Genomic DNA, 72,089 nt, shown 5'->3' with positions numbered 1-72,089 from the left:
TAGGCCCAGAAGGAAGGATACCAAAGTGAAAGCCACCACAAAGTAGACACTCGAGGGCATTAGTGGAAGGGGGAGACATGGAGGTCCAAAAAAAGAATTCCAAAGTAAAAACCACCTCAGAGTGGGCCGTTGTGGACTTTGACTGTGGAACGTGGTGGTATGTTATGAGCCTATATCTCTTTGGGGCCATAACATGGTTCTCAATAGTTTATTCATCTAAGTGTTTTTTTATATATATATTAAGATGTATTAATGTGACATTACCATTCTCATTTTCATCTAAAATATAGTTGTTTTTTGTTGTTGACTTCTCAAATAGCTGCACCAACACATTGCCAAATATTATTGATCATTGTTTTCACATTCTATATAGTTGTTGTAGTCTTATGACTTGTAATTGTGTTTCCATGTATGATTTATCATTTCGTACAATTTCAATGACAATCTTCTCAATATTCCTTCATTTTCACGATTTTTGTATTAAAATGCACATTGGACGAAATATTTCCATTTCCAATTGATTGAAGAAGATACTGAAATCAAAATTTAATACCTTGAATCATGTGTTGATTTTGGTTGAAGGTATAAGAAATCAATCTAACTGAAACCCTTGCAAACTTGACACACTGCCATATCAATGGAGTGGATATTATTATTCTGAATTTTATGCGCACATCATCGAATGGAACATGATTAGTTCAGTCAACCCCAAGTTTTTGGGCCTTTGATAATGATGACTTTTTTGCTTACAGCGAAACTTTATATTGTGGTATTTTCCTGCCAAATATATATCATTAAACTGTAGGAATGGTAGATCCTATAGACGTTGTTCCATAAAATAAGAAATAGATAATGTTTCCCCAGTAGAAAATGGATTCTATTTAGCAAGGCTGTATGGATTGTGGAGTGTTCTTGCTCATGGACACAGATTTGTAATATGCATTGGATTCTAGTTGTGCCATTCTTTTATATTGAACTAGTTTACAAATATGATCAATTTCTTATATGTGCTACTTTAAGTCAAACTTCCATGCACTATCATTTATTTTTATATGTTTTCAGTGCGGACGATTGGAGATATGCTGCACAACAGTTTGTGAAAAAGCTTCCAGGCAAAGTTATCGTGCATCGTGAGTGTTCATCTATACATATTGTTTCCTTTTTTGTCGTCAACTTGCCATCATTGTAAGGATTCTGCACAAGCATTTGGGCAGCTGAACAGATACCTGATGATCATGTTCAAATAAATTATTGAAACATATCCAACAGTGTAGAAATATAGGCACTTGAGCATTTTTTGATGTAATAAGGAATGGACAATAGGCTCTCCTTTCTAAAGATGGGAAGCAAGGCCTGCGACAGACCCGACCTCTTCAAGCAATTCCAATTACAACTCGGAATATCAGACTACGATGGAGACTGGACGGATCGAGCCTAGATAGCTCAGACAAAGAACTGCCACGGAAGGAACAGAAGCAAACGCTGACCAAGAGCGCCATGCGGAAGCTCGGTTACTCCCAGGCCACGGAAGAGAAAGATCACTTATCATCTTTGAGTTAGTGCATGGGGGCGGTCCTTATGTTTAAGCACCAACCTTATCCTTATTATTTTATACTGATCAACTGGCCCCACTCCTTCACTGACTCATATTACATTGATCCTTCTTCTCAACGTGAATCTGTCACATGGTATCAGAGCATTAGGTGCTCTTGATCTCCTTCGGTTTTTGAGATTGTGTGTGGAGGAGATTCTCTGAATGTAGTTTAGTGGACAGCTCTAGAGTCTAGACTACAGTCCTCTTTCTGATTCAATCAAATTTTTTGTTGAATTTTTTCGTACTTCTGAAACTATATATTTTCATGGTCTTCTGCATTTTACTTTGCAGAACAGTCTAGTAGCTTTATTGTGTATATTGGACCGAGTAATTCCCTAATGCTGTTATTATTATTATTATTATTTTATAAGTATAAATTTTTTAAAAGCCAAAACAGGAGGATGAGGGGTCCTCCAAGATTACAAGAGTGCAAAAGAAAAAAAAAAGCAACCAGCTACTAAGGGCAAAGCTCAGCCCGTCTAAAAACAAAATCCTCGAAGAACACTCCTTCAAAATCTTTGTTCAATTTGCATCAAAAGAAAACAAGACCCAGAATCTCCAAAGTCACATGCTGTTATTCTGTTGCACCGATCTTCCGAGCACATCCATAATCTTTAAATGGTAAACTAAACCATGCATTTTTATTTTCCCCATGGATTTGATTCATGGTAATCTTTGGGATGCAGTTGATGTGTTTCACAGGCTTTTGCTGGTGGGTTTTCTATTACCTTTCTTGATTGCATCATCAGCTTCTATGTGATGTTCATCATTTATTTGAAAATTTCCCATTCCAACCATGAATTAGTAAAGTCTGCAATTTAATGACCAGTATTTTCTACCTAGTAGTAAATCCAAATTATTGAAGGCATTTTGCCAAGGCAACATTTTTGTGTGGATATATTATTTTCAACTACCCCCAAAAGTTTTTTTATTTTTATTTTTTTGACTTGATCTTTTTCAAGCAGGCAGTCAATGCAACTCATCAAGGTTGACTTTTGATGGTGTTGACTTGATGGGTGAGAGGTTAGCCGAAGAGGTAGTTGATACTAACTAGGTTGTTCATATATATATTTTTTTCGTGCATTTCATTTTTTTCCTTGTGATTCTTAGTGTTCTCAAGTTCACTGTTCTTATTTACTATGAAATTATGATGTAGGTATTGTCAGTTGTTAGACGTAGACCTGGGGTGCGAAAAATCTCCTTTGTGGCTCACTCATTGGGTGGCCTGGTAGCAAGGTATGCTGTTGGAAGGCTATATGAACCTTTTCCAGATAGAGAATCTCCAGTTCCTACTGGGAAATACTCAGGTGAAGAACATTCAAGTTATTCATTACAATCTCGAGAACAGTTTGATAAGGGCAGAATTGCTGGATTGGAACCCTTGAATTTTATAACATTTGCAACACCCCATCTGGGTTCAAGGGGAAATAAACAGGTCTGCAGTCACTAATTTGAACTTTTCCATCATTTATGTGGCTTTATTGCATTTTTATATTTTTTTAAGTCTAAGACATTGTCCATGTAAATTTTATTGAGTTACTGGTTTATCATATTGTGGGTGTGCAAGTTTCTTGTATTCTTGAAACGACCAATTTTAACATTTGGAAAACATTACTGATCAAAAGAAAAAACATTTGGAGAACACTATGAACCGAAGAGAAATTTAAGAAAACAAAACACATCAAAATCATTTAAATAGTGTTGTCCTTCATTTTGTTATCGTTTAACTTTTTTTTTTTTATATATTACAATTTTTTATTTTGGAGCCAAAAGCCGTCATAGTAGTAAGCATTGAACAATATTATATACTTGTAATGCCATAAATGCTAGCATATGAATATTAGAACTAGAACAATTAGAAATCCCATGAATCTGTCTAACAGACATGTACACACATGTCGGTGTCCGACACTATGAAGTGTCGAACACAATTTCCCCCCAAACTCGATAATCCAACACATCTCTGCAGTTCACTCCACAGGTTGAGGCATATTTTGTATAATATCATGGTTCATATTAAGTACATAAGAAAGAAGGAATACATTCAGAAAACTTGTATTCATTACAATCATACAAACAAAATTTGGGTGTCCTTGTTACATAGCATAAGATACTATGAAAGCAAAATATACTGTGAAGTTTAGTGGTGCACTATTCAGATGTTATTTCTTTATCAAGCAATATGACTACCGACAATGCTAACTTTTCGTTTTTAATAAGTTGATTCTTGGTTATTGTTACATGGTATTAGAGATTCTATCTTTATATGTATCCAAGGCAATTGAAATTTATGAGAATTGTGGATTCTTATGTAGATATTCCTTGTTCTGATCTCTGTTCTTATATTTAATGTTGTTTACGTAGCTTCCATTCCTCTTTGGTCTTCCATTTTTGGAGAGAAGCGCATCTCAAACTGCACATTGGATCGTTGGAAGGACTGGGAGACATCTTTTCCTCACTGATAAGGATGATGGGAGGCCCCCCCTTCTCCTTCGAATGGTTAATGACAGTTATGATATAAAGTTCATGCAAGTATCAATTTCAGCTCAATTTTGAATTGTTTTCCATGAGCAAGTTTGAAATCTTTTCCATGGGCTTGTTGTTGAGCTCAGGTCTTATGACATGGGACAACTCAGACTGGGGTTGTGGTCAGGCCAATAGTGGATGAGCTTGAGTTAAACCCACAAATTTATATTTACCCACTTAACCTAGCCTGAGTTGCACTCCTGAAATTTTTCATGGAATAAACTTGAATTATTGTACCTTTCGTAAAATTATATCATCATCTATCCATGTGTCCTCTACAGTTCAGCTTTACGCTCTTTCAAGCGCCGTGTCGCATATGCCAATGCAAATTATGATCGTATCCTTTACCTATTGAAACTCTCAATTCCTTCAGATTCACAATCAAAAGCTATGATGTCTTTTCTTATGTGATTGCCAAATTTGGATGTGATCTTTAACTAATGATGAGATATGGTCGGGTGGAGAACATCATCAATCCGCCGTCAGCATGAGCTACCACAGGTTTGCTTGATTTCCATATGAAAGTATTCTTTCATATTTTTGTCATCAATATCCTGGATTTATTTCTTGTTCCTTTAAGGTTTCCATTCCAATCCATAAAAGTTGTCTTTCCTTTTATTTTTTCCCAGTCCCATCTTCTTGTAAAAAATGACAAGTACCCACATGTTGTATATGTCGAACGAAGAAGTTCTGAAGACATCCATATCAGGGGCCAAACAGTCGATCTGGAAGGTTTGTCTAACTCCTCTTTTGTTAGACCAAATTAAAACATTTTTTCTTCGTAAATCATTTAGCAGAACACATTATAATCGGCTTTACACTTAATATATTTTTTTAAAGAAGCTATAATGTCAGTTAAATGACGTCCTAAATGAATTTTATGAGTATCAAAAGTTATTTCTATTGTATGGTGAATCATTCATATGTAGAACAGTCCAATTCTGTGGTTCATTGCTTCTTGGGGAAATGGCGCACTAGTGCCTTGGGTCCTTGACTTTATTATGCAGATGACTTGTAGGCCATATGAATCCATTTGTGGCATAAAACCATGGAGTATTTTAGGACAAGGTGTTTAATCAGAACTGAAGCTAGTCATACCAAGAAGGTTGAGTTTGACACAGTTTACTCGATTGTGAATAAGTTAACTAGGCCATGCTAATCAGGAAGAAACACAAATACATTTATATAAAGAAACAACAAAAGAAACCAAGCTAAAAGTTATGAATCTATTTCTTTTGGTTTCCAATGCTTTTGGTTCTTTTGAACATCTTCCATGTTATTTTATTTTTATGATAACCCCCATTTTAATTTTCATATTATTGAAAAGTAAAAAGTTAAAAGTTAAAAAAAACCATTGAACTAAGAAAAAAGTTAAATTAAACTCAATAATAAAATATCTCATTAATTTTATTTATAATATATTTCACATGTAAAAAAGAGAGAAAAGAACTATATTTCAAAAAAGAAAAATTCCTCCAGATTTCCCCTCCTAATGAGAGGCTCCCTTCCAAGGTCATACAATCTTTCCCTTCCAAGGCAGTAAGGGTGTAATTCCTTCTAAGGTGGAATTTTTCTTTCTTTTCTTTTTCTTTGTTTGGATGTTGATATTCAATAATCATAGTCCTTTTTATGTTGAGAAGTGTGGTTTGTGTTTTTTCAACTCTTAGGTACGTATTGGGTAGTCCTTAAATTTATATGAGTCATTTGAATGAAGGCTAATAATGCATTTACTTGAAAAAGAAGAAGGGTACGGGTGTTTACCAACATTTTCTCTTTGTTGGCTTATTTGGAAAGAAGGAAAAGGGCAGATTTTGAGGATATTTTTAGATAGGATAATTGTACATGGGTAGTTCTTTTTTTTTTTACCTTTTGGGTTTATGCATTGTTAAAATAGGCAGAATGACTTTTTCTCCCTATATCCCATTTCGTATCTTTCTGTATAGTTTGGCTTTTCATTTCTGAAAAAAAAAATTCATGGCCCATAATGGCTTAGTATGATCTTTAGAAATTTGCCAATCGTCTCTTGTATGAAGAATATGCGAGGGACTTACACTTCATCTTTCATCCGCTATGTTTTGGATTCTAATGGATTTTTTTTTATTTTTTACACTTTTTCTATTTTTAGAGGAGATGATTAGAGGTCTCACTAGTGTATCTTGGGAACGTGTGGATGTTAGCTTTTACAAAAGTAGACAGAGATATATTGCACACAATACCATTCAGGCAAGTGATTCTATTCAGTAGCTTTAAATTTCTGTCTTTATTGATACACACTCAATTTATGATCATAAAGACTGAAACGCCTCTGTGGGGTGCCTAGGCACGAGTAGAATGCTCCATGAAAATATGTGCCACTTTGCCTCCTCTTTTTTGTAAATTCAAATTATATGCACTACTGCACATAAATTCTACTATGATAATGGTTACATACGTTATGACCTTGTTATTAATAATTTTTTACCTTTTTGTCTCATTGATGTTTTAGAACTGTTGTTTTTTATGAACCTCTTATCCCATTTTCTAACACTTGTTTATTTCACAAAAGTAATCACTTTACTTGTAACTTAACACCATTGTTCACTTCTTTCTCTATCAATTTACCGACCCATTTCTAGCATTTTCATCTTGTGCACAAAATTTTGTACACTGCCCCTCCCCTCCCAACACATGTGCACATACATTTGGAGTGAGTCCTAAGGTTTTGTTTGTTTATTTTGATGGGTACATCCACAGATTTGATCTCCTTTGTATTTTATTTAACGTATAAATTTTATTTTAATTCCCATTCTTATCAGTATGTCATCCAACTCTTACTCCTTATCGTTCAAAATCCCTAAATTCCAAGTGGCCAAACAAATCTTTTTTTCCTCCAGCTTCTTCTCGTCATAGTCTGACATTCTTGCAAAACTTCATTTAGAGGATTCCCTAATCAACCATTGTCCTCTTATCACCTCACCAGGGCTACGATGCAGCGGGGTTGTTTCCAGAGAACACCCTAGCATGTGTCAGACTCAATGAGTTTTGGTCTATGTTAATATTAGAATATTAACTAAATTTATCCTATGATCTTTGTTGGTTGAGCTAGTCTGGCTGTTGGATTCATGTCTATATTTGACGTTCAATAGCCACAACTAGGTAACATGGTATATATTCCAGAGTCTTTGAAGTTTTCAAACTACTTTTCTATATTTGGTAACACCATTCTTTGCAAACCAGAGGAAATGATTATTTGAGAATTTTGAAAATAATTATATGTTCAATACCCATAACTAGATAACATTGGTATATAGTCAGAAGTCACTGAGGTTTTGGAATGCTTTTCCATATTTGGTATTATCGGTCTCTGCAAACCAGAGGAAATGTATTGAGAACAATGAAAATAATTATTGCTATATTATTTCAATATGCTTTTCAATATAGACTTCAGTATATCATTTAAATAAAAACCTTTCATAGATTTAAGTTTTATTTGTGATCGGTCGTGCATAATTTACACGAGTGTTGTTGCATATGTTTTCCCTTTTTCTTTTCTCGAACATGACTGGCAAGCACATCACCATTTTCCTTTGCATAATAAATACATTATTTTTTTAATGCTTTTGTAAATATTAACCAATCTTTACAAATGCTTGATGTTTTTTACGGTCCTTTTCTTATGTCCACTCCACATAAATCCAGGTGAAGAGCTATTGGATTAATTCAGACGGTGCTGATGTGGTTTTTCACATGATAGATAACTTCCTTCTCTAGTTCCTCTACGATTCAATGCGCTCCACATCGTGATTTGATGATAGGTTCATTTGCTTTTTCTGTTTATGTATCATGTTCAATCTGACATTTTTGAATTTTCTTGCTGAGTCTAGTGTTTGTATGTAATCAACCATGCTATGTATATTAACTATTCTCATTGTAATCATGTTTTTTATTGATCATTAAGTAGTTCAATCCTATAGTTAATCCAGTTAATAATGATTATGGCTTGAATCTGGTTCAAATACAGATTGTAGTGCTCATATTTTATTTCGTGTGATACTTTCAATTAGAAGCGTCCAAAAGCAGAATAAGGATGGGCAATTTTGACCCTACTGTGTAGTGTATAGGGCTTAAAAGTTCAAAATAAAAACCTCCTATTTAACCCATTTTTAAATGTTGTCTCAAGTCGAGTCTTGGGGTCATGTGGATCCTGTTGAATTAAATTGTTTGATTTTGAGTTAACTTTTATTGATTTTAAACCATGTCAATTAGAGCTAAAGGATGGCATTGGTAAGCAAAGTTCAATATGCAAATAAACAATTATACAGACTTGCCTCTTTAAAAGTAATAATTTATGGTTATGGCTACACATGAAATGTATAAAACTTAACCTGATATGATGATTGTTATAATAAACGCCATCTATCTCTTATATTTCTCCATTTTAAAAGCGTCAAATATCTCTCTTGGCCACAGCATTAAATAGTAAACCATTTCAAAGGGAAAATTGAGGTGGGCTTAAACTGACCATTCTTAGGAAATTTTCTGTGGGTGAGAGAATTTTCCAGTTTGGTAAGGACAGAAGATATCATATTGACATGAAGAGGGACATGTTGAAGCATATGGATTGTTCTACACATGCACCAATAGCAACTATGATGAAGACATAAGCGTCAATGTATTCTCGTCAGAGAAGGAAGTTTTTTTTTTAATGTTTAGAACAGATCTCATTGATATCTCAAACTTTAGAGCTCTGAAGCATAGCGAGCTCATCTTGCCATTGGCAGAAGTCAGGATTCAAGACAATTTTTTCATTGTTCAATTTTGAGGAAAGTTTAGTGAATTTTTTTATATAATTGATGTTGAAGTCTGCTTAGTAAATCCTCTATTTAGACACAATAGTGCATTAATACATGGCAAGTGCTGAAGTGCTTGAGAGAGTGCATCTTCCATGGCACTCTTTTTGAGCACAAATAGTACGAAATCCATCATTTATGTTTCAGTGGAATGTTATAGAATGTCAAATTCGTAAAATCAAGCAAAAAAGCTTTACAGACATCACACTTATGAAACCACACTAGATGCCAAAAACTTCAATTCAATTCAAGATATTTTTTTATCCTCTATGGCTGCACCAACACCCTTTGTTCCAACATGTCGAAACAGAGAAATAGATGGATTGTTGCATTCCCTTTGGCCATCAGAAGAGTGAAGCAATTCGGGGTGATCCCAAAACCGGAGTGGCATAATTCTTGGTTGTGTGCCCTGTGCTTTACATATTTGTTTCTTTCAGGAACATTAGGAACCTTTAGTCGATAATGATAATTAAGGAGAGATTTGTTCTCAAGAGGATGAATAGCCGTGGACTTGTTTATTATCCATACTCCTCTTTAGTCTTTGGAGCTGCGTCAATTCAAAAAAGGCTGGTGAGCATGCGGTAGTGATTATTCATTCTACCCTATCGAACTTGGTGTGGAATTACCATTCAATTTCTTGGATGTCGTTAACATCGAGGCCAACCACTGAGGGCATGTTTGATTCTGCTGCATTTGATTTCTCCTTCAGAAGATTTGATAAAGTTTTGCAGAACTGGTTATCATGGTCACCACATTAAAAATGAGTGTTCTTGGATCATCAGCAAAACATACTTTATGAACGGGTTTATACCTCTCTGTACACTGTTAGCTCCCCTGCAGATTTTGATATTTCAACTACACAATTTGTTGGTGTCACCTCAATAACCTGAGTTTTGCCACATCGACCATAAAACAATGAGGCTGCTGTGTGTGTGTGTGGGTGGGTGGCGCACGCGCTCGTGCAGAGAAAGAGTGAGAGTTGGGTACCTCTGCCGACAAGTTAAAATATGATCTGCTACATCTGGGCAACTTATTTTGCTGATGAAGTTTAACCTGAGATGCTCGAAAGGAGTTATAATTATGGTAGCCATTTGAGTAATTCCTATATTTTTTTTCTGGGAAAGTGGGCAGATTACCTTGGAGTTGTTCATCCTTTCCACTGAGAGACTTACATCCTTTGCAGCGGCCTCTATTTTCTCTATGGTCTCATTACTTGGATGCTTGGACCCCAGCCTTGTTTTCTGTTTGTTGTCATCCTACACAAAAAATGAAGATTCGCTGAAATTTAGAAATTGAAGGAAGAAAACATGTGTGGAAGCGAACTTAAATCGAAGTTTGAGGATTGCCTGTTCTTCGAAGAGGCCTGACAAATCAAGGTCATTAGACATTGCAATCAGTTGAAAGGCGTTAATGAAACTCGGTGTTCTGGATTTCTCTATCTCGGTGGCGTTTCCCTGGATTGATTTTTGTATGTTTTACTCGGATCATGACAACTGCATCGAGCGAATAAACTTAAAGAGATGCTGGTAGCCCTTACATTGATACAATCAAATGCAGCTTGAATGTCATCCAAATTGATGTCTACATCAGAATCGATGCCTGTACAAGGCTCATAATTGGTTTGAAACCACTCATCTTCAAGAATCTCTGCTACTGTCATCCTCTATATTGAGAAGAGAAGAAGTTATTACAAGATTTATAATACCATGATTCAGCTGTTTTGAGTAATGTTTCGAAGAGTACCCTTCTTGGTAATGGATCAAATATCTTGAAAATTAGTTTTCTTTGCTGTGCTGTAAACCACTCGGGACATGCGTACTCAGCTCTCGTTATCTTCGTACACAAACAAACATAATCAAGGTCAAAGTTTACATCGGCAGCTAAGCTATCTTGTTCTATAGACATGTACCTTCTTATACAAGTTCATCAGGCTACGATCATCAAAGGGTAGATAACCTGCAAGTAATTCAAAAAGGATTACTCCACAAGACCAAACATCCACTGCCGCTCCATCATAGTTCTTATTCGCAATCACCTGATTTAACCATACGAGGAGACCACCAAGCATGAAATTGAGAAGGTACAATTATTTCTATCTTATGCTTTTGTTAGGCAATTCAAATGTGCATATTAAGTTAAAGGGGAATCCCTGTACTTGGTACTTACTTCAGGGGCTACATAGCTTGGAGAGCTGCATACGGTGTATAATAAGTCTCCGGGCTGTTAATCCATTGAAATTGTATTAAAAGTCATTGATCCAAAAAGTTAAATCTGACCGATAGTATAACAATATTCAAAATCATAAGCTGTTCTCACCTTTCGCAACACACTGAAGCCGAAGTCCGAGACCTTAAGATTTCCTTTGCTTTCCAATAGAAGGTTTTCAGGCTGTTTCGTTGAACACCAAACATCACTAAGTTAGTTTCCTCCATTTTTCACGGACAACATTAGAGAATGGTTGAATTGGAATTTGGATTCTAACCTTTAGATCTCTATGATAAACTCCTCTGCCATGGCAATAGTCAACGGTGACTCTCAATTGCTGGAAGTATTTCCTTGCTTCATCTTCACTTAATCTCTTGAGGTAAGACTGACAAGGAAAATGATGCAGACTAAAAGTCGATTAGAAAAAAAAGCTGAAACACCATAGAGGAACTTAACCAAAACCCACCAGCTTGTCTGAGAGCTGGCCTCCTGAAATGTATTCCATTACAATGTAGATCTTTGTCTTAGTAGCGATAACCTGTAAATGGAAATCAAAAGAGGACGACAACTAACAAAAACTAGAACCCAATACCCTAAAATACAAACTTGAAATCCCACTGTCCATGGATCTAAGATCAATGAACCAACCTCGTATATCTGGACGATGTTGGGGTGATGTAGAAGCTTCATTGTACTTATCTCTCTCTTTACCTGAAATTTGGGGAGTAAAGAAAATTTGTAAAAACCAAATCACTTTACCATTTATTAAGAAGAATAAAATTTGCATGGAATTAACTTGATCCATGAGCTTGTTTTCCAAAACCATCTGCTTATCGATGATCTTGATTGCGACTCTCTGATGGGTTTCAACGTTTATGGCCAACTTGACCTTTGCAAAGTTCCCTTCACCAATGGTTCTTCCAAGCTGGTATTTATTTTCCTATGGTGGTTGCAAAACCCATTGAAAGGAAATGCTTTTCTCTCTGCCTCTCACTACTGTTTCTCTCTTAAACAACTGGGATGATTTTGATTTTGAATCCTTGTCTGTTAAGCTATTGGTGTTCTTCCTCCCACACTTTAATTATGTTTGTTTCCTTCATAATCTTCAAATAATGTCTTCTTTCGTGGTTCTCCCAAGTTGAAGTTATATGGGTCTATTTTTCCATGGGAGGGAGGCTGTTAGTTGGGAAAAGTGGATGGAAAACGTGTTTTTGAATGGCAGGTATTTGGTGTTTTAAATATCATTGTAGTACCGACCAAATTCATCACCTAATTTGATCTTTATTTCATTACCATACAAATTAACTGCAAGACAAATTGTAAAGAAAATATAAAATTGTTAGATTTGTTTTTTTTTTTTTTTAAAGTCTGATCTCAAATATTTGAGGTTGATGTACCATTTTGTTTCTCTATTCCACTCTGTCTAAAGTCAAGTTTTATGTTAAAGTTGGGATATTCTGATTCGAAAAGACCTACTTAGTCTGTACTAGGCTGACGTATTAAGGGCATGAAATCATAGATTTTATTTTTTTGAGATACACAAGGAAAAGATCAATGATTCTGTGCCCTCGCCATGTGAGCCAGGAACAGACCGACTAAGTCTTTTCGAGTTAGAAAACCATTAGTCTTTATGTTATTGAAAGTGAGAAAGTAAACAACTAGTTTTCTTCAAGCAAATTATTAAAGTCATTTTTTTGGGCTTTTTATCCTTATTCGTTGGACAAAATCTAAATTAGTTATAAAAAAAATGTGAAGTAAATAATAGTTTGTGTCAACTAAAAAAGAGGCTGCTATTGGCACCCCATATTTAACTTATTACACTCCCAATTTCTTATATTATTTATCACATCCCAATTAATGAGTAAAGCATACACTTCAAACATTACAACGGTTTGAGTCAAATTATAATCTCAACGTTACAAAATACTAACACCGTGGATTTTTAGCAGTTTAAAAATATGATTAGGCTAATATAAATTCCAAAGAATAGAAATCTAGTAAAAATCAATCAGACAGCTTCTATTGGCACCCCAACTTTTATTTATTCTCAATCATTTACTTATTTTCTTGAAATTTTCCTCAAAACGTGCACAATTAATGTCCAAATTCTGGTTTCAGTACACTGTTCATTTAATTCCCAAAACACACATTTCAAGTGAATTTGTCATTTTTATAATCAATGAATTAGTTGGTATATTTAGAAATCATAGATATTAAAAGTGAGGAAATCACGGGTTTCGAGGTTATAAAAATAATGAATGTGTGTTTTGGTAATTAAAATGAATAATGTACCAAACTCGAAATTTCGTCAATTTTTAACCCACGGAATGGAAATTCATCATTGGGATTTTCCCAAAACGTGTGGCAACTTTTGTCCAAATTCCGGTTTTGTTACACTGTTCATTTTAGTTTCTGAAACATGCACACAATACACTATTCACTTTTACGTATCCACGAATTACTTGGTATTTTGGAATATTCAGTGCATGAAATGGTAATTCACCATTCTTCATTTTTAATTGGGATGTAAGAAGTAAAAATTGGGGTGCCAATAGCAACTCTATAAAAAATTATATTTTTAGAAGATGTTAAAAAATAAATAAATAATTTATATATTTTTTTAGTGTTGATTCAAATAAAATTATTATTATTTTATTTTTTGATAAAATTTTAAATTATTTTTAAGTTGGTGTGGTTTTAAATGATATAATTAATATCATTGGTTGGGAATAACTTATTAAATTACTCCATACTTATGGGATAATTATCAAATAGTTAGAACTTGCTGTCCAACCGATTTTTCTTTCAAAAGACGTCAAAAAATTTTTTTTTCAATGATTTGATTCATTATATGACACTCATTAATGCTTTTTGCACCCCAATGTTTATATCTCTTGGTTAATGCTATTGGCACTCCTAGGCTTATACCTCTTAATAAATATTAGAACTTCTTTAATATCTATAAATACAAATAGATTTGAATTTCAAAAATTATTTTAAAAAATTAATTAATCTCTCTCTCTTCTTAATTAATTTTTTTTTCATATTTTTTTTTATAAAAAAAGGCATTCGTCTATATAAAATTTTGTATGATAGATTTTCTCAATATTAATGCAAATTTTGAGAAAATATATAATTTTTGGCACAACTGAACTTTGATTTCAATTAAAATAGAAGTGTATGTTATTTATAAAATAACGTAAATTACTACGTGCATCAGAATAATTATTTTATTTTATTTTTATTTTTATTTTTATTTTTTTTCTCTCTTTTATTATTTTCATTTATTTTAAGAGAAGACACCTTCATCTGATATGTAACCTTTTTTTAGTATTTAAAAATGTTAATAAAATTTAAAAATATAATATTTCTCTCTCCACAAATAAAGTTCAAACTCAAAACAGATACCACGGCAGATAACTTTTCTAAGTTGACAGCCTCAATTATTCAAATCAAAACGAAGATGCATCCAATGGGGCTCGAAGCTTTGATTTTTGACACCAGTGGGACCAAAGGATCATTATCTGTGGCCATCCAAATTTATGGTTCTGAGACACATCTTTGATCTTTTAAAGGTTTTATCAGTTAAGGGAGATTCATCTCGAGGTTGTAACAAATCTCAAGGTTTATTTTGAGCTTCTGGACATCTTTTTAACGGTGGATGAGGCTTAGTAACGCCTTTTTCCTCACTATCATAGTAAGGAAAGGGTTTCTCTACTTTTAATCCCTAGCACAATAAAGATGAAACTAAAGAGAACCATCCACGTGTACAAAACATATACTAAGATAGTGACCATTACTGATTGGATAACCTCAAATTATATGGGGCTCAGAAGCTTTGATTTTGACTTGCACCAAACAATTTAGATATATCCCTCTAGCTTTTGGTGAATATTTGAGAGACCCTCTTTATTTTAAACTAATGACATATCCCTTGATCTTGGTCGTCTATGAGAGATTAATAGAAAATTTCTAAATGCCTTCATTTTCATCTCTTATAAAAAATCAGCTGGAATTTTCTCTCTAAACCCACACCCCATCTTTGACCTCTGGGTTTACCCATTCTTTCAACCTCGATCTCAAGATAATATCTCGGCATCAAACCACACAAATAATAGAATGAGTTTTTGCCTAGATGTTGAAGACAAGTGCATTTAGGTCATTTTATACAAGTCTCAAGAAGAAGGCAGTCAAGGAATCATTCGATTAGTTTGAAATAATGGGATGCGTCAAACATTTATCAGAACTTAGAGGGTTCATAAAAAATGGTGAACCTAGCTAATCCTTTTGTTTTGGTGAATTTTAGAGATGCCCCCACTATCCCCTTGACATGAGTTTTCTTCTATTAGATTAACATAAAAAACTTAAATATCCACTACTAATTCGGTTTGTTCAAGAGTGGCGAACCAAGAACCCAATGATGCCAAACAACTTAGTAACATAGTTCTAGACTACTAAAATTTATAGAAGATCTTTATTTTAATCTTTTGTAAATATCGATGAAAGAATTTCTCCATAAAAAATTAATTTTTGAAAAAAAAAAAAATGATCGGAAACCATTCCGTATCTAAAGTACTTGAACAAATTGATTTCGAGTTAAATTAAGGGATCAACTAGTTGCACAGAACGGATCATTAATTCCCCACCAACCTTAAAAAAATTCTATTTTTATACTTATCTTATAATCACTTTTTTAAAGCACTTGAACAAATTGATTTTGAGTTAAATTAAAGGACCAACTAGTTGCACACAATGAATCATTAATTCCCCACCAACCTTAAAAAAATTCTATTTTTTTTTTCTTTTTCTTATAATCATTTTTTTAACTTATTACTTACACTTTAATATCTAATCTTTTAGGGTTTAAAGTTTATTCATCTTCTTGCAATTTTGTATTCTCTACTTGTATTTTGTTTTGCCTGTAATCTCTAATTGTGTTTTATTTTGTTTGCATTCTCTTTGAAATCAAAGTAATTTTTACAAAATGTGTAACTTTATAAACATGATTTATAAACAATCACACATTTCTTATAAAAATTATTGAACCAATAATAATTTCTTTGGACATGAGTGAGGTAGAAGAGAAAAAAAAAAAGGTGCAGTATTTACTTAATTATGTTTGGAGTGTAATCATGTTAGTGGAGTGGAAATGAGAATTTTTAAGTGATGGAGTGCAAATGCTAATGGGAGGTGTGCAATTAGTTGATCCCTTAAATTAGTAACGTGGCACCCTTTTCTACCACATATTTTAGGGTTACTTGGGATTGGAATTAAATATTCTGTACAGCCGACAAAACCTGCTCTTCGGACACTTCGATGCCACGTTTTCGTTTTCCACGAATAGGCTGACAATGTGTATTTAATCGTCAGTTAGTGGGACAGGTGGTGTTCAAGCTGACCCAGTAGTTAAGTTTGAGTACAGAAGCCCGGTCCTACTGGAGCAAATCTTGATCCTGATCTTTTGGTGGTGTAAATAGAATGTTTCTATTGCCACACCAACTTTTACCAAGAACACCCCAAGATGTGTATTAGTTGTTTAGCGTTTTCAATGAATTGAGGTGCACTTGCAAAAGTTGGTGTGGCAATAGAATCTCTCCTTCTATTAATATACCAACTTTTACTTATGACACACCGATCTTATATGTTTTATTCCAAAAGGATTGGTGTGTTGTAAGTAAAAGTTGGTGTGCCAATAAATTCTCTCTATTAATCCTTGTTAGCAATCTCCAATTTAATTCTTGAAAAATTCACTAATTTTTTTTCATTTTTTTCAATAAAAGTATTATTCAGGATTATTGAACTATTTTGAATAATTTGTGAATTTTAAATTTAAAAAGAATAAAACACGTTTTTTACAACTTTTACGTATTTTTAAAAAACTAAGCGAAAAAAAAAAAATGCTACTATAACGTATTGTATGTTGCAAAGTGTAAATTTGTAAATTATGACATGTAACACAAGTCGACTTTGAAGTGGTCACGTTCAAAATTTTGGAGGAATCCACCTTTTTACTTAACAAATGTCCATTTTATCTTTAAAAAAATTAATGCCATGGCCCTTTGCATTTATTTGAGATTACAGTTTAATTTTTCAAGTTGATGATTTATCCCTTGACTTTGGTCTTCTTTTAAAAATCAATGGAATCACCACCATCATTATTACGATCACCAATTTCATCATCACCATCACTATTAACATCATTATCATATGGCCGAATTTTTTGTTTTCAAAACTTTGAAATGAAATGGATAATTCACGTATGAAGCATATGCTGTATATTTTCCATTTGTCAAAATTTTTATCGGATTTTTGCAATCCAAAATTGAATAGAGCTAGAATTTTTACTGTATTGCGAATTACTAATAAGGCTGTACATAATAAAGATATTTTCTAATTAATGCCTAAGTTTTAGGATTTCTCTTAATAGTCCATTTAACTTTTATGAGTCTTGTTAAGGTCGTTAAAGTGCAATAAATACACCTTAGGAATAAGTATTTGGGGTTATTTTGATAAAAAAATATTTGTTTAGGGTATTTTCAATACAAATTTCAATTTTCTAAGCATATTGATTGCACTTTAACATGTGCCCTAAAGGCAAAAGTTATCAAGACTCAACTTTTACTTCTAATCAGTTCTTGAACCCCACTCTACATATCTCTTACGATAGAAATGTCAAAATTGTCCTAATCATTCAAACTCGCCATTTTCTTTCAAAAAGTTGGATTTCTGACATCCTACTCGAGTTTCATAGACTTCATTCCAATGAAAAGAAAGAAAGAAGAATAAATCATTTTCAAGAGATTTTTCAAGAATTTTGAAGATATATGTAAAAAATTATGATTTAAAAAAAAAAAACTTTATTTTTGAATGAACATAAATTAAGGATGGTTTTTTTTTTATTTGAAATCTTCTTCACAAGTCGTCATGTCAAGTTTTTAATCGACCTTTCCATGTATTTTAGTAATAAAAAAAAAAAAAAAAAACTCAAAAATGAAAACAACTGGATTTTGTCGAGCTCACCACTTCTTATTTTCAAATTCAACATTTAATGGTCGAATTCGACATTTATTTAAAAATTGTCAAACTTAACAATAAAAATTGGAGAGCTCGACAATACATCGAAGATGATTGGTTTTGAAAAGTAAATAAAAAGTTTTAACCAAGACATCGAAGATGATTAGTTTTGAAAAGTAAAAAAAAAATCAAGATGATTAAAGACAAGGGCTTTTTTTCTAACAATGGAGAGTGAGTGAGGTTCATCTTCTTAATACTCTATTAAATTTTTTTGACACAATTTTAATGTTATTGGTAGCTTTTTTTAGCCTAGCATCATTAGACACTATAATTATAGTTTGGTATTTTTATAGAAGAAGTGAACCTCACTCCATCGTAATTAGATGTACTTTTAACCTTTATACATAAATAATATTTAAATGATGTATAATTTTAATGACATTAGAAGCTAACTCTCGAATGCCCTTGGTTACTATAATCATTATTCTGTAATTTATAGTCAATCAGAAATATAATTAAAGGGAAGAGTTTTCTCAACTTTAGGGGATAATAATATGTTTAAAAGATTTAAAAAAATAAAAAAAGGCAAGGATGTACAATGGTAGATTAAGTTGGTTGCATAATAATTACTAGTAAGTTGCTCAACTTAAGGATTAGGATTGACATTGAGGAGGTGTTTGGTTTGGATTCTAGAATCCAATTCTTGGTAATAATCAGATTCTAGATTTCGATACATCATTTGGATCGAATTATGGACCTGATTTCTCATAACGAAAATCTAAAACATAGAGAATCAAAAACAGTTCTCAAGTCATTCTGTTTGCAAGTTTGTACTTAAAGGTCTTACTTTAAACATGTAAATCACTCGCAATTGCATTTTTTTTTTTTAATGCATATAATAATTATAATAGTTTTTTTATATTAAAATTCAAAACCATCATAATTCTTCGGTTAATTTAGACATGCCCTTTAACTGTAAATTTTCTTCAAAGCTATTCTAAAATTATCTAAATGCCCTCTTTTTTAACCTCTTTCCAAATGCCATTTTTTTCCCAAAAAATCTATCATCTTCAAGTTTTGGGATAAATATTTTTAATCTTATCTTCAACTTGAAGATGTGCTAGAGTAATTTTTTTTTTTTTTTTTTTTGCATAAGATCAGTTTGAGAAGCAGTAGTGTTAACCAACGAGATTTTGGATTCTGAAAATCAATTTCTATAATCTGATTTTGACAATCCATGATCATAATCAAGATTAAGATACTCCAAATTAAATCCAAATTTCCCTAAGCTTAAGAATTGGATTTGGATTATGACATAGGATTATGATTATTAGGCAATAAATTCTCTTTATAAATAATAATATTTTATATTGTGATTTGAATTTAACTACAAACATTATTACAATCCCTTTGATTTAGGATAGGAAAAATTACTAAAAGAGGGTTAAATATTTTAATATTTACAAAAAAAAAAATCTAAAATTTCAAAAATTATCAAAAATGAATTAAGTCGCTCTACATTCCAGAGTTTTACTAATTTGGTGGACTGTCTAGTGTTTTAATGTGTTAAAATGCATTACTTTAAAAAAAAAAAAAAAAAAAAGGCTCCATTTAAAACTCTAGACTGTCCAACGAATTAATTAGTTTTTGATCATTTAAAAAAGAAAAAAAAAATCTTTTTGACAAATATTAAAATATTTAACTCTCTTTTAATGATTTTTCCTATTAGGAGATCAACCCTCTCAAGCTAGTCTCGAAGGCAGGTTACCTTGAATTGTGCCGTGTTCTATATTTTCTTCATTTTCTTGTGACAAGAGTTCCCTCATCAGGACTAAAGCACCTCAAACAATTGAAAGTAACCCAATTTTTATCTCAAAATTACTGACCCAAGTTGTAGGACTCCACAAACAATTATCAGCAACAAAGTAAGATACACAACTGCCAAAGACTTTGCTTCATCACTGCAAGATACCTCCACCTTTCTAGCAAGACCCACCAAAAAAAACAAAAAAGAACGAATTTTTCGTATTTCGGGTTTTTACCTTGATTCCAATATTCTACAACCCTACTGTTGTTGTTGTTGTTGATGCAATATGATCACATTCTATCTAAGCTATATCTAGAATCCATATTGAATCGGGTTCTTTACTTTTCAAGGCTTATAAATTTCTTATATTCTGATAGATGTGTTGAATTAACTTGGTGATTGATTACGTGTATTATACAAAGCATTCTACACTTGTACCCAAATTGGGGTCATAGAGATAATTTTTCATATTTCGGATTTTGGGTACATATGTATTCATAGTGAAAATAATTTTAGGATGAGTCCGACTTTGAAATTTTGGAGGAACCCTCGTTGTTACAAGACATGTGGCATTTTGTATTTATTTCACACCCCTACATTTTTATCACTATTTGGAATAGCTCCTTGAAAATACCACGTGTAATTCAAAGGAAAGGATTCTACCGAAATTTTGAAGTCGAGGTGGCCACTTCAATTTTTTTTCCTTTCAGGACTCCATGAGATTGAAAGGGCTGTAATTTCTTTCTTAGAGTTAGTGAAACATTTAAATCTTCTTGAGTTATAATTTTCAATGTCTTTATTTATTTATTCATTTATTTTGTATTTATGATTTTATCTCGAATTTGATCCTCACATCCTAACTTTCCAAATATTCCCAGCTTAGGATAGCAATATATTTCGATCAGCTCCACAACATGTTGGGCCAAGAGCCTTTGATCCATAGCTCCATCCTTTTTACTCCCTTTATTTTTTTTTTCCGGGGGGTGGGGGAGGGTTTTCTTTTTTAATAGTCCTAGAATTTGATAGTCCATTTAGTACACATTTTTTTTTTCTCTTAATGGTCCTTTATTATTGTCAAGTTCACCAATTTTTATTTATTGTCGAGGTCAATTTTTTTATTGTTGAACTCATCACTTTTTATTTATTGTCAAGCTCACCGTTTTTTATCATTGACTTCGACAATTTGTAAAATTGACAAATTCTTCGTTGTAAAACCCACCCATTTTCTTTTTCTTTCTTTTTTTTTCCTCTTTTTTTGTTGAGATTTTCCAACTAAAATACATGAAACAATCGACTAAAAATTTAACATAATGATTTGTCTAGATGATTTCAAACCAAAAGAACCATCTTTGATCGATTTTCATCCAAAAGCAAAACAAAAAATCGAAAGAAAAAAAAAAACCTACTTTTCTACATATGTCTTCAAAATACTTGAAGAAGCCATTGAAAATGGCTTAGTCTTTCTTCTCAAATCCTTTACGTCAGAATGAAGTCTCATAAACTCGATTGGGATGTCTAAAATCTAATTTTTTGAATGAAAATGGTGAATGTGAATGGTTAAGGCACATTCGGCATTTCAATCGTGAGAAATGTGAGTGAGGTTCAAGGACTAATTAGAAAGAAATGTTTGACTAAATGGACTATTAATAGAAGCCCTAAAAGTTATGGAGTATTTAGGAAAAAATTCCTCCACTAGGGACCTTCGATTAATTTTCCCTTCTAGTGTGTGTGTGGGCTTGCATCAATCTTCAAGCTGACTAGAGAGCCATAATACCAAAGTAATGTTGAAAGGGATGGTGATGGTTTCCGAGCTAAACATTCAAGAGTTGAAGGTGAGGGCTGACTCTAAATTAGCCATACAATGCATCAAGGGAGAAGGCAATTCCCCATGGAGGAAGGAGAGACTGATCAAGACCATCGGAGATAGAGCTAACCACTTCCAATAGATAGACTAGAGAGCCATAATACCAAAGCAATGTTGAAAGGGATGGTGATGGCTTCCGAGTTAAACATTCAAGACTTGAAGGTGAGGGCTGACTCTAAATTAGCCATACAATGCACCAAGGGAGAGTGCAATGCCCTATAGAGCGAGGAGAGACTAATCAAGGCCATCAAAGATAGAGCTAACCACTTTCAAAAGATAGATTTCAGTTTCTACTTTAGAGAGTGCACTCAAACTGCTGGCTTTCTAGCATCTCACCTCTCCTCTTCAGACAAATTAGTTTTGAACCCTGTGGAGGATATTTTCGAAAAAATTACATGTGGCAATCTCGAGGAAACATAGTCAAATGCCTGAATTAATCGAACTGGCCAAACGTCGGAAATAACAGAGGGATAAAAAAGGCCGAACTTGCCTATAATCGAATTCCAAGGGAGTTACGAATCTCACAAAATAAGGAGCATAACTGTATCCACGAAAATCAAAACAAATCCCCAAACAGGTGGAACCACTCAAATGAAAATCAAGGAGAAGATCTAGAAAGATCTAAGGGAGGAAACCCTATAAAAATATGTGTGCAAGGCACTAAAAGATATGAGATTTCTCTCTAAAAAGAGGATTTTATTCTATTTCTTATACTAAATCCTAACTTGGGCGTCAGAGTGGTGTTGTTGTAGGCCAACCCATGAGCATAGAAAGGCGAGAGATCTTAATTAAAGGAAATCACGAGATAATGCAAGTTTTTGCACCTACAAATCCTATGGACCACCCAAGAAAAGTTAAGAACATTGTTTATAAGGATGTCAGAGGGCATATCTATAATCGTTTGTAATCATCATTCTTCTGGTTGGGAGTCTCTAACCCACCCCCCACTAATCTTCAATAACTAAATAAATTGTACACATTTAATGCTCCAAAGTTTCCCTTTTTAATTTTAATTTTTTCAGTTTTACAAATTGAGAAAAAACAGGAATAACTCTCCCTTTCTGTAATAAAACTGCCATAATTAGAAGGGAAGTCCACAGTCCACTACAAGCTTTCCAAAATAAATAACTACAGCCTGTCTGCCACATTTGATTTCCATGTGAAGCAAAAGAAATTATTTGATAAATCCACACCACTCCCAACTATAGAAAATTATAAGCAGATTTGATAAGCCATTCTATACTAATTATACTTCTCCCAGCAAGAGTTAATAGATGGATTATATTTACGTTTTTATCCATCCATGAGAGATGCTTCTTTACTTTTTCTATTATGAGAATCTCATCTAACTCTTCTTTAAATGGATAGATTCCAAACCCAAGTACCACTCTCATTTTATGCACTAAAGATGATAATACCCATCAAAATCATATTTTTTCATCTTCGCATATTTGCCTTTAGTGTAGGCTTTAAAATATTATTTATTTCTAAATGATTGAAGAGTCCTGATAATCTGACTCACTTTTTTGTACGTTTTTTGTACACTCCTTTCATAGAATCCTAAAAAATCATAAAGATTTATCCTTATGTATCCCAAAACAAATGATATATGATTATGTGAAGAGAGTGTACATAAAAGTGAGTCAAATTATCACAACTCGTGATTGAAATATTCTCATATGCAACTTATTGAAAATAATAGATTCTCTCTGCACTGTCCAAAATAATTCAAGAAAATCATTATATTATCTAATGGTGTTAATGGAATTGGGCATAAAATGTCGAACACTATTAGACTTCAATAGAAATATTGTCATTATAAAATAAAGAGATACATTTCTTCTTCTACGTATCTGTCAATATCGTCGGATTCATAATGAAAATGAGAGTCAAGGAATAATGGAGATAAAAGGGTTTAAGATTCGTTCAAGGAGGAAGAGATAACGAGAAGGAATAGTTTCAAGGGGACATTTTGTCCTTGGGAGCATTTCAATCATTTAAGAATGACGGTTGATTTTCTGACTCAAATTGATAGAATAACTCAAAAACTCACTGCGTGGCATGTGCAAGAACCATTGATTCTTTCCCTTGGGATACATAATTGCACATGTTTTCAAAGGCAAAAAACTATGGTTCTTGCACATGCCATGTTAGTGAGCTTTTGAGTTAATTTGTCCAAGTTGAGTTAGAAAATCATTACACTTTAAGAATTAATTAAGAGTCAATGATTTTCTGACACCCCCGTTGACACACATCCCTGACATGACATGGGTCAGAATCATAGATTTTTTTCCTCTCGAGATATGCAATTGTACATCCTCATAACTATATTCAATTGTGTATCCTGAGGAAAAGAATTTGTCGTTCTAGCACATGCCTCGTCATGGGGCATGTGTCAGAGGGGGCGTCACAAAAATCAATATTCTTAATGATATTAAGTGACGGACGTACTAAAGGGAAAATAATTAACCAAGTTGAAAATATAAGAGTTTTTGACAGAAATTTCAACTTTTTGGGGAGAAAATGTGAAATGTACTTCAATTTAAGAATAATAGATATCAAGCTTGTCCAGGTGAGAAATGACTGTAGTTAAACGTCTAAACTTCCTTTTCAATATTTCTTTTTCATTCCCAACGTGACCCCATTCATAACAGAGAATTTAAATGACAGCATTTTTTTTTTCACTATTTCTCAACTCCAACGTATGTTCGAAAGGATTATTAATGTTAAAAATAAATTTTGGACGACAAATGGGACTAATCGATCCAAAATTATTTTTTTAATCAATATAACCTAACACTTTCTTTTTCCTTATTAAAGTGCTCCCATTCTCCTGGTTCTTTCGGGAGGTATACCATGGATCCAATTCTACCACTTAAAAAATACAAGGAAACCAAATACAACCCATTAACCCACATTTACAATAACAATAATGCTGAAGTGACCTCAGCCTGGAACCTCATATCACACTTGTTGACGTGAAAGTGTACAGGAATCATAGATGTTTTCATCGAGATACGAGTGCCTATCCACTTTCATGTCAAGAAATGTGATATGAGGTTCTAGCTTGAGGTCAATCCAACACAACCCATACGATAAATCTTAATTTTAGTGTCCTTTCAAATTGAAAAGCAAGGGCACACTGGTAGGAAGGAATCGAGATCTTTAATTAGATGGTTTTCCATGCATTTCTATGATAATCATGCATATTATCAAGTGGAACAACTCTTGTAGGTAATAGTTTTAGGGAGTGGAACCTCTATGATCCCTTATTCTCATAGCTCCATATAGCGCTTTTACATGGTTAATATAGTTCCTTGTTCAATGTGATGTTTTGTGCACTATAGAAAAAGCACTACAGGAAAATGGAGCTGTAGAGGATCCACTCCCATAGTTGTCTTGGCTTGCAACTAACGAGATGGGCTTTAGGGTAAAGTATCTAAGATACAAAAGTTGAAGGCATATAAGATTCTAGAAATGGAGGAGAGATAAATTGACATCGTTAAAAGTGTTGTAAACAGCATTCCTATCTAGAAATGCTTTGGCATCATTATCCTCTTTTAAGTTTTTTTTTTTTTTTTTCAAAGATTTGGAGTCATTTAAAATTCTCAACTTGAGACATTTCTTCTCGTTAATTGAACAATATACCCAAATCATGTCACAACTCTCTTAATTTATAGGAATTATTCATACATCTTTTGTCTTCTAATGTTATCTTTACTAGAGTTTATAATTACCCATCTCAATATCTCCATTACTTTAAATGCTAAAGGGGGTATAGTTATGAGTATTAGAGATTGAATAAACTAAAACGACCGACATTTCAGCTCCAATTCACAGCCCTTTTAGAAAAATTCTATGTAGAAGTCTTGATAGGTGCGCTTTAGGGAACTTTAGGACACGTGGAATGATTATGACCATAGAAATTGTTTGATTTTGGTGGTTTCCAATTACTAGACAATTCATACAAAACTTATTCTCCTTCAACAATATATAAAGTCTGGTCTCAATGAAAATTGAAAAGGCGTGGAGGACTTAAAACTTAGCGACCTTAAAAGGGATGGCCTAAATCCTAGAAATAACACGTCAATCAAATTCAAATCAAAACCATTAAATAACCACCATCAAAATTAAGGGTGGGGGTCCACAAATTACACTGGAGTTTGGTAACCCCTTTCATGAAGAGAAACTCAAGAGATAGCCAATTTGGGTCTCTCTCTCTCTCTCTCTCTCTCTTCTCTCTGGCTATCAAATCTGCTACAAAAGCTAAAAAATCCAAGACCCATGGTTCATCCTTAACAAATAAAATAAAATTACAAGATGAAAATCTCTACTTTTGTATCTTTGGTCATGATATGAGAAACTGATCCATACAAATTACAAAAGTCGCACTTTCTTCCCATAAATCTCAACATTAGTTATAATAAGTCCTGCCATCTTCGTTCCCACCTTTAACATAATACCTCAAAGAGTACAATTTAAATTAAAAAAAAAAAAAAAAAAACAGTAAAAGAAATATATATAAATTAAAAGAAAAAAAAAGCAACCAATGTAATCTTAATCTTGAGGAAAAAAACTAACTTGACACGAAAATCAAAGATAGAAAGATTGGTCGAACATACCCATTTCTCCAATTCTCAGAAAACGCATAATTATCCCCAAAAAAAAAAAAAAAACCTTTAAAAGAAATCAGAAACAACCCCAATTTTGAAAATTTAGAGAAGAAAAATCAGTCATTGAGGGGGAAGGATTGGATGATTGTTGTTGCTGCTGCTGTTGTTGTTATTGTGGTGATTGATGAATCTCTGGGCAATAAAAGGATGACTCAGAAGCCGAGCTGCGGTCCACCGTTTCGCTGGATCTCTCTGTAAACAACAAGCCAAGAAATCACGTAACTCTCTTGACGCAGTAACCGGTGCTTCAGGTGGCGGAGCTATACAAATCGCAACCATCAAACTCGCCCAATCACCTTGTCGACTCACTGCGAATGGAAATCTACCCAAATAAAACTCCAATATACTCACACCCAAACTCCATATATCTCCAGCATAGCCATCGTAGTTTCCATGATTCAGATCCGTATTGATCCGTTCGGGACTCATGTAAGCAATCGTTCCCACAGATGAATTACACGGATCCATGGTTTGAGCCAAGATCCGACTCACTCCAAAATCTGCAATCTTGACCTGTTTTTGAGCGTTGATGAGGAGATTTGATGGTTTGATGTCGCGATGGACGATCTTTCGGCTATGGAGGTAAGCGAGACCACAGAGGATCTGACGGCTGAGATTAGCTAGAGATTGTTCTTGAGCTATGTGGGTTCCTTCTAGAGATCCGCCATCCATGTATTCAAGAAGAACTTGGATCTCTCCAGCGTTATCGAACATTCCATGGCACTTAACGACGTTATGGTTATCAACGGTTCTGAGGATCTCGATCTCACGGCAGATCTGACGGCGTACATGATCCTCGTGATTACCATAGATGACTTTCAAGGCGTAGGATCTTCCGGTGGGACGGTGTCGTACCTTGTAGACGGTTCCGCCGCTTCCGCTTCCGATTCTACGTTCTTTGTCGAGTTCGGTGAAACTCAGTTGAGTTTGGTGAGTTGAAGCGGAGGCGGTGGAGTTGGTTGAGTTGGGTGGAGGGAGAGGGAGAGGTACTGCGCGAGATGTGTCGCGTGGCGGGAGAGGGAGAGTTAGGTCTGACCGCCTGCGTTGGCGGTTCGAGTTGGTGGTGGGTCGTGGGGGTTGAATCGGCCTCATGACTCAGTTCTGTTTCTGCTGAGTTATGAATGGTTGTTGTTGTTGTTGTTGTTTAGTTTCATTGCTTATTGATTCATGTTAAAAGAGAGAGAATGGGTCTAATGGGTCTTTGACAGGGAGAAAGTTCTTGGAAAGAGAAAGAGAAGAACAGGAAAGGACCTTTGAAGAAAAAAGAACAATAGAGGAGTGGAAGAATAAAAATCGATTTGTTTTGGGGTTCTTGTATTTTATATATATATATATATAATATAAAATAGGGGAAGAGAGAGAGATTGGGGGATTAGGTTGGGGTTTAAATATAAGTTGGTGTGTGTTATTTGATTGGGAGAGGTGAGGTAGTTATCAAATGGAGAATACAGATGTCAGGACAGAGTGTTCTGTCTCTCTCTCTCTCTCTCTGTTGCTCTCTTACATCTTTTCATTTTCTCTCTGTAAATGAATTGAGTTTCTTTATTGGTTGTCATTTTCATGTTAATGGACCTAATTGATTCTTTTTCATTTAATGTATTATTATTTTTTATGTTAGACTTTGCAACATAGGTAAAGGGTCCCAATAATTTAAGTAATGTAGAGAAAAATTGATGTACATTTCACATATATGGAAACTGTTGTGTAGAGGCTTTAAGGGATATATATGTACTTATGAAATATGTAATTGAATAGGTACCACATAAGAGACTTCGTATAAGATACAGAGCATTTGATCTTTGTGTTTTGTTTCCTCCAAGAACAAATGAAATCAATTGATTATATTTTAAAGAGTTCTAATTTGGACCTCATTCGGTGAAAACCCACATCTTCTTTCCCGTGTAAATCGAATTTTAAAGAGTCTTAGAGTGCACTTCACATGGACATTTATTTATTTTAAGAGAGAAATGAACATGGTTTTTTGTTTTTTAGGTAATTGGGAAAAGGGTTGCTTTCGATAGGTACTGCTAGGGAGCCAACGCATTTGTCATGTATGGTTTAAATTTTTTTGGATTATATTGATTTTTTTGTAAGAATAATCCTCATCAACTTCTAATCCCATCAAAAGTGATTTAAAATTGTGGACCGTTTATTTTTTTTATCAATAATGTGTGAGGATGATCTCCTCATCATAAAGATTACCCTCATAAAAAATCAGTTGAATTGAAGAAAAATTTAAGTCATATAGGACAAATTTTAACTCCCAACGTTGGTTGCCAAACATTGTCCTTGAGAAAATATATCAAGTTACAATTATAGAGAAATGAGAGAGAAGACACTTAAAGTAAGAATAATGATGAATGCACGCGATTTTGAGTACGCAACTGATGTGGCAAGGGATCAAAACCACAAACTTTTTCCTATGTATCTCAAAGAAAAAGATCTATGGTTTTGTGCCTTTGCCACGCCAGTTGCGTACCAACCACGTGCATTTATCGCTACTTTTAAAGTAATTCAACTATTCGAAAGGGTATTAATTTGAATAGAAAACAACATAACATATTGAATGTAAATGAGAGTTGAGACATGGTTAGAGGATGACGATCCCTCGATGCTATTATACTCGTTTAACACTTTATTCAAATTATGTTGAACATGTCATTGTGAATAATACCATAACATGAGTTAAAGTCAACTAATTCCAAATCAAGATAAGATTTTGGCATCATTTAGGGAAACTGCCAATTTAATGTAACACCTCTTTTATTAGCAAAGTATGCACCACTGATACTAAAGCACAAGTTTCAAATTAACAATAATAATAGGTTTAACTCACAAGTGAGCGTAGTAGTCAGGACCTCCTTTCAAAAAGGGAGATGTCTAAGTTCAAACCCCCCTCGTTATCCCAGCTTATCTGATATATGTTCTTTGTATCCGAGGAATTTGCGTGAGATGTGATGCTCTAAAAAGCCAGTTGCATGCCTCACCCTTGGCCTAGTCAAGCTTACAGGTCCAAACATCCCCATCATAGAATAAAAATAATATCAATAATAGATTTTCTCGACTTACTGTGATCAATTGAGCTATAAATTAAGATACCTCTCTACATTCTTTAAAAATAAATAAATAAGCGTTAGACTCTCTACCACTTGGTTGTCAATAGTAAATGGAGGTAAGACTAGACCCACTTGTATTAAAAGATGTATTGAAATTGTTTGATTTTTATAAGGGAAGCAAATAAAAGAGGTGTATAATAGATTTTTTTTTTTTTTTTTTTTTTTTTTAAGGTGGGATTGTGCAAGGCTTGGTCTCCTTCCCTCCTCTTCTAGACTTCTCCCAAAGATAGATTCCAAGGTGCTTTTTCTAGCTTTATTCTTCTAGAATGTAGTCTACCCTAAGATAATTTCAACCTTTTCACATAGAATATGATTGGTCACCACTATCAAACATGATTTCAACCTTTTCTTTTAAATTGCTATAATAAGATCACTTGCCATATTTAATATCAAGCCTTTCTCAATGAAAAGATGAAGACAGGAAAAGCTTTTTTTATCTAGGGTGTTTTACACATATGGCATAACTCTTTACATTTCAGTGAAATTTTCATTATGCAACTCTAAGATATATGTTGTGGGGAAGTGTAACAAGATTAAAGAGAAATAACAAAAATAAACACATAAGATTTATGTGATTTGACGAATTACCTATATTCATAGAGAGAAGTAGAAAAATTCACTATCAATGATAAAAATTATAGACTCTCTATCTATAGTTGCAAGAAATCTCACAAAGCAAAAACACATAAGAAATCCTACTAAAAATACAATATATACTAAAAAAAATATTCGCTTTTGATATTAATATACATATCAAGAAAGGTCTCTTTTGATACTACCTTACCACTTGAAGCCCAAGCTCAATAACAATACTAGACATCTTATAACAATATTAATATACAATGACCTAAATACTCTCAACCTTCAACTTCTAGCCAAAAAACTATTTATTTTTCTCTCCATATTAGGAATATCGATTAAAAAAAGAACCTAATCTATAAATTTTACATTCTATCTCAAGGTTGAAAAGCTTGAAGATGGTTTTAGGAAGAAAAATGAAGGATTTTTTACAAACGTCATTTTCCAAAGGTCTTCTAAAGTATACTGAGTCAAGGATTGTATGTCATCAATTTGAAAACAGAGAGGGGCATCTCTAATATACGCAAAAACAAGGAGGGGTGATGTCTAAATAACCCTTTGTTTATTTTAAAAAATAAACACCACCCTTAAGCAAGCCAGGAAAGATGAATGTAAATAACAAATTAAACTCATTGCGTTGCACCCACGCCAACTTGGTAGAAAACAAACCGCATATAAGCAGTGATGGTTGATTGGGTAGTCTGTGATCACTAAAGTCAAGCTTCAGTAAAATTACAAATGTATTATTATATGTTAATTTTTAATTTTCAAAGATTCAGGAAAATTTGTATTTAATTTTAAATATAAATTGTCACAAACAAATATCAAATTTGAATTTATTTTATTTTTGGGATATTTACGAAAAAGTGATCAACTTTTGATGAATTTACAATTCTAGCTCACTGGTTATTTTAATTATCAAAATGTAAACAGTAACAAATTCGGAGTTTTAAAGTGAGCAGTCGTAAATTCTTCAAATTCAGCTCACGAATTGATAATTCAACCCTTTTTTCTCTAAATATTATCCTTACCTTTATAATTTTTTACGAATTTTGATTGAAAAAGCTAAACTTTATTATCTTTTAAGATGGAATCTAAAGACAAAAAGGCACCTTTTAGGATTCAAATTTAGCTTGGGGATTATAATGAATTTGTAATAACCAATCAGTGCACCTAATCATTTCAGCCGTTGAATTTGTCACTGGGCTCGAAAAACAAAATGGATAAAGATACAATGGATTTATTTTTTTTTTTTTTAATTTTATTATGCTTATATTTTTTAAAGAATCGTGTTGAAGTGACCTTAAAATTGTACCTCACATCGCACATCCTGATGTAAAAGTGTATAAGAATCATAAATACTTTTTCACCCGTAACTCGCATGGATTGAATGAGTTGTGATGTAGTGCCGTGTCTTTTTTCTATTGTCATACAAGTCTATGTGGCACATTTTGATTAGAGGTTAAACATATTTGGCTGCATACATGACTTGTCAAAAATGATTTGTTTTCTTCAATATGTTTTAACCTCAATATCAAAACATGTCACATAGAGACCATCCCATTCGAGAGGAATGTAACACATTAACTGATGCGGAGTCGATAGATTTATAGCAAATTGAAATAATAAACCTAAGCGAACCAATTGACAATATTGCCCATGGGAAATGGCTTTCAAAACGCAGTACTACGACAGTGTTAAGGTAGGACATAGGCATCTTAGTGTTCATTCCGTCAATTTAGTCACGTCATACGGTTTGTTTTATAATTTAAGTGATATAATTGTCCTAAGGAAATGCCACGTGTCACTTTAAAAATCATGGACTCCTTTTTCTCTCAAGCTTTTTGTTTTCATGTCATGCGGCAATATGTTCACCACTTCTTTTTATTATTGATAAAAATAATGCTGAAGTAACATTATATGAGGGACATTGGTCTGCACAGGAGCATAGGTGTTTTCATTGAGATCTCAATCATATCTCGATGAAAAATAGTTATGATTTTAACACGCATTCACATCAATCGATGTCCCCAATAATATTACTCCAGCACGACTCTATTAATAATCAAACCCAACTTGATATTTTTGGATCGATATATCGATAGTTTTAAAATACTTCTGAGACGACTCGAAAGTCATTGGTGGTGTGATTCATAAAATCAATACAAAATAAATTGGTACATAATCAATACAAAACGAATCCATTGAATTTTGGTTGGATTCAACAAATCAAAACATTTGACTCAACGAACCAAAGAATTAAGTTCAAAAAACCCCACAACTTGATTAGGCAAACCCAATCATTTTTTAATTAGTTCGACGAACCAAACTAATTTCTTTTTTTTTTTTTTTTCCATTGTTCAAATATCTAGATCACTCATAAATATATTGTATAGTTCTTTGGCTCATAGAATCAACTCGAGACAATCGAGTCGAATAGCACGTGTTTTTGAATTCTGAAAAAAGCTTACAAAGTCAACAAGGAGAATCATATTAAATTTCCATTGAATTCCTATGTAGGAAGCCAGGAAACTCTTCATCTAAAACTTTAAGTGATTAAGGTTTGAAATCATTTATTGGGATAGGTTGCGAAATACCGAATCGGAACTATATGGTTGTGGTGTGGGGTACATAAAAATTGACGTAGAAAAAGAAGAAAGGATTGTTGCTTAGGTTGTGTGGCACGAAGAAGAGTGCATGAAGATTAGGGAGGAATTGAAGTCTTCTTCTAGAATTAACGATATTCTTTAAGAAAGAGAAATTCAAATTTGGAGGGCATTTCTAAGAGAGAGAGAGAGAGAAGTGGTGGCAGTTTCGCGGGATCCAATAAGACTGACCCGAACGACGAAAATTTCAAAGTCAGGAATAGAGAAAGAGAGATGAGTCACCAATCTCAAACGCTACGGACAATTTTGTCAATCTTAACGAACCGTACAACTAATTAGTCCGTTTCATCTCAGACATTTTGGATTTACTTACACGTGGATGAGTGCTTACGTCGATTGATTCAAAGGTTCACGTGATCTACAAGGAACCCCTTATATATAACAGATTTACCAGACAGACCTATCTGTTACAATTTTATTACAAAAAATCCCTTACTTTTATAAAGGAACGTTTGGTGGGTAACAAATTTCATAAAGTAAGATTTCCTTCCAGTTCTTAGAACAATTAGGCCTATCGGATAAATCTTTATATTTAAAATTAAGATTCAAGATAACTATAATTGGAATTAGAAGATGGCACGTGCAAATGCACATGTCTCTAAAGAGTTTACTTTATAATTTAAAATATTAGTTGAAGTGTGATTTTGGAAATTTTCATGGTAAAAAAGATATTTTTATAATTTTAAAATCTAATCAATTAGATTTTAGGGATGTATGACTGTAATTTTTTGGATTTGACCAAAATAATCTTCATTATATTAAATTTAAATGTTACCGTGGGGGCATTTATTCGAACTCGAATTTTAGTGTCGAACTACTTCAGATCTACCTTCTCTCGTTATGAGAATAAAGATAAGAAGTTGAAATAATTTTCAATCTAAGATGATATAATAATGGAGTAAAAAAAATAAAAATTAAATCAAATTCCATTGATTATAGATACCACCTACATTAAGAAAGATCAAGAAAAGATCTCAAATATCATAGTGAAAATCTTATGAAATTAAGAAAAAGAAATCTCTTAATAATGAAAAAGGATAACAGTTAAGGATGAAGTCATCAAAATATATTTAAAGACAATCAATTTTCGGAGTAATGGAAATGTCACAAAATCGAAATAGGTTAAAAATCAAAATTATTCAAATTCTCTTTTGACTTCTAGAAAAGAAAAAAAAAATTGAAAAATTTCAAATGACAAAAATTATAGGATTTTAGAATGAAAATACTTGTTCTTAAGATTATCTCTCTTGTCTTTTATTCTTGTATTCGCTCTTTAATTTCTAAAATATAAAAGTTAATATTTAATTAATTTCACCAAATTTCTCACATCTTCTAAAGCACTTTTAGACAACATAAAGCACTTTGCATCTAAAAATTAATTTTTTTTTTAAGAGAGATGTCACACATTTTTAGACCCATGGACACATGAACATTTGGCCCACTTAATTAAATACTTATAATTAGTGATCTACGATCTTTAGCCATCATAAGTATGTGTCTTGGATATATGCATTCTAGTACTTGAATCTAAAGTGTTGCAAATCACCAATCAAATTGATTTTTGTTATTTAGGTTGACCAAAGAAATGGGCATAAAGATCATGTCTTGGTGCACCCAAAACATTGTGCAATCAATAATATTTGAATTCCAATTTGGTCGGTGTTCTAAATCAAGCCTTGACCCATTGTTACAATTAGAACAATAAAAAGGAATAATTCCATTTTCATTTTTTGTGGTTTGGGGCTGACTACTTTATTATGTGTCAAGTGCATCAAATTTTTTTCTTTCTAGCCCCCTCACATTTACCATCAAGGGTTAGCTGAGATGGTAAGGGTGATTGGGTTTACTCCCCAGATCAAACCTTCGAATCTTTATATGTCCTCCATATAAAAAGTGGTTATGTTTAACTACTGAACACGTGCAAGGTGTTAGTATGTGTGACCACTAAAACAATCAAAAAAAGAATGACACCTCATATTTTCCTTCATGTGCCACGTTTCAAACCAGTGGTAACCAAATTTCAATTTGGCAATTATTTCACAGAATTTAATTCTATTAATTATAAGATAACTTTAAAAAAAAATACATATGAACATTAAAGTTTTTCTTCGAGATTATATAAAATATAAATGATGTTTTTTTCTTTTTTTTTCCCCAATATCTTGTCATCTTCAACCTCCCTAAAAATGTTATCTTATCAAAGAATTTGAAAAGTTGAAAAAGATAAAATTCTAAAGTTGAAAGACAAAATGTTTATCATATTTGTCCAATCAACTCATACCTACTTTTATAAAGAGTCGTGATAATCTGACTGAAAAAATCTTATTTGATTTGTACTCGGTTGACGTGGTAAATGTATAGAACCATAGATTTTTTTCATCGAGATACATAAGGAAAAACCTATGATTTATTGTACATTTTTTTTAAAATAATAACAGGATATCTAGATGAATTAGGTCAGTGCCAAGGCATATAGGTCCCTCCCCCAAGCACATGCAACATTCTCATAACACACACACACACACACAGGTAAGCGAGGAAGAGCCCTTGCGGGGATGGCCTCGAGGAAATATAGCTCATAGTGTGTATCAAACACACAACCTACAGACTCTTACGATTCTGTGCATTTGCCATGTCATCTGAGTATAGACTGTGTATGTTTTTTTTTTTTTTTTTTGAATCATTTTGTCATTAGTTTGTTTGTAAAATTTAGCAAATTTTGTGATTATGGTGATCACTAGGAATCTATATTTTCTCTCCCATTCATTCATCTTGAACTACATTTGAGATTCTCCTTTAAATAAATGGTTGAGATGGAAGAATATTCCTAGATATTCTTTTTTTTTTAAAACATCTCTAGAAAATTGATATTGATCCCAATCAATAAAATTGATGATTTCTATTTATTATTGGATCTTTGCTGCATTGATAAAAATCATCATTGAGAATAATCCATTTTGATAGGGAAGATCAAATGAGTGACCACGTGGCAAATTTTGGTTAAATTTATAGTTTCACATAGAAAATAGGACCGCATCAACAATTTGCTTTAACAAATCATTTCTAAGATGGAATTGAGTTCATCAGTAGTTTCCTTGACATTTCCGTTGACAAAAAGAGCGTAGATTTTTGGGTCAAAGTCAAACACGATTTCCATTTTTCTTCCCAATTGACCCGTTAAACCAACTTACTTACCTGCCCATCAAAAGTCTGAGATAGTCAATTTTCTTTTGTATAGCTAGAATATCTTTTAAGCACGTGGGTTATTTCCGTGGGATCAACATGGATTCGAAATAATAATCATAGAATAATGATTTTTGACCCCTCCACACGACAACGCCTCCATACACTCTAAGCATACACTCTATGACGTGGCATGTGCTAAAATCATAAATTATTTCCTCGGGATACACATGACACACATTTATGAGGATGTAAAGTTTTATATCCCGAGGGTAAGTGTATTGTATGTGTGTGTGTGTGTATGTCAAAGGGGGTGTAAAAAAATCATGACTCAATAATAGTATTAGGGTTGCAACTTGGGCGGGTTGGCCTAGTTTCTCAACCCTATTAATGGGTGAACCTGGGCAAAGTTATGTAAAACATGAGTGGAGGATTAAAATAATTCAACCCAACCTGATCTCTAATTGAGGTTTTGAGCAACCCAGCTCATACTGAACCTAAGGTTAATAATATATGAATATTTTTGTATCAATTTCATACTTTTTAAGTGTTCTCAAATATTTCTAATTTAATATATAAAATTAGGTTTGTTTAATGAGTCCAATCTGCACAACTCATCCACAACTACTTAATTCGGGCTAACTCGAACTCGACTAGACTTTAGAAGATTAAGCTTGGATTGAGTTGGATTAATGAGCTCAAGCTCAATGCTCGAGTTGAGGTTTCTGTCACTTGAGTTGAGCCTGGGTCTAGCCTCCAACTTACCCTGTTTGCAACTCTAATTTGAATCTTCAATTTTTTTTACCTAATTTTCTTGAGGGATTATAAAAATTGGAATTTATGCATGATTAATATTTTCCTAATTATTTTAAAAACTATTTTAAAAAATTCAAATGAATATTTTAATTTATATCATATTTTATCATTTAATATATCATAAAAGGTTTTTTTTATTTAAAATATTAAGAAAGATGATTTTGAAGATAACATTTTGGAAGGATAACATATTCTATGTTCTTAATTGCAGGCCATCGATTAAACATCAACTTAGCTTCGATTTTGAAATTTTGTTATTCGTTATATCCAAAGTCAACTTCATTCATAACTTCTACATGCGTTGGAAGTATGTTGAAATAGAGAGCTTCTCCTCTTTTAGGTTTCCAATCTCTTTCTTTAAGAGACGGAATCTACAAGCGTTCTTCATCACAAACAATCTTGCAAATGTGTACTTCATGATTTTCATAAATCATAGTTTTAGTTTTTCAATTTCCTGAGAAATGAGAAAGGAATTTCATGGCCTATCTGTTGACAATAAATTTTACAAATCTATTTCGAGATTTATGAAATGAGATCGCAAATAATTTTATATTGATTTTGATAAAAAGGAGATACAGATCTCAGCGTTTTCCTTTGATTATTAGTCAAGTACAAAAATAGTAGTGACACGTGTATAGCTTTATTCTCTTCGGGTTTTGCACATGATCGACTGAGAATGTTGTTTTGACGATAATTTTGTTTGTGTTAAATCTTTTGTAAAGGCTTTTGTAGATTTTTCTTCTTTCCAAATTTCGCGCTTTATTGGTTAAGAAGGATTTCTTGACTTCTGAAGAATGACTTTTGAACTTAATCTTTTATATAAGTTTGTGTATATTTTTTTCTCTCTGGACTTTGCGTTATATCAATTAAGAAAGATTTTTTGACTTCTAAAAAAAGATTTTTGAACTTGATCTTATGTAAAGTTTTGTGTAAATTTTATTCCTTTCGGGCTTCGCGCTTTATTGGTTGAAAAGGATTTGTCAACTTCTAAAGAGTGACTTTTGAGATTGATCTTCTCTTAAATCAAAATCCAAATTTCTCTTAAAGAACCTTGCTTTGTCTCTCGATAAAGACTTGAGAGCTTCTTCTTCTTTAAAGAGAGAACTTCTGTCTTCTGAGAGAAAGTAATCCCCTCTTCCCCCTCAATGAGATAGATTTTGATATTTATAGACTTAGGGTAAAATGGTATTTCCAAATATACCCTCCTATTTAATCGAATTTTACATAATCAGTTTAATTGGTATTTGATTATTGATCCAACCCAGTTTAATGGACTTTGAATTTAATCATGAGTTAACCCGTTTATTGGGTGTATGGGCCTAATACTTAATACGGATCACTTGAATTTACTGAATCATGAGATTTATTTACGAAAACTCAAAACCTAGACTCGTAGGAAGCGCATTCCCAGTTAATGGATTCAATTTGGATGTGAGGCCCATTTATAACTTCATGAATTTTTACTTAAAAAATTTATAAAGACCTCATCAAAATTTTGGTGCCTACACCATCGACTTCCAACAACCTTAAAGTTGCATTAAAATATATCAACCAAAACTTAGCTATATGAGTACAAAATAAAAATTATCCTACATGGCCTTACTTGGTAAGGCCATGGAGATCTTTCACGTTTATTTGTGAGTGACCGACAAACTTTTACTGTGGATGTTTCCTGGGCATACCAAGTTGGGTCCAAGATAAATGGCCTTAGATCCTATCTCTAGTACAATATAAATAATAGGTTAAAATGAATCCTATGTAATCAATCTTAAAAAGACAAAGACAGTCTAATCTATCAATGACCTAACTTAGATTAACATGTCACAATTGTGGCATAGAATGCGATACATTATTATTATTATTATTATTATTATATATATATATATATATATATATATATATATAACAGCGTTATTACGACCCTATTACGACTGACATTGCGACACACCGTTATGTCTTATATGGGGAAAAATGTTTGGAATGGACTGATTTTTGTGAGGATGATCTCTATGATGAGGGGATCATCCTGGCAAAAAATCATCCCATTCCAAAACTTCTAACCCCATCAAAATTGATTTACAAAAATTGGACGGTCTATAATTTCAACAAAAATTGGACGGTCTAGAAGTTTCATAATGAACTGATTTTTGGCAAGGATGATCTCCTCACCGTAGAGATCATCCTCACAAAAAATCTGCCCATTCCAAACATTTTTGCCCATATAAGACAAAACGGTGTGTCGCAATGTGAGTCGTAATAGGGTCGTAAGAACCCGACCCATATATATATATATTGGGAAAGATGTGTTGAATTAAAGTTTTGGTGAGTACTATTCATCAAATATCCAACCTAGCGGTCATGGGTTGGTTAGTTTCCGTTCGTTAAATACTCAACTGTTGGTATTTTGGATTTTAGGAAAGTTGGTTTCCAATTGAAAATTAACAGTTATGTAAATTAGGGTTACAATCATTCTCAATATATTGAAAAGAATAACAATTTTTTAACGCCCCCACCACACAACCATAGATCATTTGCCTAGAATCATAAATATTTTCTTGTGTATCCCGAGGAAAATGATATACGGTTCTATGATGGGGGCGTATGTCAAAGGGGGGAGTGAGATTATCACCGACTCTATTGAAAACTCTCATATCTCATTCCTGAACCATGTAAATCTCGTGTTTCTTAATTATTAGGTTTTTTTCGTCACATATATCATTAGATCTAGTATTCATTTTCACATATGTTAGCATCCTTTACAAAATATATACATATATATATATATATATAGGGAGCGGTTCGGTAGCCCTAAAGTTTGCCAAGTTTTGTGCCAAACATTTTTTGTAAATCACTTTTGATGGGGTTAGAAGTTTTGGAATAGGCTAATTTTTTGTGAGGATGATCTCTACGGTGAAGAGATCATCCTCACAAAAAATCAGCTCATTTTGAAACTTCTAACCCTAATTTACAAGTTGAAGAATCGTGGACCGTCCAATTTTTATAAATCACTTTTGATGGGGTTAGAAGTTTTGGAATATGCTGATTTTTGGTGAGGATGATCTCCACATCACAGAGATCATCCTCACAAAAAATCAGCTCATTCCAAAGCGTCTAACTCATATTTTGAAAAATGTTTGACACCAAACTTGGCAAACTTTAGGGCTGCTGAACCGTCCCCATATATATATGGGTGGCGTTCAAGGGCCAACTTTTTGGCAAAACATTTTTCAAAAATATGGGTTAGAGGTTTTGAAATGGACTGATTTTTGGTGAGGATGATCTCTACGGTAAGGAGATCATCCTCACAAAAATCAGCCCATTCCAAAACTTCTAACCTATGTTTACAAGTTGAAAAATCATGAACCGTCATTTTTTATAAACTGTTTTTGATGGGGTTAGAAGTTTTGGAATGGACTGATTTTTGGTGATGATGATCACCCTCACCAAAAATCAGCCCATCCCAAAACTTCTAACTCATGTTTTGAAAAATGTTTTGCCAAAAAGTTTGCCATTGACCGCTACCCTATATATATATATAGGGTAGCGTTCAATGGCAAACTTTTTGGCAAAACATTTTTCAAATATGAGTTAAAGGTTTTGGAATGGGCTGATTTTTTGTGAGGATGATCTCTACGATGAGGAGATCATCATCACCAAAAATCAGCCCATTCCAAAACTTCTAACCCATCAAAAATGGTTTACAAAAAATGGACGGTCAACGATTTTTCAACTTGTAAACATGGAGCTAGAAGTTTTGGAATGGGCAGATTTTTGGTGATGATGATCTCATCACCGTAGAGATCATCCTCACCAAAAATCAGCCCATTTCAAAACCTCTAACCCATGTCTTGAAAAATGTTTTGCCAAATGTTTGTTGCTGAACATTTCCCATATGTTTTGTTTGGCAAACATTTTCAAGACATGGGTTAGAGGTTTTGGAATGGGCTGATTTTTGAAGAGGATGATCTCTACAATGAGGAGATCATCATCACCAAAAATCAGTCCATTCAAACACTTCGAACCTCATCAAAAATGGTTTTTAAAAAAATGGACGGTCCACGATTTTTCAACTTGTAAACATGGGTTATAAGTTTTGGAATGGGCTGATTTTTGGTGAGAATGATCTCCTCACCGTAGAGATCATCCTCACTAAAAATCAGCTCATTCCAAACCTCTAACCCATGTTTTGCCAAAATGTTTGTTGCTGAACGGGACCATTGATATGGTTATCTGCACACTACCACGTCAATGCAATGTTGAGCAAAGTGTTGAACCAAGTCAGTTCAGCATTTTCCCAATATATTTATTCCATATTTTAGTGCTAACAAAAATTAAAAAAGTAAGGATTTTATGACATTGTGTCATGGTACTTCACAAATAACTTTTAAGAACTTCGTGGTATTTACATAATCCCTCCTTTATTTAGTACATTAATTGAGTTATGCTAATCTATGGATTACAAGCACTATTTATGTTCGATCCTAACTGGGGCCTTGACATCTGTTAGCAGCTTCACTACATCTCTCATCTTTGGTCTCTCTCTTGGCTCCTTTACGGTACATTGCAGGGCCACAAAGAGAACTTTGATCACGTCTTCAATGACTTCTGAATCCATCAATTCCTCCATAAGACTTTGATCAATAACATCATCAATGGCTTCAGAGCTGCTCAAGGTAGAGCACACCCACTTCACTATGTCCATGTCGTCTGGAAATGTAGAATCTAAGGCCTTCTTTCGGGTTATCAGTTCGAGCAAAACTACTCCATAGCTGTACACATCTAATTCCACATTGTTCTTCGTTGCAAATGCAGTCTCTGTCACAGACCAGAATCAATTGTGAACTCTTTCAATGAGAATACGAGAAAATGGACATTGGGCATAATTGAATGGAAGAACATGATTCTTCTAGCCGGGCCCAAATCTTGGGAATAAGGCTTCAATGATGATTATTGTTGAAATTAATGTTTAATTCTAGGATGATTACTACGTTACCCTTCGGATTTATATAGAAACTAGAGTTTGCTCATCCCTTATTATTGAAAAAGGGGGAGAGGAAAGGAAAGACAATAAAGTTGAAGGAGGGGGGGGGGGGGGAAAGCCAATAAAGTGGGGTTGTGTGGATCTCACTACTTTGTCTCAATTTTTATACCCACAAACTGTAGCTGAGTGGGGTCCATTATTCATATAGATGTAAAGATTCACTAATATGGAAACATAATCAATCAAACAATCTAATCTAAACTAACTAATGATCAATGCAAATCTGAATCTTCAGGATATGTGATGAGATGCACCATGGCAATGATGTACTTCATCTCATGCACGTTAATATGATGCATACAACTCTTCTCTATCATCCCCATCTTATCTCTATCAATGGTGATGATGACGATGAAATATTAAAATAATTCCATCAATGAAATGTTTCTTTTTTTTACAGTAGATTGTATTTGATTGATCATAATATCCCTTAGAGAGATGTATGAAGAGTGAAGAGGAGTGGCTTTTTAGCAAATAAGTGAAAGCAATTGGGACATTTACATCTTCTTCCCTCAAAAGCCAAAAGCCAAAGTGGGTGAGGGTAGTTTCGGCTTCTGGCCCGCTTTGGCTTTTGGCTTGTAATGGGAATTGGAAGCCTACTGTACAAAATTTTAGCTCTCAAAAGCGCTTTTGTTTTGATGAGTGGGAAGCTAAAATAAAGTAGCACGAAAAACAACTATAGAAAATTGATGATAGCAGTAATGTGCATACCTGGCGCAATATATCCAATAGTGCCCATGACCGAGACGGAGTTGGTTGAAGCCGAGTACTTATCCATAAGCTTCGCAATGCCAAAATCAGATATATGGGGCTCCATATCTGCATCCAAGAGTATGTTCTTCGGCTTGATATCTCTGTGCACAATAGCAGGATTGCAGTCATGGTGAAGATAGGCTAGTCCTTGGGCTGTTCCCAATGCTATCTTATACCTCACATCCCACTTCAGAACCGACGCTCGATCGACGTCATGAAGAACATCATGAAGGCTACCATTCTTCATATAATTATATAAGATCAACCCATAGTCCTCTTGAAACCAAAATTCTTTCAATCTCACTAGATTCCGATGCCTGATCTGCCCAACAGTCTGGATTTCTCTTCTCATGCTTGCAACCGCATGTTTCTGGCCTGTAAGAGCTAACTTCTTCACCGCATAAAGTTCATCGGAACCCAAGAATGCCTTGTAAACAATTCCATGTGCCCCTTTTCCTATAACAAATCTTTCATTTAGATTCTCTGTGGCCTCCAATATTTCATTCAGAAGGGAAGGCGAACCTTCGTAACCGAAGTTTTCTACATCTTTTTCAGGTCTACTGCACCTCAGAAATTTGCAGCCCAAAACAAGCAAAAGTAGAACAAAAATAAGTGATGACCCAAGAGCTATCATCACAATCTTTACTCTACTAAGGCGTTTTCGATCACTTGATCGATGATCACAAGGACTCAAATTAATGTTCCCGCCTAAGCTTAAGCCTTCCCCAAGCCTCCTCGGAACACAAAGACCGGGATTATGCAAGAATGAAGACGGAGAGGAGTTTAGAAACTTCAGCATTGCCGTCGTTATTGGACCATTGAAAAGATTATACGAAACATTCACCTCGACTAACGAATGAAGTTCATCAATTGGTGCTAAACTTCCCGTTAGATTGTTACAAGATATGTCCAACCTTAGTAGCATACTCAACTTCCCCAACTCTGAGGGTATTTTGCCTGTTAGTCCGTTACCACTGAGATTCAAACCATATTCTAGGTTCTGCAATGCACCAAGAGATGGTGGGATATAACCTCCGAGTGAATTACCCCCAAGTTGTAGCTCCAAAAGATTTTCAAGGTTCGCCAAGAAATCAGGAATTCCTCCATTGAACTGATTTTCTCTAAGTATCAATGTGGTTAATTTTGTTAAGCTCCTTAGACACAAAGGAATCGAACCATTTAACGAGTTGAACCCAACATCCAATGAATATAGTTTGTTACACTTTGAGATTTGTCGAGGCAACGAACCTTGTAAATGGTTATGGGATAAATCCAATTTCTCCAATTCAACTAGATTTCCTAGTTCTTTGGGTATAATTCCTGTCAACTTGTTCGAAGACAAGTTAATTGAAGATAGATTAGTACAGTTCCCCAAAGTAGATGGAATCATGCCATTTATGTTGTTTCCACTGACGTCGATGAATAACAGGTTAGGGTTCTTTGTGAATTCAGGAAGGAAGCCAGTGAGATTGTTTTGTTTAAGAATCAACCTTTCGAGAGTCGAACAGCTTCCGACACCAGAAGGTATGTTACCTTGAAACTGATTTAGACCCAAATTGAGAAGCTGCAGTCCTTTCCCGAAGCAGAGATTTGATGGAATTTCACCAGAAAAATTATTGTTAGTGAAATCCAACTTCTTTAAACTACTGTTAAGTCCCAAGGATGGTGGAATGACTCCAAAAAACCGATTGTTGAACAAATAAACATTTTCTAAATGATGAAGCTCAGTGATCTCGGAAGGTAGTTCCCCCGAGAGACTATTGTTATAAACACGAAGACTCACAAGGGTAGGAATCGTCCAAATTCCTAATGGAATTTCTCCGGATAAGTAGTTGTTATACAAATGAAGACTCTCTAGTATTCGCAACATCCCCAATTCGCTAGGAATTCTCCCTTCGAGCTGATTATCGTTAAGAAGTAAACTTGTCAAGGACCTACAGTTTCCAATCTTGGGTGGAATTTTCCCGGACAAAAGATTTTCGTTCAGGTAAAGAAGCGAAAGCTCACTTAGTGAGCCAAGGGAAGATGGAATCTGACCCGTTAACCTATTGTTTACGGCCGTAAAGGTTGTTAAACCACTGCAATTTCCCAAGCTTGGCGGAATTTCCCCAATAAAATGATTTTCCGACAAATCTAACCAATACAGATTCTTGAAACTCCCTAAACCCAAAGGGATTCTTCCATGTAAACTATTCGAACTGACATCCAAGACGGCGAGGAGCTCGAGATTATTCAAATTCTCGGGCAAAACATCAACCAATTTATTATCATTCAAAGAAAGTTGTTCCAATTCAGTGCAATTTCCTATAGAAGTAGGAATTGTTCCTGATAACTGATTGTAAGATAACCACAGAGATTTAATTTGGGTCGCGTTTCCTATACTGGATGGGATCGAACCAGTGAGATTATTCGTAGAGAGGTAAATAAATTCCAAAGTTGGAATGTGAAACAAGAAATCGGGAATTTCTCCGGTGAAACTGTTTGTGGAGAGATCCAAGAACTTGAGCCGACTACAATTTGCCAACTCTGGAGGAATCGAACCCGAAAGACTGTTATAGCTAAGATCGATTGTAGTGAGTGATCTTAACTGCCCGATATCCAACCCTAGTTGACCGGAAATCCCATAATTGGACATGTTCACAGAAATTACTCTGTGTTTTTCGTCGCAGTGGATTCCAACCCAGTGACACGGGGTGGAATCGGACGAGTTCCAACTCGATTTGACTGAGTGAGGTAAGGTTAAGTTGTTAAAGAGTGACAGTAGAGCTTCTTTATCTGAACTGAAACCAGATACCACGTAGAGCAAAACAAAAAAGGAAAAGAAGAAGAAGAATGAGGGCAATTTGGGAATAGTATTCATTTTCTCAGATTCTCAAACAACCTACAACAGAAGTGCAGAGTAATTAAATCAGGTGCAGTGGCAGTGCAGAGTTTTTAGGTGGATTGGTGTGAGGAAACTTACCTCTTGAAATGATTCTGAGAGACAAGTCTGTCTTCTTTCATTTTGTTTGAATCCAAGAGATCAACCAAAAGAAACAGAAAGGGTTCGATGGAAATTTGAAATGGAGAGTGGGGTTTTATAGAGATTTTGAAAATTCCTGGACAGAGGCCAACCACCTTTCGCTATCTACAACAATATAACGTCTTTTTTAACTTTCTTGTTCTTGCTCCTGTACTCCAGGGAGTAAAGTACCTACCATAGCCCTGGCTTATTTTTGCTACACGTACTACTCGAAAGTTGGGCCCACTGAGGCAAGAACTGTTTGGGCTTTGGCCTACCCATGGTAGATTACAGTCCAAAAATGATCTTTACTGATGATTTAGATACTTTGGATTTGAGATTGTTTATGATGGGCTTTGTAATTTTTATCTATAAAGTCCATGAAGAAAAATGATTATGATACAATGGCCACAAATCACTAATATAGTTAATTTTTATTGGATTGGTTGGAACAGAGTTGGAGAAAGAGATTATAGGTTATGGAGAAAGAATCTGAGAGAAAATTACCAAGATGGAAAAAAAAAAAAAAAAAGTGGAGTCGAATAGCTAGTTAACACCTTGGAGTACAGAATCCGGGGTCAAAAAGAAATTAGTTGTGAGCGCGTTTAACGTGTTAATTTAGCAAGACTTGTACTAGACCGATGACTTCAAACAGACTTGGAAACTTGACTTGTCTTGACTCTCCTTTTTTTTTCCAATTCTTTTGTCGGGTTGGTAGGGCACGGGGAATCTTTAAAATCTCTAAAAAGATAACCCGCGTCTCTGTTCCTCATGACAAGATTGGATTCGGTCTGGATCCGATTAATACAGTTACATCAAATTGGATCCATTATATAATTTAATTGAATTGGATCCTTACAGGTCCTAAAATCTTGATCCGAACCAGTAAATTAACAGGTGTTTTTAGTGGTAAAAGAATCTATAAGAATGGGTATTATTTTCGACATCAATGATGAAGGTTTCGGTGCTTTTTATCCAACTTGTTTAAGCTGGGAGATAGTGCTATTTCACTATTAGGCTAAGTCACTTTACAAAAGCGAACAGAAACTACTATTTCAGTCTAGGCACTTGGACCATTCATCTGGGTTAAATTTAGAATATGGCCCTTCTTCCCATTCCCTGACCCGGATCCAGATTCTAACGCTTTTAATGGGAGTTTGTTTGGTAGGGCAACAAAGTTGATAGTGGGGCCACCAAATTTACCCCCTCAATGGTCCAAGGGGCGAATGATTAATACATAACAAATTGACCTTTCATTAGTAGTAAGTAATAATAATCCATATAAAATTAGATTATTTCAATATCAATAACAAAATCATCATCAGTAATAAGATATTAAATAAGTTGGTAAAGCTCACGGGGGTTCCACATCTCATAACTTTTCAAAAGATTCTAGCTTTGTTAGTTGATAACTCTTGACACCATGATACAAGTCTTCTTCCATTCACCACTACTTGTGATTCCAACTTTGAAACTTACCACTTGGGCCGTGGGGTGGGGTGGGGCCAAACCAATACACCCGACTCCTTCCTGAACGAAAGGCCCAATTTTTTTTTCCTCCACTTTTTTCTTTTAATGAAGTGTACAAAGGGGTCGTATCCATTTCAGTTTCTGAGAATTAGAATCATATATATTCTTTCAGTTCTGGTTCTTAAGTCAGATTCCAAAACAATCACGAGAATTAAAAAAAAAAAAAAAACAATTTCAAAATCATTATAATTTTTTTTCCCTAAAAATACGTATTATCTATTAAGTATCAACTTAATTATAATTTATTCCACTAAAAACTTTTTTTCAAAAATTAAAATTCATCTGGTTTATAAGTAATAAACTCTGAAGAGATAGCCCGTTTTAAGCACCAATACTTAGTTTATATGAAAAATTGAAGACTATATATAAGTTAATCATAAAATATAGGAAAACCATAAATCATGTAAAAAAATAAATCAGTTTCAGATCCATATTAGATCCAGCTCTAATTGATTCCAATAAAAAAAGGGACTTGTATCGAGATTTTCAATTTCATACCTGGTAAATGGGCACACATTGACATCCCCAAGTGTACGAGGTAAATATATATTTTTAAACAAGACAGAATTTTTTTATAGATTTTGTTTTAGTGGTAATGTCTAATGAGTAATGTGAGGAAACGTATATTAAACAAATATATCATTGAAAGATATTTCCTTTCAAGAAAATATCTTTTAGGATAAAAATTCCTACGAGAATTTTTCTGAGCTTGCACTCAAGCTATAAGTGTTTGAAGTTTCACATTTGGTTTTTTCCTTCTTTTTTTTTTTTTTTTTTTTTTTAAGATACATTTATCATGTCTTTCTATTACTAGAGAATTTATCCACCCAAGAACCTTAAACAATGCCATTACTTAAGCAGCAGGGATCGTGATAGAAATGAGTGGAAAGGGAAGACAGTACCAGTCAAAACCTACAGTACAGAGTGGAAATTTAAAGAACATTTTCCTTAGTATGGTCGTTGAGCCCAAATCATGGTTTTTAAACTCGGTATCGCGTCTCGTCTCGTTCAGCTCCGATACCGAGTCATCTCGGACGAGTTTTCCGATACGTTTGAGACGTCTCACGAGATAACTCGAAAATTTGTACATGATTTGTAAAACTCGGTCAAAAAAATCACTTTGTGAGTTGGTCTCGTTCAGCTCTGATACCGAGTTAACTCGGGCGATACGTCTCGGTCTCGGACGAGTTTAAAAACCATGGCCCAAATGGATTTACCATATTGGCATCCATCTAGATGAAAAACACATATCCAAACAACTAAAACTAAAAATTCAAAAACAATTTCATTGGCCCGGTTACTCCCAAATTTAAAATTACAATTTCAACAGCACCAAAAAAAAAAAAAAAAAAGAAGAATTTTTTTTTTGAAGTACATATAGTTTCGTCATATATAATCTTTTTTTGAAAAGTAAAGTTTCGTCATATATAATGCTGTGGCATCGGATCATTTCTTGGATGCCACAAGGTGAGCTGCTTGCAGCATCAACGACCATTGGTAAGATGTCAGTCTTAAGTTTAAATTACTCTCCTAATAGTCAGATACATTAACCAACTCAATAGATAAGAGAGAGAGAGAGCATTTACCTACCAAAGGGGAGCCAAACCAGGAAAACCATTTCACTACTTATACCAAATGATCAAGAACAAACACACTTTGTCAACGGTGTAAAAGTTTGGCTTAATTACTAATAATAATATCATAATAAACATTTTTTTAGAGTAAAAAACAAAGGGAAACGACAGTGTTAAATCCCACCTTTGTATGGCTGAATGCCCGTCAGAAATTGTTTCAAATAATGAAAGAAACATGGACCTGATTAGATTTAAATTACCTCAGGCTGGAATATAGTATAATGTGGCAAATGTCGCTGTCCACAGGAACCCAATCTTCAAAAAAAATTGCACAGCTCAGAATCATCATCTTTCCGCAAGACGAATCCTGCATAAGAAAAGCAGCATACATTTTCTGACATCCTTCAGCTTATTGTGTAAATGTTGAATATAGCCTGAAGGGTAAATGGAGAAATGTTTGGTTGATGGGATGTGGTTAAACATGATGATGATGATTGCCATGGGTGATGAGGATTATGGAATAATGATATGAAGTTCTAGGTTTTGTTACTTAAAAACTATGTCATGACATGACATGAGAATAGAGAGGAACACCTTCACATGGCATGAAATGAAATCAGATCACACAAGAAAAGGTGAAAATGGTGAGATGTCTTTGAACTGATGCACTCCTATCCCAAATTCTGAAATCAGAATACCAGAGATGTGTCTCCACGAAGTCGGATTCCCTAGAAAGGTGTTTCACAACCTGCAATTCATTTGTATAGGAGTAAACGATCCGAAAAGACTTGTTTCAAATATCAAATCCATGGTTATTGGACAGATCCGTGTCCCTTAGCGAATAAAGCCTTTACTGGGTATATTTCATGCAAAGAGAGCAAGAAGACAATGAACCACTAATATGATGGACAGATCGATCCAAAGTATTATCCTTAATGGTGATTCGAGACACCAACAAGGTAGAATAACTACATAAAATCCCACACACCTACAAACCCATGCACCATTGCTTCCTAATAAATTTAAACAAAAAGTCTCTCCAATATTCATTCATGATGCCAACAGATGCATGTCATTGATATATAATCATTACTCATGGAACATGGCCCCAATGGTAGTTCATGATATCATCATGTGCATTCATTCACACACATAGATGTTGATGATGATGACTTGATGAAGTGGATGCATGCAACGATGGCATGATGCATCCTATCATGTAGTAGTAATGGTCCTGTTTTCCTATTTTCACAATTTCTCACGAGCATAAAGAACAGAGGCCATCCCTTCAAGCTACTGGTATGTTGGCAGTGGAGGAGCTCCATTGGCTTCAGTGGCCCCCACAACAGTGTTGCTAGCATCCTTACGTCTCCCAAACGGGTTTTTCGAGTACGTTATCATAGGTCAAGAAAAACATAGAGCACTCCGAAAATAAAACTAGCAAATGCAAGCGCACTTTAACAAAAATTAAAAAAACTAAAATGGCTAAAAAGAGGAATCTTGTATTTCAAAACCAGATTTTAGATAATCAAAGGATATTGTATTCGCACCCCACCACGTCCAGAGCTAGGAACAACAGCTCCTTGCAGACTCTGATGGACATTCATGGCACTGCTCACTTCCTACATAAATGGCCCAACAGATCACAAGTGCATAAAATATCAGATATGTAAGAGATGGACCACATCAGAAGCATGTCTATAACACCAAAACAAATGCTTAAGGTTAATTTCATCAATGAAGTAACGTAACCTGATCATCTATGAGAATAAATTACATTTATGCTACTTACATCAAATTCAATGAAGCAAACAGTGTTCCTTTCCTGTCTCAAGACCTTCATTTGCTTATAACCAGGTTGTCTGTATAACCAAAGGGTAGAAAATGAAATTAATATACAAGAAAAATGGGAGGGACAAAACAAGAGAGAGACCTAGGTCAATTTAGTTTTTTGAATGAAATGAACGACTCTTAATGGAAATGGAAGTTGTATCACACATGGAAAATGGATAGTTTCAAAGTAAGATTCATACATACTGAAAAGGCCCCTCAGTTCTTCCTCGATTGTGTTCTCCCCAAGATTGCCGATAAAGAGGGTGTTGCAAGGAGGATTATCTTTCATATTCTGCAGGAAAAGAATACAGATCAACAAGTATAGCTTTGCTGAGTCAGAAATTCATCCATCAATACCAAATACACTGCGAAAATGTGAAACATACATTAACAGAACTAGAACAAAAAGAAATATAAATACTTCTTAGTTTTTTTTATTAGTAAACAATTTTATTAGAAGCTATAGAAAGAGAGGAGATCAAATAGATCTACTTATTGCAAAGAGAAGAAAGAAAAAGTACAGACACCCTTACAGTCCTAAACTATAAATATTTCCAAGAAGGCAATGGCAATCTCTAAATATAGAAGGGTGAATTCCACAATTTCTGAGACAATTTAACCATGCGATAATGTGGAACATAGTTTAACACAATGAGAATTAAAATAATTGTAAGAGTTTCCCCAAAGTAATGATACTAAACCCCTCAAAATTAACTATTAAGTTAAGACTCGATTGCACAGTTCTTTAGACAAAGGGTGATGCTTTTTCCCACTCCCATTTTTGCTGCATCCACCCCAACATTTTATTGAACAAAATACCTGAAAAAATGGTCTTCGGTTTTTAATTGAAATGATTAGACTTCTCTTTACTTCATGCAAAGTGAGAAAGCTATTTTTGTCAAAGGAAATGCTTTAAAAATGTTAGGAGACTCAACAAAGTTGGGAATGGAAAAGCCTTTACAAAAATTAACCACAGAAATTTCTTAATATAAGACAATCATATCTGAATAGTCCAAAATATACATGATTTGCAGTTAATTGGTCAATAAATATGGGGGGAAAAAAGTCAAAAGCAAGCAATACAAAGAAATCATGTTAATTATCAAATATATATATATATATAGATATACACAAAGAAATGACGTCTATCAACATTGAAATCCCTGTAGAGCTTAAAAAAGACAATTGCTTATCCCACCCAATGAATTTATCAAATAAATGTTACAAATTGTGTTATCAGTACTTCATGTCATAGAAACCACATAGTTCCAGTAACATACACATATACAACTCGATATATTTGTTTAAGAATGATGAGAAAACAAATGCGAAAGATAAAACAATCAAGCATATTGCACCCACTAAAAGATCTCACGGTTCAGCAAACAATAGAATTACTTCACCCACAATTTACAAGTAAATTGCTATAATAATAACAAAAAGTATATCATAGGGGATTAGAGCCATAGCTTAGTTGGTAGGCATCTTGCAATGCAACTTTGAGGTCATGCAGGTCAAGTACGCATTACCCCCCACCTCAGAAAAAAAATTTGAATTTATCAAATAAATGTTACAAATAGTGTAATTGATACTTCTTTTCATAGAAACCACATAGTTCTAGCAACATACAGATATAGAACTCAATATATTTGTTTAAGAATGAAGAGAAAACAGGTGTGAAAGATAAAACGATCAACCATAATGTAGCCACTAAAAGAACTCGTGGTTCACCAAACAAAAGAATCACTTCTGTCACAATTTATGAATAAACTGTTATTTAAAAAATAAAAATGCATCTTATGGGGGATTAGACACAGCTCAGTTGGTTGACATCTTGCAATGCAACTTTGAGGTCATCCGTATCAAGTACACATTACCCACTCCACCCACCAAATAAATAAATAAATAATAATAATAATAATAAAATGCATATAGTAGAGGTAATGATTAAGCAAGAACAACAAAGCAGAAAACTAAGGAGCGTAGGTTGAGAGAATGAGATGTTGCACAGTCAAACATGCATAAAGTATCAAATTGATATGTAAAGAAAAGTAGACCATCGTCGTTACCTGAACGGGTGCATAACCACTAGGTGCTGGTAAAGGAGCAGGTGAAGGCATTGGTACTGGAGGAACTTGGTAACCTGCATATGGGTCATATGGTGGAGGAGCTGGAGCCATATACCTAAGTCATTCCAATTAAAAATGGTTAACTAGACAAAATGTGCTTGAATCAGAAAACAGTGAAGTTTGAATTAATCTTTGCACTCTCCTGACCCAAATCAAGAATTGTGAATACATGTTTGCAAATCAAAACTTTGCTCAAGCTTCCACATAAATGCATACCCCTGGGGTCCCCAAACAGGTGCAGGTGGGGGGTGGAAAGGAGATGGACTTGGATAACCTGTGTGTGTATAGTCACCAGTTCGCAAGCGCTTACTTTGATCGAATGAACTTGGGTCAGCTACAACACCTATGAATCAAATAAAAACATCATAACGTCAAGTGCATTCCCAACAGATAAACATATAGATTAGTAAGAAAGCAATCCAGTAGCTGAAACTTCAACAATCAGAAGCAGAAAGGTTTAAATTTCATAGTAATCATGTAAAAACTAGAAACAATAAATCACTTGAACCTCCTAGTTTGGGCTGTCAACAGGTTAATTAGGACCAAGCAAATAGGGAACCTGCTTGATCTAGCCCTTCGGAGATTTTAGCGAAAGGAATCGAATATGACAAAGTGGTCAGGTAGAAGCCCACTTGGATGTGGTGTTTAGGTGAGAATATCTAATTGGGAAAAATACTAAAAGAGAGTTAAATATTTTAATATTTACAAAAAGAAATCTATTTTTTCAAAAATTACCAAAAACGAATTAAGTCGTTGGACAGTCTAGCGCTTTAGTAAATCACTGGACTGTCCAGCGTTTTAAATGTAATTATAAAAGAACCCACAAATTAATAAAGGCAACTCACACAATAGCCGGATTTTTTTGTCTTATATGGGTTAAAAGTTTCGGAATGAGCTATTTTTGGTAAGGATGATCTCTATGATGAGGAGATCATCCCACCAAAAATCAGCCCATTCCGAAACTTCTAAACCCATCAAAACTGGTTCACAAAAAAATGGACGATTTACGGTTATTGAACTTGTTTTGATGGGGTCAGAAGTTTCGTGATGGGCTGATTTTTGGTGAGGATGATCTCCTCGTCATAGAGATCACCCTTACCGAAAACCAGCTCATTCTGAAACTTTTAAGCCATATAACACACACAAAAATCGGCTATGGTGTGGGTTGCATTTATTAATTCATGGGATGCTTTTATAATTAACCCCTTAAAGCAAGCTATTAAAACGCTGGACAGTGCAGCGTTTTAACTATTCCAAGGGAATTTTTGGCAATTCAATAAATTTTAACACATTAAAATGCTGGATGGTCCAGAGTTAATAAAACACTGGACAGTCTAGCGACTTAATTTGTTTTTGATAATTTTTGGATATATATATTGTAAATATTGAAATATTTAACCCTCTTTTAGTAATTTTCCCTATCTAGTTTCCACAATAGAGTCGTATTTAGCATGGGGAAGTGTACAAGAGTTAGTTTTTGAGAGGATAGATGGTGTGACTCCTTGTCTCCCAAAGTGCAATTTTCATCACTATACTTTATGTCGTCAATAATGAGTCAACCAAATGACGAGTTTATGATTCGATCTATTGAAGGGTCGTCATAGGATTTCGACTTTAAAAAAAGAATTAATGATTGGGAGGTTGGGGCCCTTTCTCGACTCGTTAAACTAGTCTCATCCATCGCAATCCATTCTAAGGATGAAGACAGTAGGATTTGGAGTATTAATAGGGATGGAACATTTTCTATTAGTTAATTTTGCCATACATTGATCTCAGACCACTCAGAATTTCCTAGTTTTCTAGTATGGGGACCTAAGGTCCGCCAAAAGTAGCTTCTTTATTTGATCTACATGTTCGGGAAGGATACTTACCTTTGATATGATTATGACTAGTGGTAGTATCACCTCAGTGGAATTTTATTTTCTTAGTAAATCCAATTGAGTCTGCAAATCACCTCTTGTTCCATTGCAAAATCACTTGGACAATTCGATAATATTTTCTTGCATTATTCAATCCACACGAGGTCCACCCCAATTCTCGTTCAGCTCTACATAAAGGATGGAAGATGTTGGCTTTGGGACAGAGAGAAAATTTTCTTTTCGTTTTTTTGACGACGGGGAGGGAGAAATGTTCTTTTGGAGTCTTACCCCATTTGCTGTGAATTGGGGTGTTTCAAAAGAAATGAACTCGCAGATAATCGACAATTTTGAGCATTCTATTCATGAGGTCATAATTGGAATGAAAGATGCGGACAACATATAGCTTCATGATGCAAAGTGGTTATCTTCCTTTGACCTATCTTTGCTCTCTTTTATGTGTGTAATGGAGTTTTCCAACGGCCTTTGGCATGAGATCAAACATTTCTTTGTAAAGGATACTTGTGAATAAAATTGAGTCCATCCCTCTTGTCCTCTAAAAAGGTGGATCTAAAGTATATCAATAATTACTTTTAGCAGAAATTAGGCTCATAAAACTATCAAAATAGCATTCAGAAGGTCGGCCACAGGCGCCTTTTCTCTTATACTTCTTCAACATCTATGCCTTATAATCGATCAAGGCATGCGCCTTTGCTGTTTTTTTTAGGGAGGTTCCTTATATAATGTGATTTTCCATAATTTCTTGCTACAAGAAAACTTCAGTTTATCAAAAATGTCAAAAAAAAAAATAATAATAATAATAATAAGTAAATGAAAAAACTCACCTCTTTTAACAAAAAGGTTCTTCTTTGCCAACTCTGTGTGGAGCACGGACTTTGACTCCGCATCGAAAATCAGATCCTAAGAAAATCCCATAAATCAAGAAATTCATCCCAAAAAAAAAACAACAAAATCAAGAGAAATAGACGAAGGTGGCTCACCTGAAGTGCATCTTTGGCAGCCATTGCAAGTTGAGCAGTTGAGAACAAAGCGAAACCCATTGGTTGCTCTCCTTTGAAGTTCACCTGTGAAGCCTCGTAACCTGGCAACCATCTTAGCAGGTTTTGTAGCTCTCTCTCCTTCACATCTTCAGGAAGACCAGATATAAAGATCGTTCGAACCTTGAATTTTAAAGAAGGAAAAAAAAAATAAGGTTCATTGATGAGCTTATTTAGGGCACAAAGGAAAGGAACATCGAACAACATCAATTGAGAGAAAATTACCTCATCTGTGGTGGCACGGTTAGGATTTTCAACGAGGATCGAAGGAGGGGCAGGTGGTGGTGGTGGCGTCCATTGTTGATGATAAGGATGAAACCCTGTACCCGCCATGACTGTAGAACTCTAGGGTTTTTCTTTCTTTCTTCCTTTCTTCGCCTACAAAGTACAAATTTAGACTATTTACGAGTTACGACTTACCACTTACGCGCCTAAATATAGCGAAAATTTTACGAGAATTGATGGGCCGCACTCGGATAGGTTTTTAGGCTTATGGACACTTGAGCGGATATCAATACGTCGTCAATAACGTAATTTATGAGTTTCACTAGCCTTACTAAGTTAATAAAGATTTCACCCTTACTAAGGGTCCTTGGAGTTTGGACTCACCTTGTGGCATTCAAAAAACATGATTGATGCTTCAGGGTTGTTGTCAACATAATTATATGAACTTTGACGACAAAAATAAAAAATAAAAAAATTCACCATTGAATTTCAATTTTAAGTTTGGGAGTTATATGGAAGTTCGATAGTAGTCCATTTTCAAAACCTTGGATCAAGGTCAAAATAATATTTTTTGAAACTCTTTTTCTATCTCAATTTTTTGATAAAACTTAGAGTGTTGTGGTGTTGGATTGTTGATGTGGTTATCCATTTGAGCAAAATGCCGTTTAATAACATTTAAAATCTTAATATTAGAAAAATTATTAAAAAATATATTTAATATTTTAATATTTATAAAAAATTTAATTAATTTTTAAAAAATGACCAAAATTGCATTAAGCCATCTGACAATTCAGCATTTCAGTAACTCGTTGGACTGTCCAATGTTATAAATGGAGGCAAATGGGGTGTTAAAGCAAATTATTAAAACCTTGGATAATCCAATGTTTAAAGCATTTGGAAGGCAAGTTTTTTATACAATAGAGTATTTAACATATTAAAACGTCAGACAGTCTAGTAAGTTACTAAAATGCTATACCTTCCAACGACTTAATTTGTTTTTTAGAATTTTTGAAAAAATATATTCTTTCTTTATAAATATTAAAATATTTAATCTTTTTTAGTAACTTTCCATACTATAGTAATTAGGAAAATGTTTCACTAAATTAATTGTTTCCTTTTGGTCTTTATTTATCATTCTAAAAATGTTTTGTAAGATATTGTTTCCTTTTAATCAACTGTTTGGTCTTTATCTGTCATGTTTCGTGAGTTGTGACTTCTAAATCAATGGGCCAATTATCACACACAATGGGGTCCACAAATAGCCACTTTTTCATGTTTGATTCCTACCCATTGCTTCAACCCATTTGGATATGTGTTTACGCCCTCTTTATGTACAAAGTAGAAACTATAAATTGTGTTAACCTCTCAAGTTTCAGGACTAGACTTATAAACCCTAGACTGGGTTAAATTCCATGGAATATTATGAGATAGTTCATTAGCAAACTCAAAGCTCGGATGGTCGGAGAAGATAAGACAACTAGCAAGAAAGAGGGATGATCCAATCCCTAAGAATCAGGGATCAAGAGAGATATAAATCTAATCAGGATCTGGTATAATAGGAAACAATCCCTACAAAAGGGAATCCATTACAAAAATGAACAAATAAAGACGTAAACTTGATTTGATACATTAATGATCATGGTTTTTAAACTTGTCCAAGACCGAAACATATCACCCGAGTTAACTCGATATCAGAGCTGAACGAGACCAACTCACAAAGTAATTTTTTGACCGACTTTTACGTCTCACAGTTCAATTTTTTGAGTTATCTCACGAGATGTCTCAAACGTATCGAAAAACTCGTCCAAAATGACTCGGTATCGGAGTTGAACGAGACGAGACGTGATACCGAGTTTAAAAACCATGTTAATGATAGAATTGGTAAGGGAGAATAAGAGGATTCTAATGTTTCATCTCGATAGATCCATGAGCAAGTACATCCAAAAGGTACACTCTTTTCCCCCTGTTGTTACTCTGTAATTTTGTGTATTTAATCTGACTTGAACATCAAAGAGGTTGTGTTATAGGCACACTTAACAATTTAAAGGTTACAAATAAAAAAGCAGTTGAGATGATCTCAAAGTAGCGCTAGTTGTTGCATCCACGGTAACAATGGTATAAAGTAGCTTTGAAGAAAATAAAAATAAAAGGTAGGTTTCTCCTGCTTTTTAGAAAATAAAAAATTTACTAAAAAAAAAAATCTAAAAATCAATCCAAATAGATATTTTAACTTATTAACATTGAAAAGCAAAAAAAAAAACTTTTTAGAGAGTATCCAAACAAGCTCTTAAAAAAAGTAGCTTTTTTCAACATTTAAAATATGAAAAACTAAAACATTTCTTTAGATTAATTTTGAAAAATTACTTTTAAGAAGTGAAATTTTTAACTTTTTAAAATCAAAAGGAAACTATTTTTTACTTAATTTCTATTTATCAAAAGCTATTTTTCTCTCAAATCTATTTTTTCCTATAAGTATTTTATACAATTTTTATTGTTTATCCAAACGAGGCCATAAAAAGGTAATTATTCTACATTGGAAGGTTAAAAAGTTTGTTTGAATCAATTTAAAAAAAGCTACTTTTAAAAAGTAATAGAGTATCACACCCTACTTTCTAAAAACTATTTTCTTCCACAATTAGTAAAGATTTCACCCTTACTAAGGGTCCTTTGACTCACCTTGTGGCATCAAAAAACATGCTTGATGCTTCAAAGTTGTAGAGGACAAAACTATATGAAATTTTGAAAAAAAAAAAATAATAATAATAATTTTCATCGTTGAATTTCAATTTTAAGTTTGGGAGTTATGTGAAAGTTCGATAGCTGTTCATTTTCGAAACCTTGGGTCAAAATCAAAATAATATTTTGTGAAACTTTCTTTTTTATCTGAATTTTTTTTTTTTAAGGAAACTTATAGGGTTGTGGTGTTGGATTGTTGATGTGGTTATCCATTTGAGCAAAACATCCCTTAATAAGGCTTAAAATCTTATCATATTCGGAAAGTTACTAAGAAAGAGTTAAATATTTTAATATTAAATTTTTTTTTTAAATGACCAAAAATGAATTAAGTGGTTGGACAATCCAGCGTTTTAATAATTCGCTGGACCGTCCATTATTCTAAATGGAAGCTAAATTGTTGGGGCGTTAAGGCAAAGTATTAAAACACTGGAGAATCCAATATTGTAAGCTTTAAAACGTTGGACAGTCCAGCAAGTTACTAAAACGATAGACTACCCAAAAAATTTATTTATTTTTTGTAATATTTGAAAAAATATATATTTTTTATAAATATTAAAATATTTAACTCTTTTTGACAATTTTCCCTACTATAGTAGTAAGGAACGTGTTTCACTAAATTGATCATTTCCTTTTAATCATATGTTTGATGTTTATCAATCATTATGAAAATGTTTTGTGAGCTGTGACTTTTAAATCATTTGAGCACAATTATCACACGTCCACAAATAGCCACTTTTTCATAATTGATTCCTACCCATTATTTCAACCCATTTGGATTTGTGTTTACGCCCTGTTTATGTAGACAAAGTAGAAACTATAAAGTAATTATGTTTACCTCACGAGTTCCGAGACTAAGACATAAGTCCAAGTTTGGGTTAAATGTCTCGGAATATTCGGAGATAGTTCATTAGCAAACTCAAAGCTCGGATGGTCGAAGAAGATAAGACAACTAGCAAGAGAGAGGGATGATCCAAATCCCTAAGAAGCAAGGATCTAGAGAGATAAATATAATCAAGATCCGGTATACTAGGAAACAATCCATATAAAAGGGAATCCATAAAAGAAATGAACGAATAAATACGTAAACTTGATTAGATACAATTCAAATCAAATCAACCCCTTAAATTGGAAAATGATAGAATTGGTAAGTGAGAACCAAGGGGATTCTAACGTTGCATCTCTATAAATACATGAGCAAGTACATCCAAAAGGTACACTCTTCTTCCCCTACTGCTGCTATGGAATTTTGTGTATTTGATTTAACTTGGACATTAAAGAAGTTGTGTTGTAGGCACATTTAAGAGCTTAAAGATTGTAGATAAAAAATAGTTGAGATGATCTCGAGGTAATACAAGTTTCTGCATCTACAAAAAACTATGGAATAAAGTAGCTTTAAAAAAAAAAAAGTAAATTCCTTCTGTTTTTTAGAAAATTAAGAATTTACTTAAAAATATGTAAAAATCAATACAAATAGATACTTTTACTTATTAACTTTCAAAGGTAAAAAAAAATAAAAAATCAAAAGGAACCTACTTGTTACTTAAGTTTCTATTTACTAAAAGCTACTTTCTTCCAAAGCTATTTTTTCCCATAAATACTTTATACATTTTTTATTGTCTATCCGAATGAGGCCTTAAAAATGTAATTATTCTACTTTTGAAGGTTAAAAAATTTGTCTGAATCAATTAAAAAAAAAAAAACTGCTTTTAAAAAGTAATAGTAGATCACACCTTATTTTCTTCCACAAATACTTTATACTTTATATCCAAACAAGGCCTTCGATTATTTCTGGACAATGCTCAAGGATGCACATGGGGTGGATCAGGATTAGTCGGCCTAAACTATAACGGGCAAGGTTGCATTGCAATATAGAATATCAAAGCCCACCTGTGACCCCCTCTCATATAGCAAACTAAGGGCCAATTTTGAGTTGACTATCGAGTCTATTTTTATTAAATTGTAATAGTATTTATATAGATATCCGTCTATGTTTTGGTGAATATTTGAGTTATCTTCATTTCTTCATATCGACGACATATCCCCCTGACCTTTGTTATCTCTAATAAGCTAATGGAAAATAACCTAAGAGCTCACTACCCCATACACCCTTATCTAGACTAGTCGAACCCACATGAAATTTAAAAATAAAAAATAAAAAACTTTCTAGCTCAATCAATTGAAAATGATAGTCATTAAACTACCAAGATTTAAATTGAAATTCAACTAGAGTTTGCCCATGCCTAGGGTAATCTTCTATGGGGTTAAGGGAGGGGAAAGAGGAAAGATGATAAAGTTGTAGGGATATTATTGAAAAATGGGTAAGCATTGAAGTTAGAGGGGTATTTTTTTTTTTGTTGTAAAAAATGGATAATAGAGGAAAAACACGAAAATTAGGGAGGTATTCTTGAAAAGGAAGGTAGATGAGAAAAAACAATAAAGTTGGAAGGCATTATTGGAAATGAAGAGAAAAGAAAATAACAAAGTTAAAAGTAGATTGATATCAAGGTTAAATCTCAACCCCCTTTTATGTTGGAGATAAATGGAGTGGGTCTACGGCTGTGTTTTATTATATGGATAGTGAAAACTTACTATTTATTTATTTATTTACGTTCTTAAAAAAATTTGCAGTCCATCTCATTGTCTTCGGATATAGTACATAAAACTTCCACCGACTTCAAGCCTCAAACCTCAAGAACAAGATAGATCTTCGAAGACAAAAAAATCCAGCCTTTCGATGAGATAGCAAATCCACGTTCACATAATTCTCCGAGAGCTTATCTCACATAGGGCTCTCAATGGGCTTGATTGAGCCCTACCCCAGCCCTAAAGGGATTGGGTTGAATAAAAATATAAAATTTATTATTTTTAATGAAAAAATATATATTTCAAAATTAAATTTACACACGTGTGTGTTTGTGTGCGAAGATTATCCAATCAATTATAAAATTTGTGTTTTATTTAATCACTAATAACTATACATGAAACTAAAATTGTAATTGTATGACTAATTTTACTTCTAATTAAGTTTTACTTCAAAGTATCTATAAGATACTGTAACAAGCCGGGCTCAACAATATTAAGAACTGACCCAAGCCAAACACGACAGGCTTAAAATCTTATAACTCGGTCCGACTTTTGTGGGCTCCATCCAAGGCCCTAAACCTTGTTTTTTTCTGTGATGGGCCGGGTTAGCAGGCTCAACTAACAGATTGTCCTTCAGATAATACGACGTGTTTTCTATATGCATGCTTAATATGTTGTTTGATACGAAGCTGACACAGCAAAGACCTCACATTCCCTGTAAAAACTAAAAATTGCCCACCATTTCATTAGCTCATAGTCGTTGTGCGCGCGCAAAGGAGAGATCGAATTGAATATTTGTACTTCTTAAATCTTCATCAACTTCTGCGAGAAGAGATCACTTAGAACTCGTATCCATGGCGACCACCAGAGTTCAGAGGATTATGACCCAGCCCATCGTATGATCTTTAAAGCTTCTCTGTTTCAATTTTCTCTATAATATATATTATTTCACTCGTAATGAAATTTTTTCTCTTTGATGTGTTGGTTGTTTGGAAACGCTCGGCTTGACAGAATCTCATTTTTAGGTTTCTTCAAAGCGTAAGTCTGATCGAATATTTTACCTTTCGTGACGCCAATTTTTTTGCATTTTTATTTATTATTATTATTTTTTTTTTCTTTTTGTTGGATTTGACGCAGAAAGCTCGCATTCAGATCTGGCTTTTCGAGCAGAAGGACTTGAGGATTGAAGGCCGTATAATTGTAAGTTTTTCTCATTTTTTTTCGAATTCATAGGGATCTTTTTTTCATATCTTGATGAGTGTGAGAGGAGCTCTGAGGTTGATTTAGATTTAACAGTTTCTGTCCCAGCCAATATGTGTTTTTGAAAATTTTCTCCTTTTTGAGGATTCATCGCGTTTAGGGTTCAAATTGTGGATGGGTTAATTTCTGCTAGTTTGTTTCTTGGATTTAGGGTTTATCACCTAGGTTTAAGGGTTTTTATCCCAACTGATACATGTTTATGAATGTTTTTTTGAGAATTTGAAGCTGCAAAATTGCTAAGTTGGTTCAAGTTTCTGAGCGTTGAACTGTTGATTCAATGACCTGGTTTCAAAACTGGCCTTCACCTACTAATTACTAACTTGTAACCCTCTTGCCTATCCAAAAAGAAAAATGGATGAATGATGTACTGCGAGTCCGTGTCTTAGGGTTTATCACCTATTGTTAGCATTGTGGAGGTATGGTCTACAAAACAATTTGATGGTTATCGAAGAAAAGACGTTCATTGTTTTTCATAGATGGATTCATTTGTTCTCCAGAAAAATCTAATTGGTTGAGCCCACTTTTTTTTTTTTGTGGTATTTGCATCTTCATTAATGGCGAGGATGGGGAAACACAAACTTTTCCCTATCCAGTTATATTTTTGCGTGAAAGATATGATATATTTATTTTGGGTTGCTGATAAACCTTGGAATTTTTTTAATATGCTGCTCAATATCATAATAGTTTGTTTTAAATGTTTTTGGTTCCGTTGTCTTGTTTTTTTTTTAATTCTTTTATTTCCCCCCTATTATTGGTCAACGGAGAGGGGTTTAATGATGGGTTTTTGCATGGTAAAGTCTATTGGTTTGTTGGATGTGGAAGTAAGTGGAAATGTATTCTTTAACGGGCCTAGGGTGATGTCTCGTGTTGTTCGCGGGATCCTTTGGGTCAATGCATCCTGAAAGTACCGAGAAGTGAGAATTACTTTTGGAATTTCTACACTAAGAGTACACCATACTTTTAGTCTAGAAAACGAGCACTCTTTCTTTAGTTTTTCTCCTTTCAAGCTTATTCTTGTTTTCTCATGTGTACACTAATTTTCTTCTATTTTTAAGAGAAACTATGTGCAACAAACAATTTTCTCTATTTCTCATGTTTTACTAGGAGATGGGTTTTTTGTGCAACACGAAAGCAATCCTTCTTCTGCATACAACATAGAAGTAACCTGCTCTTTTCTACAATTTTCTTCCTTTTTCTTCCCCCAACATTATCCTTTTTAAAGCCTTTTGCTACTTTTTGGTTGCTATGTTTATTGGGTTCTTCTCAATGTCCTAAGAAAAAATGACCACAGTTTGTGTGTGACCCTCTCACTATATATATAGGGTAGTGTTCGGGAAACAATCTTAGGGGGACAATGTTGAGAGATAAAATTTGTCCTATATGGCTTAAAAGTTTTTCATTGGGCTGATTTTTTGTGAGGTTGATCTCTACGGTGAGGAGATCATCCTGACAAAAAATCAGCCCAATACGAAACTTCTAATCCCATCAAAAGTGATTTACAAATTAACGATAAAAATCGACGGTCCCCAATTCCTCAACTTTTTAAACCACTTTTGATGGAGTTAGAAGTTTCAGACCGGGCTGATTTTTTGGGAGGATGATCTCCTCACCATATAGAGATAATCCTTAAAATAAAATAAAAAAATTCAGCCCAATCCAAATTCTGTCCCCCAACATTGCCCCCCCCCCCCCCCCCCCCCCTAAGATTGTCTGCCAAGTGCTCCCCATATATATATATGTGTGTGTGTGTGTATTGGGACGGTTTTTTAGGACAACAATTGTGACAACAATTTTTTGTAAACCACTTTTAATGGGGTTAGAAGTTCCGGAATGGGCTGATTTTTGGTGAGGATGATCTACTCACCAAAAATAAATTGTTGCTTAGAGCAGTTAAAAATAAATTGTTGCTTAGGCTTTGCCTAAGAATCGCCACGTCACTTTGCATGAAGGACCCATATTACCTAGCCGTTGCCTAACGGTTTAAATCATGCTGCCATAAATGCATCATGGGATGCATTGAAGCCATCATTTTTTGCATACTTCAACTGGGTTGCAAGATGGACCCTTAAATACTTGTCCCACCTTGGTCATCACATCAAATGGAGAAGCTTTGAAGGAAACATACTTGATCAGACTTTTATGTTTTGCTTGTCCCTTCATAGATACAACTATCGATCTCCTAGTGCCCCAATTACTAATCAAAGATTGTAGCAGAAATTGCATGTTTGTCTTTACTAAGTTTTTCTTGTGATTTTATATTGGCTCAATGTTACTTGGTTCTTCAGTTCATTTGGTTCCAATTCAGGTTCGTTGTTTGCCACTCTAGAATGAAACCGTTTTGTTGGGTAGGAAGAGATTATTCATTACTCAATTTGCTAGTTTGGTTCACTTATATATAATTCAAACCCAAATTACTTGGAGAAGGTTTTATGATAACTATGTTGATGATGACAAAACTTAAAGTTTTCATCTAGTTATGGGGAATATTCTTGTATGGAGACAGGTCAATGGGTTTTGTTTTATCTTATTCCTCTATATATGTGCTGTCTGCATTAGTTGATATGTGAATGAAGTATTCCTTGGGTTGCGGAGCAAACTGTGGTGGAAATTGTAGATATTTGATGAACAATAATCATCAATTTTGGATTTGTGATGGCTACGTAATACTTGAAATTGGAAGTAATACCAAGGTTATAATTCTTTTTGAAACTATAAATAATCGTTTGAGAAGCATTATAGATATTTCATGTATACTAAGGGTAAAATTCGTTTGATAGAGAAAACCTTGTTTCTAGGTGCCTAAACCATTTTTTTCAATTGGTTTCCATGGGATAAGTGGAATTGTTTACAATTTCGTATCATATTGGAGATTGGAGCAAAGCATTGTCCCAAAACATTCAATATTTTGGGATTTTCTCATATTTTGTCTTTGGTCGAGATAGGCTTGGTTTTTCATCTAAGACAATGGCTCAAGACGAGAGTTTAAACTTGGTAGGTAATCTTTTGAAGTGGCGATTGAAGGAAAAGTTTCTATTTTTATTTTTGGACCATTACAGATCAATGTTGGATTCCATGTGGTTTATAAGGATCATAGAATGTACCTCCTCACCATCCCATATGAGAGTTCTATATTTTTGTACCTCATGTTTGTGTGTATATACACACATTCATGTATGGTAGCAAGTGCACATGCACAAATGCAGGAGAGTAGATGAGTCATGTCTACATGTACGTCATGCTTCCTCTTGCACTTCTTTCCTTGTAACTTGTGTGTATAAGCACATGTAAATATGTATGTAACCGGGGTTCAAAGAGAAACTGCTTGTGTACGTTATTGTGATGGCATTATCCTTTAGAAAAAAAGAAGAAGAAGTGCCCAATATGGATATGACATCCATTTTGAAGTTTTCAGGTAACATAGGTAGTTGGGAGAGGGCCAACAACACAAAGGGGTATGGGTTATTTGTAGATCTGTCCAGTATAAGATAGTAGGCATCTGATTGTATCCAATGTTTACTTACGACAAATAAATGTGAATTTCATTAAAAAAAAATTCCTCTGTTTCACAGGGATTTGACGAGTACATGAATTTGGTTCTGGATGATGCTGAAGAAGTCAACATCAAGAAAAAGACCAGAAAGCAGTTGGGTGGGTGATAACACAATTAATTCTTGCCTTCTTTTTCTCAATGTATTATTGCCTGTCTCCTGTCATTTTGTTTGTTCTGAAATGGTCGTTGCACTTGTTCAGGGAAGATTCTTTTGAAAGGAGACAACATCACTCTAATGCAGAACACGTAAGTGAAATAAAAAATTCCTCTCTCCATATATATCTGTGGTTCTGTTTCTATTTCAGAATTCTTCTTTTGTGATATTCCAGGGGCAAATGATGTGATCAGTCTGTCGACTTTATGTGAAATACAGAGCTGAGTTCAGTCTGTTTTAGAATTGAAGACATTTTCTTAGATCTTCCAGCACTAACCTTCATTTCACATTAGGTACCTCAAGGGAACATGAAAAACTCTTACTAATGATTATGGGGCTCAGTTATATGTGTTACTACTCCCTGACTTCCTAGGCAAGTAACTTGGTTCCATGTTTGTTTTCATAAACAAGTACTTGCATTGTGTAGAAATCTTGATTCTATTCTATCCTTTTTTTTTTCCTCATGTTAATGGAATACTTCAAGATGGATTTGGTATGTGTATTGGATACTTATTTCACATCTGGATGGCTAGGAAACGAACTTCTCATTTCCTAGGTGAACTTACGCATCCACAAGAGCTGTCATGAGGTCAGGGTCGTTACTCGTAACCTTCCATTTCATGTCTTCGTGTTGCATTTTATCAGAAATTTAAGATTTCCGGGGCTGTGGGTTTCAGCTATGCTAGGACTGACCCATTGTTTGGATGATGGTTATAATTTTTATTTTTATTTTTTGGATGCGTAAGCTAGACTTGAACCCACGACCTCAAAGTTGTTAGAGAATAAGATGCACTGTATTAAGATGCATGAGATACACTATATCATTGTTAGTGTATCTCATCACAAATGGAAGGTTGTGATGAAGGATATTCTAGAATATATATTGATATTTAATATATATCAATTGGGATATTCTAGAATATTTATAGTAGGTAGTTTTCATATATCTTGGTTGATGTAATGTCTATAAAACTTTATTGGGACTTTTGTAATATTCATCTAAGAAATCTCAATAAATTCAATATTTCTACAAAAGTTGCTTTGCAACGTGTCAAACCAACTGAGCTATGGGTCTAAGCCTGATTATAATCTTATAATTGTTGATTGTCAGTTTATATGATTGAGATCACTTGATTGCCAGTCTTTTTGCCCATGATATTCACATTCTCTGATTGGATGATCTTGACCATTGAAATACCAGATTCATTTGAACTGTTAAGGATAAAAGAAAAAAAGATGAATCCCAAAAAGCTAGTTTATAGGGTCAAGTATGGAGTGTTTTTGGATAGAATTGAATGGAAAACAGCATTCATGATACCAATCTCAAACAATTAGAACTAGGTACTATTGATGCTGACAATGACCGCAAAGACCTATAAAAACAAAACAAAAGAGAGACAAAATGACGGCAGAGGCCATATCCGCCTTGCATTCATGGAAATACACAATTTTCATCCTGACATTTACACTGTATTTATGGGCTATAAAAAGGGTTCCTTGATGCATCTTATCCATTGATTACTTCTTCTCCTTGTTAAAATTGTAGGACTTGTTTATTTGAAATTTAGTAGTCTTGCAAAGTTTTCTTTACCTTCTGCCTACCTTTTTACATGGTCCCTTCAGTTTTTGTAGGTTAGTCTGTTTTGAGTTGGCTAATAAGAAACATTCCTCCTCCTTTAGATGGATCCAAAGCGATTGCTCCCATCAGGCCTCTATCATCTTCCCATCTTCTTTGCCGAGGATTTTTCTCTTATGGCCTACCTTGCACGAATTATGATATTTGTCAAAACTTTAGGATCATATATATATATATTCGCTCCAAAATTTAAATCTCATCTGAGGTAATGTTCCAGTTATGATAAAAAAATGAGACAGTCTATCGAAACATTCTGAAATACTTTTCAAAATTCCAAGAAAATCTGAAACCTTCCCAAAATAATTAATCTTTTGCATTAAATATTTTCTCCTAGTCTCATCCCTAAATTATTCAATACTGAAATATTTCAAAACTAAATGAAATTTTGAACAATGTCCCATTTGGATTTCCATTCTGAGGATGCTCCAATTGTGGATCATTGTTTTGATTTATTTCCTTAATCTTGTTGGCCCTTTCCTTGGACTGGTTTTTATAGACTTTCGGTGTAAAACACTTGCATGAGTATTGGTTGGCAAGAGAAGTTTTGGTCTTTTAAATCATTTAAGTTGGTGTCATAAAACCAAATTGTTAAAAACGCTTACAAAACACGTTAGAAATGGGAAAAACCAAGGGTCCAAGGGCTCCACATGGGGTTTGGTGTCTCCTTTATATATAGTGTTTTTGTTGAAGTGATGTTTGTGTGTGATTACGTTGTCATATAGTGAGGCTGGTCGAACCGTTAAAAGGACCTATACGTCATGGATTGGTCCAGTAGGGAACAAAGTGCTCAATTGAATTTTTTTCTTTTTCTTTTAATGGCACTCTTACTATCTGTGTGCATTAAGTGACAAAAGATTCCAACATTGTCTCAGTCCCATCAGTGGCTCTTCTTTTCAGATATTTTAGACTCTAATTAATCACTATTAACTAAATAATTAAGTTAATCATTCAGCCTTAAATCCCATGGATTACAAGAGGTGAGGTAACACTTATTTTTACTTTTAGAATCGTGATAATCTGATTACCCCACGTGGCAACCTCAATCTACTACGTCTATGCTCCTTGGGATACATGGCTGCACTTCCTCATAAAAATGTATCTCGAGGGAATCATGTTTCCTGAGGAGTGCAGATCTTTGGTTCCCAAACTTATCACGTCAGGTAGTCGGTTGAGTATGCCATGTGGGGTAGTCAGATTATCACCGACTCTTAATTTTATGTTGAGGAGCTCATTCAGATCATGTTAAACAATCCAAACTTATAATAAATTGCATTTGTACAATGAAGATAAAAAATGGGACCTTTCTTACCTTTCTAAATCTTCAGACTGCCTAATTATGGGGATGGGTATTGTTGTTTGAACTTCATCTTAAACAATTTTTAATTTTTTTTAAAATTTTCATTATATATATTCATTAATTCTTTTTAAGTAATTTATCTATAATAATATAAAATTAAATAATATTTTTTATTTTTAAAATTCTCTTGATAAGTAATAAAATATGAAACAATGAGAGCACACATACTCTAACCAATGAGCATTGGGCACAATGGCCAAAGCATCCCTCTAAAAAGGGAGAGGTCTCGAGTTCAAGACCTCTTGTTGGCTACCCACACATATTTATCCCTACTTACCTTGGTATATGTGGTTTCTGGGGCATTGCGTATACTCGAGGAATTAAGGCGAGATATGATGCTCAAAGATGCTAGTTACCTCACCCCTGCTAGTTGGGCCTACGGGTCCAGAACCCCCATCATAAAATTAAAAAAAGAAAAGAAAAAAAAAGATTACGTATTTTCTCTAGTTTTACGTTATGTCAAAATGTATGATGATAGAGATGGTCAATTGTTTGATGATAGAGATGGTCAAAAGAATTGATCGTTGAAGTTATGTCATTTGATTTTACTCATTTTAGCTTTGATTTCTCAAATGCATGACGAGTTCTTTATATCCAAATTAGGTTGGCAATGGGTCGGATAAAACCTGTCTATTTGACTCATCAGACCCGAATAAATCGAATGTGGGCAAGGTTTTTCTATCTAATTAAGAATTCAGATAATATTACGCAATACCCATTTACCCAAAAGTTTTGGATGGTCGGGTATGAATATGCATCATATCCTACCCGATTATCTGTTTACCCGACAACAAAAGTATAATTTCATATTCTATATATAAATATATGTAACTAATTAATTTTTATTACATAATTTTTGTTATTAAAGTAAGTAAAAAAAAAAAAAAAAAAAAGAAATTTAGACAGGAGGATAAAAATTTGGATGACCCAAGAATCGGTTAAGAAATCGAGTATGGTTATCCACTTAAAACTTGGGTAAAAATTTGGACTTGGGTATTATCATAAAGTTCAAGTAAGAAATCAGGTATGGGTATGTATGTTTTAATACGGGTATGGAGTCCGCAGAAGTCTTACACAAGTTGTTGCCAGCCCTAATCCAAATGATACAACACAATGACTTGATTATTAGTTGTAGAATGGTTATTATTCCACATAGTTAAAAAAAAAGGATAATGTTGAAGTAACATTAAAATGTATATCGATTGTACATTCTGATGTGGTGGTGCACACAACCACACATAACCGTAGATGTTTTTCATCAAAATACGAGTGATAAGCATCTATGATTATGTGTGCACTACTACATCAGAATGTCAGAATCGATGTATATATATATATATATATATATATATATATATATATATATATATATATATATATATATATTAAAACTAATATTAAGTTCATTACAAAATAAGATCTTATTCTCTTTTTGAGGATGTGTGTTATTAGAAAGAAAGAGGAGCTTGGCTACAAAGAACAATAATGGTGGTGGTGAACCCACTCGTATAAACTATGGGTAGATATATCTATATCTATAGCTCTAGATCTATACATGATTCCATATTATCTTCTTAACTAATGAAATTTAATAGTTGGATAAAAAGCATAGTTCACTAAATAAATACTTCATTGATGTGCAGAGTGAAAGGCTATAATACTTTAGAAAACTTTATTATACAGACATTAAATTATGTTTTTTCCCTTTAGAAAACTTTATTTTATTGGGAGGGTTTACCCTGCACAGACAGATGAGAGAAAAAGTCCTCTCTTTACATAAAGGGTTTTAAGTTATTCATTGCTCATAAAGTGTTATTATTATAATTTGTATTAATGTTAGGCTTTTTGGGTTATATGAATGTTTAAATAGCTAGAATAAACAACTGGTGCCATTATAAGCTGAAAAGTTGACAAATAGATGAGTAATATTAAAATTAAAAATTAAAAAAGTTAAAAAAATTAAAAAGGAAAAGCTGCCAAATATTTCTTCATGATTGTTTAAACATTTTAACATTATTAACAAGATTTTATGGACACACATTTAGATTTGTGCTATCAAGTGTTGGGATCTCAATCTTCTTTTTTACCTAAAACTCTTCATCACTATAAGATTTTTATTATATAAAAAAAAAAAAAAAAATGAAAGAAGAACTAAGATGCTCAAGTCAGATTGAAGTTTGATGAAATCTCATTATAGTTTATAAACAAAATGGAATGAACGACTTTCATTAGCTTACGTGTTATTAGAATTTATTTAGAGGGATGTAGGTGTACCCTTCCATTTTAATGAATACATACAATACCCCCATATTTTTAAATTGATGACATGCCCTTTTACTTTAGTTTTCTCTAATGTATATAATAAAACACAATAGTAAGACCCACTTGTGAGGGATAAACGTCTCATATGATACAATGAATTTCATTGACTACTATTGTTTTTCTCTTCACTTTTTAATTTTATTGTCTTTACTCCCCCCTCCCCTCTCACCTCTTTTTTTTTTTTTTTCAATAATACCCTTCTAACTTTACTCTCTTTTCACTTTTATGCTTTAATTGAGAAGATTTTTCAATAACACCTTCCAATTTTATTATTTTTTCTCTTTTATCCTTTTAACCCCAAAGAGGATATGATGATGATGCAAAAATAATTTAGAAGAATGATGCATTGAAAATGATATTGCAAAAATTATAAATAATTTACCATAGTAGTTGAAAATGAGTGTTTTAGGGGGAAAAAGAAAGGGTTTGGGATTAGAAATTACAAAGATGAAGACATTTAAGTCATTCTCACTTAGATAATAAAATATTGTGAAGGTAAAAACGTTAAGATTATAAAATGGGGTCCACATAACGAGGGGATTTGAACTCAAGACTTCTCCCTTTTGATCTTTCTTTCTCTCTCTCTCTCTCTTATATTCTCTATCATGGTAACTATGGG

General features: G+C 33.8%; 5 protein-coding genes and 1 pseudogene across 12 annotated transcripts in view; 2 read left to right on the top strand and 4 right to left on the bottom strand.

Moving 5' to 3' along the window:
• LOC147397455 (putative lipase YDL109C) overlaps positions 1–8,052 on the top strand; it is a 10,594-nt gene extending 2,542 nt beyond the window's left edge. The window contains exons 2-10 of the mRNA XM_086449145.1: positions 1,063–1,130; positions 2,560–2,630; positions 2,751–3,029; positions 3,959–4,122; positions 4,402–4,457; positions 4,569–4,621; positions 4,750–4,852; positions 6,246–6,343; positions 7,799–8,052. Of these exons, the coding sequence (XP_086305271.1) occupies positions 1,063–1,130; positions 2,560–2,630; positions 2,751–3,029; positions 3,959–4,122; positions 4,402–4,457; positions 4,569–4,621; positions 4,750–4,852; positions 6,246–6,343; positions 7,799–7,870 (964 nt within the window). The 3' untranslated portion in view covers positions 7,871–8,052. The remainder of the gene's footprint in view (positions 1–1,062; positions 1,131–2,559; positions 2,631–2,750; positions 3,030–3,958; positions 4,123–4,401; positions 4,458–4,568; positions 4,622–4,749; positions 4,853–6,245; positions 6,344–7,798) is intronic.
• Positions 8,053–9,053: 1,001 nt separating this feature from the next.
• On the bottom strand, positions 9,054–12,327 carry CIPK21 (CBL-interacting protein kinase 21). 6 transcript variants are annotated; one of them, XM_086449143.1, is made up of 16 exons: positions 11,951–12,319; positions 11,803–11,865; positions 11,621–11,692; positions 11,432–11,539; positions 11,266–11,337; positions 11,116–11,169; positions 10,859–10,984; positions 10,693–10,782; positions 10,487–10,612; positions 10,296–10,403; positions 10,086–10,205; positions 9,937–10,002; positions 9,819–9,835; positions 9,761–9,776; positions 9,576–9,682; positions 9,054–9,496 (listed from the first exon to the last, which is right to left on the bottom strand). In XM_086449143.1, the coding sequence occupies exons 1-16, from the start codon at positions 11,978–11,980 to the stop codon at positions 9,484–9,486; spliced, it is 1,188 nt and encodes a 395-aa protein (XP_086305269.1). In that variant the 5' UTR covers positions 11,981–12,319; the 3' UTR covers positions 9,054–9,483. The 6 variants fall into 6 exon arrangements, 5 of the variants coding, with proteins under 5 accessions (XP_086305269.1, XP_086305268.1, XP_086305265.1 ...); XM_086449142.1 differs by having other exon boundaries at positions 9,576–9,652; positions 9,761–9,835; positions 11,951–12,320; XM_086449139.1 differs by having other exon boundaries at positions 9,761–9,835; positions 11,951–12,317.
• A 13,622-nt stretch (positions 12,328–25,949) lies between these two features.
• MKK5 (MAP kinase kinase 5) lies at positions 25,950–27,971 on the bottom strand. The gene has a single exon (XM_086449138.1). The coding sequence runs from the start codon at positions 27,602–27,604 to the stop codon at positions 26,573–26,575; it is 1,032 nt and encodes a 343-aa protein (XP_086305264.1). The 5' UTR covers positions 27,605–27,971; the 3' UTR covers positions 25,950–26,572.
• Positions 27,972–41,211: 13,240 nt separating this feature from the next.
• Positions 41,212–49,454, bottom strand: LOC147397452 (uncharacterized; annotated as a pseudogene). The gene is made up of 4 exons (XR_015180242.1): positions 49,032–49,454; positions 44,032–47,278; positions 42,625–43,965; positions 41,212–41,687 (listed from the first exon to the last, which is right to left on the bottom strand). The product of XR_015180242.1 is annotated as an uncharacterized LOC147397452 (transcript).
• A 199-nt stretch (positions 49,455–49,653) lies between these two features.
• LOC147397451 (RNA-binding (RRM/RBD/RNP motifs) family protein) lies at positions 49,654–56,070 on the bottom strand. Its single transcript, XM_086449137.1, has 9 exons — positions 55,873–56,070; positions 55,591–55,770; positions 55,435–55,510; positions 52,950–53,076; positions 52,674–52,788; positions 50,805–50,896; positions 50,564–50,633; positions 50,311–50,393; positions 49,654–50,164 (listed from the first exon to the last, which is right to left on the bottom strand). The coding sequence occupies exons 1-9, from the start codon at positions 55,978–55,980 to the stop codon at positions 50,065–50,067; spliced, it is 951 nt and encodes a 316-aa protein (XP_086305263.1). The 5' UTR covers positions 55,981–56,070; the 3' UTR covers positions 49,654–50,064.
• Positions 56,071–61,927: 5,857 nt separating this feature from the next.
• Positions 61,928–66,651, top strand: LOC147397450 (uncharacterized). 2 transcript variants are annotated; one of them, XM_086449134.1, is made up of 6 exons: positions 61,929–62,087; positions 62,203–62,229; positions 62,329–62,391; positions 66,021–66,099; positions 66,202–66,247; positions 66,331–66,651. In XM_086449134.1, exons 1-6 carry the CDS (start codon positions 62,046–62,048, stop codon positions 66,338–66,340), a joined length of 267 nt encoding a protein of 88 aa, XP_086305260.1. In that variant the 5' UTR covers positions 61,929–62,045; the 3' UTR covers positions 66,341–66,651. The 2 variants fall into 2 exon arrangements, with proteins under 2 accessions (XP_086305261.1, XP_086305260.1); XM_086449135.1 differs by lacking the exon at positions 66,331–66,651 and having other exon boundaries at positions 61,928–62,087; positions 66,202–66,251.
• Positions 66,652–72,089: the final 5,438 nt, after the last annotated feature.

Source organism: Akebia trifoliata, chromosome 8 (assembly GCF_017979445.1).
Source record: "Akebia trifoliata isolate Shusen 1 chromosome 8, ASM1797944v1, whole genome shotgun sequence".
In the NCBI taxonomy this organism is placed as follows: domain Eukaryota; kingdom Viridiplantae; phylum Streptophyta; class Magnoliopsida; order Ranunculales; family Lardizabalaceae; genus Akebia; species Akebia trifoliata.
The sequence above is the reverse complement of the archived record's forward strand: the minus strand, read 5'-3'. Positions and strand labels throughout refer to the sequence as shown.

Bases quoted from the DNA above. Each gene is read 5' to 3' on its own strand.
- CIPK21 (XM_086449139.1), bottom strand. From the start codon at position 11,980: ATGGTTTTGGAAAACAAGCTCATGGATCAA. The intron at 9,836-9,936 runs GTACCCAACTCT...GGCAAAACTCAG, and splicing joins ATTTTAACTTGTCGGCAGAG to GTTATTGAGGTGACACCAAC. The intron at 9,683-9,760 runs GTATAAACCCGT...CATGATAACCAG, and splicing joins AGCTAACAGTGTACAGAGAG to TTCTGCAAAACTTTATCAAA.
- MKK5 (XM_086449138.1), bottom strand. From the start codon at position 27,604: ATGAGGCCGATTCAACCCCCACGACCCACCACCAACTCGAACCGCCAA.
- LOC147397451 (XM_086449137.1), bottom strand. From the start codon at position 55,980: ATGGCGGGTACAGGGTTTCATCCTTATCATCAACAATGGACGCCACCA. The intron at 50,897-52,673 runs GTAACGACGATG...CTTTTCCTGCAG, and splicing joins GTGGTTATGCACCCGTTCAG to AATATGAAAGATAATCCTCC. The intron at 50,394-50,563 runs GTAAGTAGCATA...CCATTTATGTAG, and splicing joins TTTGCTTCATTGAATTTGAT to GAAGTGAGCAGTGCCATGAA.
- LOC147397450 (XM_086449134.1), top strand. From the start codon at position 62,046: ATGGCGACCACCAGAGTTCAGAGGATTATGACCCAGCCCATC. The intron at 62,088-62,202 runs GTATGATCTTTA...TCGGCTTGACAG, and splicing joins GGATTATGACCCAGCCCATC to AATCTCATTTTTAGGTTTCT. The intron at 66,100-66,201 runs GTGGGTGATAAC...GCACTTGTTCAG, and splicing joins AAAGACCAGAAAGCAGTTGG to GGAAGATTCTTTTGAAAGGA.